General features: G+C 38.1%; 2 protein-coding genes across 3 annotated transcripts; one reads left to right on the top strand and one right to left on the bottom strand.

Annotated features, from left to right (window-relative positions):
- Positions 1-14359: 14359 nt before the first annotated feature.
- plag1 (pleiomorphic adenoma gene 1) lies at positions 14360-66911 on the bottom strand. 2 transcript variants are annotated; one of them, XM_072254760.1, is made up of 5 exons: positions 66764-66911; positions 49978-50100; positions 28640-28769; positions 27867-28232; positions 14360-24339 (listed from the first exon to the last, which is right to left on the bottom strand). In XM_072254760.1, exons 4-5 carry the CDS (start codon positions 28106-28108, stop codon positions 23076-23078), a joined length of 1506 nt encoding a protein of 501 aa, XP_072110861.1. In that variant the 5' UTR covers positions 28109-28232; positions 28640-28769; positions 49978-50100; positions 66764-66911; the 3' UTR covers positions 14360-23075. The 2 variants fall into 2 exon arrangements, with proteins under 2 accessions (XP_072110861.1, XP_072110868.1); XM_072254767.1 differs by lacking the exons at positions 49978-50100; positions 66764-66911 and adding an exon at positions 45188-45255.
- A 147-nt stretch (positions 66912-67058) lies between these two features.
- Positions 67059-69645, top strand: chchd7 (coiled-coil-helix-coiled-coil-helix domain containing 7). The gene is made up of 4 exons (XM_072257026.1): positions 67059-67150; positions 68804-68944; positions 69030-69128; positions 69501-69645. Exons 2-4 carry the CDS (start codon positions 68891-68893, stop codon positions 69603-69605), a joined length of 258 nt encoding a protein of 85 aa, XP_072113127.1. The 5' UTR covers positions 67059-67150; positions 68804-68890; the 3' UTR covers positions 69606-69645.
- The last annotated feature ends 2444 nt before the right edge of the window (positions 69646-72089 follow it).

The raw sequence follows: 72089 nt of genomic DNA, 5'->3' as shown, positions 1-72089 counted from the left end.
TATTCCCACAACCTATGGACTCACTTTCAAGGACTCTTCATCTCATGTTCTCAATATTTATTGATTATTTATTTATTTGTTATTAGTATTTTTGTATTTGCACAGTTTGTTTTCTTTCGCACACTGTTGTCCACCCTGTTAGTGCGGTCTTGAATTGAATTCAATTGAATTGACTTGATTTCTTACATCCTTCACATACATGAGGAATAAAAATCTTTACGTTACGTCTCTGTCTAAATGTGCAATATGCAACCATAGTAATTTATAATAATTTATAATAAATAGAACAGTCAGTGTACATAGAAATACACTCAAATCAGCGTGAGTTAATCAGTTTGATGGCCTTTAAAATATTCTATTATGATTATTGGATTTATTGAGTGTGTGGCCTCCGTCAGTCGTGGTCGACCATGGGTACTGCGCCTCTGGTAGTCACTGGGGAGTGCCCTCTCCAGGGCGCAAGTCAGGGCAGAGTTGATATGGAGATCCGTCTGATTTATTGAGTATATCTGCAAGAAAGTGAATCTCAGGGTTATATTTTGTGCCATATATGTACCTTGTAAATAAATTTACTTTGAACTTTGAACTTTTGGATTCTGGCTGCAAATCCAGCAATTTAATCACTATTATACCCTGGTGCTTGTAGAATTAACTTTGGAAAACCCTTCTATTATTGGGTAGGCAAAACTGAATTTTGAAGAGATAACTGATTATCTCAAATTTGTGGAACTGTTTTAATCTTCCTGTTCATCATTTTATTCATTTATTATGTGAATATGCATATGCCAGAATGCTCTTCATTGACTACAGCTTAGCATTCAACACTATCATCCCCTCAAAACACATCACTAAGCTCCATTGAGGGCAACTAGAGCCTCAATCTCATCACTGATAGACACCAGTTGGTACAGTGCGGAACCTCTTACTCAACATCAGCAAAACTAAAGAGCTGATTATTGACTACAGGAGGTAGAATCCAGAGGTCCATGTGTTAGTCCTCATTTGGAGAATGCAGGTAGAGAGTGTCAGTAGCTGAATTCCTCAATGTTAACATATCAGAAGATACGTCCTGGACCAGCACACAAGTGTCATCACAAATCAGGCACAACAGCACCTCTACTGCCTTTGAAGTTCATGCAGATTTAGCACGTCACCAAAATCTTTGACAAACTTCTATAGATACACAGTGGAGAGTATCCTAACTGGAAGCATAATGGTTTGCCCAGAAATGAAAAGGGCTACAGAGAGTGATGGAGATGGCCCACTCCATCCACCACAGGCAACCTTTCCCCACCATTGAGTGCATTTACATGGTGGGCTACCACAAGAAAACAGCATCCATCATCAAAGTCCCACCATCCAGACCATGTCTTCTTCTTGCTGCTACCATTGGTCAGGTAGCACAGAAGCCTTAGGCCCTATACCACCAGGTTCGGAAACAGTTATTACTCTATTACCATCAGGCTCCTGAACTGGTGAGGATAATTACATTTACCACTAATCTAAACTGATTTTATAACCTACAGACTTACTTTCAAGCATTCTTTACAACAACTCATGTTCACCGTATTAGGGAGAGTTTTTCTTCCTTCTCCTGTCTGCATGAGATGTGGGACATTTGAGAAACTTTGAACCTTACTGTGCTCACGGACTTCTTCATCAACTTATGGTATTGTTACAGTGTTTGTAACTATATGTTATAATTATGTGGTTTTGTCAGTTTTTTCAGTCTTGGTTTGTCCTGTGTTTTGTGATATCACACCAGAGGAAATAATATATCATTTCTTAATGCATGCATTACTAAATGACAGTAAAAGAGGACTACATGTCTCCATAATCATCATTAATTGTGCAGCTTGTCTTCTTTCGCACATTGGTTGTTTGTCAGAATTTGTTTATGTACAGTTTTTTTTAGTGAAATCTATTACACTTATTTCTTCTCGAATGTCTGCAAGAAAATGAATCTCACAGCAATATATGGGAACATATATATAATTTGATAATACATTTACTTTGAGGATTGAACTTGAACTAAAAGGATCACTTGATGCTACAGACTAGTGTTCCCCGCCCTCAATGAGACAGAGGTTGTGGGGCGGTGTGGCTTGAAGAGCCAGAAGGGCTTACTCCATGATGTACCCCTAGTCGTAGGTTAAAATAAAGGAAGTGCATCATCTCTAGTTGAAAATCATATTTATGCCACATTGATGCACAATTTCTCCAGGTGATTTCAACAGTCCTTGTACATCCTATTACCTCAACCAGTCAAGTCACGAAAATATGGCTTGCAGGAAATTTCTGGTCCACTATATCTCTCACAGTTTCCAGTTCCAACACCTTATCAGGTCTTGCCTACCATAATGTGTGCACACCATGGAGAAAACAGAATTTGAATCAATTCCGTCTATCACCGACAAGCCAGTCAAGAGCTTGGGGAAGGTCTTCGACTATACCCGCAGAGATGCAGCTGCCGTGTGATCAGCTTGAGAGCTGGCTCACCACGATAGACAAGTCAGGCCTACCTGGAAGGTTCAAAGCCTGGATTAACCAGCATGGCATCCTACCCCGAATCCTGTGGCCACTACTGGTATACGCGGTGCTTGTGACAACTGTGGAGTTGCTGGAGAGGAAGGTCAGTAACTACCTTCGAAGGCGGCTGGGCCTACCTTGTAGTCTGAGTGGTGCAGCACTGTACAGAAGGTGCAATAAGCTGCCACTTCCCATCAGCAGCCTGGACGAGGAGTTCAGGGTTTCCCGCACAAGAGAGGTGCTGCAGTACAAGGATTCCAAGGGCCCTAAAGTGGCAGCAGCAGGCATCCAGGTACGGACGGGCAGGAGGTGGAAGGCTCAGGAAGGGCTGGTGGTAGCAGAGTCCCGGCTGAGACACAGGGCTCTGGTGGGGACAGTGTCAACTGGGCGAGCGGGGCTGGGCTCCAGTTCACAACCTCGCTATGACAAGGCCAAAGGCAAGGTCAGACGCCAACGAGTCCTGCAGGAAGTGCGGTCTGGCGTTGAAGAGGAGAGGAGTAGCAGGATGGTGGGCATGCGGCAGCAGGGAGCATGGACAAGGTGGGAAGGTGCGCTGGAGCGGAAAATCTCCTGGTCTGACATCTGGCAGGCAGAACCCCAGTGCATTAAATTTACGATCCAGGCTGTCTATGATGTCTTGCCAAGCCCTGCAAGCCTCCATGCCAGGGGCAAGAGCGTTACACCAGCATGTCCTCTCTGTCCAGGAAGAGGATCACTGGAGCACATCCTTAGCAGCTGCCCTAAAGCCTTGGGGGAAGGTCGCTACCGGTGGCGTCATGACCAGGCGCCGAAGGCAGTGGCAGAGAGCATTGTGATGGCCATGACCACCAGCAAACAGAGTGGTCAGAGGAAGAACATCTCCTTTGTCAGAGCCGGAGCACGGCCCCTACATCAGCCCAGACCAGCATCATCATCGGGCCTGCTTAGCACCGCAGCAGACTGGCTGCTTCAAGTTGACCCGGGGAGGCAGCTGAAGTTTTCTGACCAAGAAGCAACAACTTCACTGAGGCCAGATGTGGTCCTTTCTTCAGTGTCCTTGAAGCAGGTTGTCCTCATCGAGTTGTCAGTTCCCTGGGAGGACCGCATTGAGGAGGCAAGTGAGCGGAAGCAGGCCAAGTACCAGGAGCTGGTGGAGCAGTGCTGGGGACAAGGCTGGGAGGCTCGCTGTGAGCCCATCGAAGTTGGGTGCAGGGGTTTTGCTGGCCACTCACTCTGCAGAGTCTGCACCCTACTAGGCATCACTGGGGCTGGCAAGAGGAAAGCTATCAGGACCATCACAGAGGCCGCTGAGAGAGCCTCCAGATGGCTGTGGATCAGGAGGGGAGATCCGTGGGCCAATGTTGCTGGGACACAAGCTGGGGTCTGATCAACCTTGGCTGGATCGCCTGGGCGAGGGTGTATGATGTTGAAAGACCCGGAACACCCAACGACCCTAGGTTACGTCACTGCTGATGTGTCCCAGTGCATCCGCAGGGTGTATCCCAGAACCAGGATCACAAACTCTATGTAATTGAGCGCTGACTAGCGACCAATCCGGACATCAGAAGTTTGAGAGGAGGGGATTTCACTCAGGTCCACTGACTGAGTAGAAAAAGGCATCAGCAGATCGCGGCAGTGCAATTGAGACCTGACCAGCAACCAATCGGCGTTTGGAGCAAATTAAAGGAAAGCAGAGGCCAGCTCTGCGGCCACCATCACAGCTGACAGAGTCAGAGTAACGATCTTCAGGCTTTAGCTCTTCGAAGCTTCAGTAAAGAGAGGCTTCAGTCAGAGAAACCTAAAAATAAAAAGCTCTAGGCAAATTACACCTGCTCAGTTAGGACAGCAGATATGCCAGGGAGGATAGTTGAATGCTCCCCTTGTGAGATGTAGGAAGGCAGGGAGACCTCCAGTGACCCTGGTGAGTACAACTGCGAGAAGCGCATCCAACTGCAGCTTCTCCCAATCTGCATTAAGGAGTTGGAGCATGAACTGGATAAATATTGGATCATTCGTGAGACTGAAGGGGTGATAGGACATATAGAGAGGTAGTTACACCCAAGGTGCAGGACATGGGAAACAGGGTGACAGTCAGGAAGATGAAAGGAGTGCAGAATGCCTCTGTGGCCATTCCCTTCAACAACAGGTAAACCACTTTGGATACTGTTGGGGGGGGAATGACCTAACAGAGGAAAGTCACAGCGGTTGGGTCTCTGGCACTGAGTCTGGCTATGTAACTCAGAAGAGAAGGGGGGAGAAGAGGTGTACTTGGTGATAGGGGATTCATTAGTTAAGGGAATGGACAGGAGGTTCTGAGGGCAAGAACAAGATTCCTGGATGGTATGTTGAACAAGATTCCTGGATGGTATGTTGCCTCCCGGGTGCCAGGGTCCGGGACATCTTGGATCGAGTCCACGGCATCCTTAAGTGGGAGGGTGAACAGCCAGAGGTCATGGTCTATTTTGGTACCAATGACATGCGTAGGACAGGTGAAGTTCTGCAGAGGGAGTTCAGGGAGTTAGGAACTAAGTTAAAGGACAGGATCTCCAAGGTTCCGAGCTCAGGATTGCAACCCATGCCACATGCTAGTGAGGCCAGAGCTAGGAAGATCATACAGTTTAACATGTGGCTAAGGAGTTGGTGTAGTAGCAAAGACATATGATTTTTGGGTCATTTGGCTTTCTTCCAGAGAAGGTTGGACCTGTATAGAAGGGTCGGTTTGCACCTGAACTGGAGGGGGTCTAATATCCTAGCAGGAAGGTTTACTAGTGCTGTATAGTGGGGTTTAAACTAGAGTTGCAGGGGGATAGGAACCAGAGTGCCAGAACACTTCGTAGGCAGTTTCTAGGGGCCAATGTTGGTAAGAGCTCAGACAAAATCAGGCATCAAAAGGTTGAGCATGGTGCAACTACTGTCCTGAACTGCGTATATCTCTATGTAAGAAGTATCGTACGAGGCAGATGACATACCTGGAATTATGATGTTGCAGCCATTAGTGAGATTTGGTTGCAGGTGGGGCAGGACTGGCAGCTCAATATTCTGGGGTTTTAGACACAACCGAGAGCTAAGGTTTAAAGGAGGAGGGGTGGCTTTACAAGTCAGGGAAAATGTCACAGCAGTGGTCTGTCAGAACAAACAGGGGAACTCGACTATGGGTGGAACTGAGAAATAAGAAAGGTATAACCATGTTAAAGGGGTTATATTACAGACCACCTAACAGTCCGAGGGATTTAGAGGAACAAGTTTGTCAAGAGATCGCAGACTGTTGCAAAAGACATAAGGTTGTTATATAGCTGATTTTAATTTTCCACATATTGACAGGATATCCCATACTATAAATGTACTAGATGGGACAGGGTTTGTCAAATATGTTCAGGGAAGTTTCTTCCATCAGTATGTAGAAGTCCTAACAAGACTGCGTGATACTGGATTTGCTATTAGGGAACGTGACAAGGCAGGTGACAGAGGTTTGTGTAGGGGAACACTTTGCATCCAGTAATCACAATACCACTAGTTTCAAAGTAATTATGCAAAAAAGTTAGGTCTGGTCTGTGGGTTGAGATTCTAAATTGGAGAAAGGCCAATTTTGATGGTGTCAGGAATGATACGGCAAGTGTGGATTGGGTTCAGCTGTTTTCCAACAAAGGTGTACTTGGGAAGTGGGAGGCCTTCAAAAGTGAAATTTTGAGACACAAAGCTTGTACAGTATGTACCCATCAGACTAAAAGGTAAAGAAAACAAATGTAGGGAACCTTGGATTTCAAGAGATATTGAGGCCCTGGTTAGGAAGAGAAAAGGAGATGCATAGCAGGTATTGGCAAGTAGGAACAAACGAGGTACTTATGGAGTGTAAGAAGTGCAAGAGAACACTTAAGAAATAAATCAGGAAGGCTCAAAGAAGGCATGAAGTGGTGCTCTAGCAGACAAGGTGAAGGACAATCCTAAGGGATTCTACAGATACATTAAGAGCAAAAGGATTGCGAGGGACAAAATTGGTCCTTTGGAAGTCCAGAATGGTAATCCATGTGTGGAGCCAAAACAGATGAGGGAGATCTTAAATATTTTTTTTTCATCTGTGATGGGCACAGAGTCTATAGAAGTGAAGCAAACCAGCATCAACTTCATGGCCCCTGTACAGATTACAGAGGAGGAGGTGTTCGTTTGCAATCCTGAGGCAAATCAGGGTGGATAAATCCCTAGGGCCTGATAAGGTGTTCTCTTGGACCCTAGGGGAGGCAAGTACAGAAATTGCCGGGCCCTAGCAGAGATATTTGAATCATCCTTAGCAGCAGGAGAGGTACCAGAGGATTGGAGGATAGCAACTGTTGCTCTGCTGTTTAAAAAAGACCCTAAACGTAAACCAGGAAATTATAGGCTGGTGAGTCTGACTTCAGTTCTGAGAAAGTTATTGGAAGATATTCTAAGGAACAGGATATATAAGTACAGGTATCCCCCCGCCATCCGAAGGTAGAGCGTTCCTATGAAACAGTTCGTAAGCCGGAATGTCATAAAGCGAAGAAGCAATTACCATTTATTTACATGGGAAAATTTTGTGAGCGTTCGCAGACCCAAAAATAACCTACCAAATCATGCCAAATAACACATAAAACCTAAAATAACAGTAACATATAGTAAAAGCAGGAATGATATGATAAATACACAGCCTATATAAAGTAGAAATACTTTTCCACAATCATTGCCGCACTGTTCTCCGTAGCAAAAATCTCACACAAGCGCTCTCGGCAGAAACACGCGCAAGCGCTGTTGGCAGAAAGACTCTCTCCAGTAACCTTCAAGCTATGAAGCTGCCAGATCATACCAAATAACACGTAAAAATACACAGCCGATATAAAGTAGAAATAATGTACGTACAGTGTAGTATCACTTACGGGAATCGGGAAATCAGCCTGCCAAGCACACTGATGATGGTGTGTTAGGCTGAGTTGCCAGAGTTTGGGTGGTGTGATTGCGCCTCTGATCTGGGCTGACAATTACGTGCTGGGCGGCACCTAATTAATTAGCATGTTTATTTCGGCTTTTTTCTTAAAGATGCGCTGTGTGCCTCCTGGCTACCGCTGCATTCTCTGCGAATCGGTATCTGTCCGCAGCCTGGGGGTTGGGCTGGTGGGACACTGGGTTGTCATCTCATCGTCGTCTGTTTCCATGAGAGTAGGCAGGTCACCTTCTTCTATCTCTGCCTGCCTCGATGTCGAAGGTTGAGGTTCGTCATCTGCTGTGGCTGATGTGGAAGGCTTGCTTGACTGCTAACTTTGCGCATTTTTAGATCATACAGTTCTTTGTAAGCACTCAAACCATCTTGCAAATATGCCCAAACCGATGTACCCTTTCAAAATTAAAGTCGTACTTCATCATTACTCATTCAGTTTTGATTGTTATCCTTTCCTCTTCCAATTGCATCAGCTCTTCATCTATCAGTTCTTGGTCATGGGATGCCAAAACCTCTTCAACACCATCTTCGTCAACTTCCACAAGCCAAACTCACGTTGTCCTTACTTCGTTCACCACTATCGAAACGCTTAATTATGTCTAGTTTTACGCTAAGAGTAACACCCTTACGAGCTCTTTTAGGCTTTTCTGATACCTTAGAACTCATCTTGCTAATGGCTGCTCACAGGCACGTGTTTAAGCAATGCTGGCTAGAATGGCGTTCCGAATCTGGGGGAGAGCGGCTGCTCGGGGCGCGCTGTGCTTTTTTTATCGTGCGCTGATCTTTTCCACGTGCTGCCTTTTTTTCGTAACAGTGAAAACACCTTCTGTTAGCGAAAACAGGGAACTAATGTAGGTCTTTTGTAACAGAGAGGTTTCGTAAAGCGAACGTTCGAAAAGCGGGGGACACCTGTATTTGGATAGATATGGACTGATTAAGAATAGTCAGCATGGCTTTGTGTATGGTAGGTCATGTCTAACCAATCTTATAGAGATTTTCAAGGAAGCTACCAGAAAAGTGAATGAAGGCAAGGCAGTGAATGTTGTCTGCATGGACTTTAGTAAGGTATTTGATAAGGTCCTGCATGGGAAGCTGGTGAAGAAGGTTCAGTTGCTTAGCGTTCAGGATGAGGTAGTAAATTGGATTGGACATTGGTTCTGTGAGCGAAGCCAAAAAGTGGTATTAGATGGTTGCCTCTTTGACTGGAAGCCTGAGACTAGTGGTGTGCCACATGGTTCAGTGCTGGGTCCTTTGCTGTTTGTCATCTATATCAATGATCTGGATGATAATGTGGTTAGCTGGATCAGAAAATTTGCAGATGACAGCAGGATTGGGGTGTAGTAGACAGTGAGGCAGGCTCTCATGGCTTGTAGAGTGATCTGCTAGGAAAATAGCAGCTGGATTTTAAAAGCACAAGGTTTTCGCATTTGGGTAAGACCAACCAGGGTAGGTCTTACACAGTGAACAGCAGGGCACTGAGGAGTGTGGTAGAACAAAGGGATCTGGGAATACAGGTCCATAATTCATTGAAAGTGGTGTCACAGGTCGATAGGGTTGTAAAGAAAGCTTTTGGTACATTGGCCTTTATAAATCTCTGTACTGAATATAGAAGATGGAATGTTATGTTGAAGTTGTATAAGATGTTGGTGATGCCTAACTTGGAGTGATGTGTGCAGTTTTGGTCACCTATCTACAGGACGATGTAAATAAGGTCAAAGAGTACAGAGAAAATTAACAAGGATGTTGCTGGGTCTGGAGAATCTGAGTTATAAATTAAGATTAAATAGGTTAGGAATGTTTTCTTTAGAATGTAGAAGATTGAGAGGAGATTTGTTAGAAGTACACAAAATTATGAAGGGTATAGATAGGATAAATGCAAGCAACCTTTTTCCACTGAGGTTGGGTGGGACTACAACCAGAGGTCATGGGTTAAAGGTAAAAGGAGATAAGTTTAAGGGGAACATGAAGAGAAACATCTTCACTCAGAGGTTCGTCAGAGTGCCAGCACAAAGGGTACATGTGAGTTCAATTTCAACATTTAAGAGAAGTTTGGATAGGTACTTGGATAGTATTGGTATGGAGGACTATGGTCCTGGTGCAGGTCAATGCGAGTAGGCAGTTTATGTACTCTGCATATATTAGGTGGGCTGAAGGGCCTGTTTCTGTGCTGTACTTCTCTATAACTCTATGAGTCTACTTGTAGTATGCACACACTTAGTGGTAAGATCTGTGAAGCAGGAAAGCATGCAGAATAAGAATTCATACTGGGTGCATCGATGACAGGACTATGGCTGCATGAAGTCTGAGCTTTTTAAATGAAGGTTCTTGCACTGACAGCTGAGTTTTGTACTTTTCCATAACCAATTTATCTATCTATTTATTTATCCATCTATCTCAGGATTTGCTCTCCGACTTTATTTTGTATCTCTCTTGGCAACCTCCAAAAGGGCATCTGAAGTATTTTGTGTCTTCTAGGAAATAGCAATTCCAAGTGTCTCTTCTTGTTTTGTCCTTGCCTTTTCTGTCCTGCCCACATGCAGGTAGTTATGTCAGTAACCTCCTTTATGCTTCATAAACATGCCAAATTCATTCACTTGGACTAACCATGAGAAGATCATTCACCAGCCATCAATGTATTTCATTCCAGCATGTATTTCTGGAACTAAATGCATGGGGAACCTGGTCCTCTGAAACTGTGAACTTATCATGAGAAATTACATTGACATCTTGGGTTTGACAAAGATGTACTGTAAGTGGCACCTTTTCCTATAACATATTTTGTCACAGTACTCTATTTTCCACCATGGCCTCTCTACATCTTTGGCAGTTTCTTACGAAGTATGAATTTTGACTGTTTTATATCTCACCAAATACAGCGTCCACACCAAGGTGAAGCTGTATCAGAGCTGTGTTCCGTCCACACTTATGTACGGGTCCGAACACATGACAGATAACTACCTTGTTAAGCTGTTGTCTTTCCACACCTTGAGCCTCCAGAAGATATTCCGCATTTTCTGGCCAAGAAGGATTTCCAACCACACCCTACTCCTTCAGTGTCACCAAGAGGGCATGGCCACAATCATCACGGGGAAAGGCTGAAGATGGACTGGCCAGGTGATGAGAAGAGAGGCCAACTCTATCATCAAGACAGGACTTCACTGGACCCCTGCAGGGCGGAGGAAACAAAGGAGACCAAAGACAACTTGGCACCATGCTGTAGAGGCAGAAATGAGAGCCCTGAACCATATCTGGGCACAGTGGAGAAGGTGGCTGAGGACAGATTGAGATAGAGGACCTTTATTGCTGCCCTAAGCTAGTGCAACAAGCAGTAATTAAGTAAATTTATATCTCACATTTGTCTTTTAAAACCCTTGACTTATTATCAAGTGCATACATGTCACCACACACAACCCCAAGATTCTTTTTTCTGTGGGCATAATCTGATGTTCAATCTGTGCAAGAATGGGCACTTTGGATGCAATGAATGCCGTGCTATCACACAAAATGCAACTTGAGCTCTAATAATGGTTTTGCTCCCAGAAATACTTTGGAAGAGCTGTGCAGACTTGTGGAGGTCTGCTGTACAATTCCAATTCATTGGCTTAGTCTCCAGTTTTTTTAGCAAACAGCGGGAAGCAAGTGGAAGAAAGGGAGGAAGCAAACTGTGCTCTCCCTATCTGGTTGAGTTGTCTGTGAACAATTCACCTGACTGTGTTATCAATAAACACAAGCCCAATTAAACTTCCATCAACACACCAATCTCTTACTTACCTCCTATAGCTGACCACAACATCCACTTGGCCACCATGCAAAAATGAAAAGGATAGCAAAGTGTCGTTAAAGAATCTGAGCTCAATTACTACCATTCATCCACTAGATCAAATTAACTACCGCCACTATGAAGGGACAAATATAGAACCCAACGTACCGGCAAATATCACTGGGGCATTGTTTTGAATACAGTTATCAATGTGATTGATTGAGAGGTGTTTTCAGATAGTAGTTTGGCTTGCTGCTTATTTCTGAATATCCAGCATCTGTTCCAGGGTTAAAGTCTCTGAGCTGAAAAGGCTGTCACAGCTCATATCTTACTGAATTATTGATGACTGGGAAGCTGTTGAAGATTCTGCTGGAAAGATCATTATGTGGCACAAGTGTAATTAGATATTTGTTAATTCATTCCTGAAAGTTGTCCAGATCCTGTTGCAGGTACACATTGGCTGCTTATATTAAACATTGCTTATTTATCCAATATGGAATTATCCATTATTATCTCCACTCTTGATTTTGAAAATGGAATAACATGAATAAAGCAGCCTAATATGGTTGAGCTTAGAACACTTCCCTAGCACTGCAGTTTGGATGATATATGGCTGTGATTTGTGACTAATGATGTCTTTCTGTATGGTAGGTATAATTCTCTTGACTCCTATTGATTTCATTTTAGCTCTGGGTCACAAAATCCTGCATGCAATTTTGGATTGTGGCTATGCTAGTGTTTGGAGACATTGATGAGTAGGTTAGCATTCACATGCAGCTTCAAGGGATTATTGGTAAATCCTTCAATTACTTTACTGGTACCACCATCATTGGCTGAATAAGGGTGTTGATGAATTTGCATATAGGAGTGAGATTGAGAATCTGGCTGAGTGGTGCCACAGTAATAACCTCTCCTTCAAAATCAGCAAGACCAAGGAGCTGAATATTGTATTCAGGAGGAGGAAGCGGAGGTTCATGAGCCAGTCCTCAGTGGGGGAGCAGAGGAGGAGAGGAGGAGAGGGTCAGCAACTTTAAATTCTTCACTGTTATCATTTCAGAGCATCTGTCGTGGGCCCAGCAGGTCAGTGACATTTGTTGTTTGTCAACAGTATTTCACTGATTCTGTTGTGTTTCTTCGATACATTGTGTATGCCCATAAGAAAGCAAATCTCAGAGTGGTATATGGTGTCATATAGTACTTTGATAATAAATTTACTTTCAATTTTGGTAGGTAGGACATTGATGGAGGTGGAGAAGACCAAGTTCAAATTATAGGCACAAGAGATTCTTGAGCAAACTTGAGTCCTGATGAAGGTTTTTGGCCCAACACACACACAGAATACAGGAATAACTCGACAAGTCAGGGAGCACCCATGGAGAAGAGTAAACAGTTCATATTTTGAGTTGAGACCATTGTAGCTCTATTCAACCATCCACCTTTTTTGTAGAGGTAACTGAACCAGCTAAACAATTCCAAAGGCGGAATCTCTTCACACACTAGGCCTGCAGTGGTTTAATCCAGGCAGGTGTGAAGTGGTACATTTTGGGAGATCAAATGTACAGAGTTATTGTCAGGATTCTTAACAGTGTTGGTATACAGAGGGATCTTGGGGTCCAAGTCCATAGCTTCCTGAAAGTGGTCACATAAATTGATAGGGCAGTAGACATATGCTTTATTACTCAAGGCTTTGAGGTCGAGAGTCAGGAAGTTAATGTTGTTGCTTTAAAAGTCTGAGGTATTGCATTTAGTTTTGGTTGCCCCATTATTGAAAGGATGTAGAGGTTTTAGGAAGGGTGCAGAGGAAGTTTATCAGGATGCTGTCTGGATTTGAGAGTAAATGCTATAAGGAGAATCTAGACAAATGTATTTTTTTCCCTTTTGAGTGGTGGAGGCTTAAGAAGTTAACTGATTGAAGTATATAAGATTATGAGAGGCGTAGATAGATGGCCAGAATCTTTCTCACAGGGTCCAAATGTCTAATACTAGAGGTGAGAGGGAAACAGTTGAAGGGAAATATGTGGGGTATTTTTTTTTAAAACACAGAGAGTGCCTGTAATGCACTGCCAGGGATGGTCCTGGAAGCAAACATGATAGGAATGTTTAAGAGGTTTGTAGATAGGGACATGAATGTTCAGAAAATGCACATAGAGATTTATGCACATAGTGTAGGTAGAAGGGATTAGTTTAATTAGGCATTTAATTACTAGATTAATTTGTTCAGCACATCGTGGGTCAAGGGCATTCCTGTGCTGTACCGTTCTATGTTCTAATAGCTTTGAACTCTAATGTTGAATCCATCACTTGTTGCTGGTACTGGGATACACTGCCTGCAAAAATGGAGTTGTGGGCTTTTAATCCTGCCTTTAGTTTGTTCTGTCCAGTGGATGATGAGTCTGATATGACAGCATGAGATGTGGTTCTGTAAAACTGAGGTTATGATTATTGTCTGAGGGTACCTCTTCCATAGTGCATTCTAGCTACAAGATTAGGTAGACACAGTTCCAAAGTTTTGTCATCAGTGTCACTGACCCCTTAAAAAAATGTGTGTGTATGTGTGTGTTGATCGCCTGCAATTAAGGGTCTTGTCAGAATGTTTAAGTAATTAGCTATATTATAGAATTGAACCAAGATGTGAGAACTGGAGAGGTGTCAGACCTTTATGACTTTTGTATGATTAATTGAGTTGTTTTATTACTATGTAGTGGGATTTATATGGTGGTGTTGTAGTAACAATTTATAAATTACCATATTTATCATTCCACTTAGATTCAGCCTCGAGACTATTGGTCTGTTACATAACTATTATATTGGGACTTCAAAAACCTTGCTTTTAACCTACACCCCCTTAACACTGCTGATTTGGCATGAAAGTGCCCGCTAAAGTGTAGAGATGGCCCAAACAGCACATGGTTATATAAGCAGTCAATGGCTCAGATCACACTTTCATTGAGTACACGCCTTTGATTTTCATAAGTTTTTCATTATGTAATTGTCACTGAATTGTTTTCTGATTTTTCATTGAAATATAAATTATAACGTTTAATAACGTTGTTTGACAGTAATGACACTTTAGACCAAGTGAAGCTGCAGCAGAACTGTTTTATTATAGTAAATTTGTTTACAAAAATGCAGGTTATCTGGCACAATAAATAATCAGTTTGCTTTTGAAGCATTTCTTTGGATGTAAAGATTAAATTCTAAAGTTTTTTTTACTGTAGTTTTAAGTTGTAAAAGCTTTTTAAAAAACATCATTTATGCCTATATTTGTACAGATACCAGTAGTATGTAAATACATTGATAAGTGTATACATAAGCAAAATGTTTTCCATTCTGAACAAGATAACAATTGATGAAATAAAAGTAGTACAAAAGTCCAATGTGGAATGCAGTTAGTTTCTTCCATCAGTGTTGGTTTACTTTAAACTAATATGTATTAAACCAATTAAATATCTAATTGTGCTTACATCTATTTCACTTTCACTTAAAATCCATTGAAATCTTACACTTCCATTATACAGAAGTAGGGGGCAATAAAGTTTTTTTTTAATCTTTTATTTCCACATGGAGATGCAAGATATGAACGTATCGTAACATAGATGTAATAATTCTGTTAGGGCGGGGTAGTAAAGAGGGAGTGATCTGCATGAAATGCTACAATGTTTTCAGAATTAAATGCACCATAGCTCATGTGATTTGAACAATCCTCAGTTATACAGAGAGGCAAAGCATGTCAATGCTGCATCAACTTTGGGTCAGACAATTCTTCCCATCACCTTTTGCTACAGCTACATAATTTGTTGTAACTTCACACAAAGACTAGGTACTTAAGAATTTTTGTAGCATTTTTACCATTTGATTTCCCTACTTTAATTGAATTATAGAGCTATAGTAATAGATAAAGAAAGGGAAAGTTCATAGCACCACGAGGACTGGTTTCCTCCAACCAATGTGAATTAGCAGCAAAATATATACTTCAAAAAAAAAAGTTGCAGGAGTGTTCCCCACCAAATTTGCTTCACTTGTACCACAATAGTTTTCACTTGTGTATTTTCCTGTCCGTATAAATAGTTATTTACAGAGAGCTGATGGGACGGCAGCAGCAAAGAACCATCATATTATATACTGGTTATTGTAATGTTGACTTGAATGTAAAGTAAACTCCCTAAGTGAGACACAGCAACTGTGCAAGCATATACAACAATTTTTAATAAAAGAAATGCTATGACATTTGTACCTGCTAAAAGTTAAATAAAAAATGTAAAATTTTATATACAAATTTATTTTATAATCTAATGATCTAATATGAAATCTAATGGCACTTGAAACAAGTTTGTAATGATGGTTAAAGATACAACCTTCAAGAGATACTCTTAAAGGATTAATGAATATGAAAGTGCTAAAAATATATAGATTATTTTGCACATATTCTGTAGACAAAGCTACAACTTGGACTATTTGCTATATGTGTTGCAACAATAGTCTAACATTTTACTTTTATGCTTCTATAAAAACTGTACCTTTACACAATTTTGAAAAAAAAATAACATTTAAACATCATGAAAATTCAATTTCTCAAGCAGCATGCACTTGCTTGTGCTTTAGTTGACATATGAAAAAAAACATAATCATGTGAAAAGGTTAACTGTTTAAAATTCACCAACCTATTGGAGTTTGGTTACAATTTATATGCCAGGATTGATCATACCAATCCATTTTGTTTACAGATTATTTTCAGAATAAATCAGACTTTTGGCCACCGCGTTCCCCCCACCCCCCATTTTATCACAGATTGGTTTTCTAACATAAACTATCCTATGTGTCATGGGGGCTTCTTCTCCAGACTCCTAAACTGATTGCTCTATTTATTCATAAGCTGGCATCCTCGCATACAAAGGTTTTCTCTTGACCAAATCTAAAATAAAGTCAGATTTATTTAAATGAGACATTCACGATGTAAAGAAATATCCTTCCTTTTGAAGAGAGCTTACATATCTAGAACTGTAATTGTAGTTTCATTTACACATTGTATGTAAAATACAAATGTTGAACAACATAACACTGGTCATCTTCACACCATTTCCATTTCAGTTGTGTTGCAACCACAGTTTTACTTACTCAGTCTATCTCAGTGCCCAAGCAAAGAATTCTGACTTCAGTTTTAAATATAAGCCATATCATTCCAATTTAAGTTTTCCCAAAAAATTACCCAGGCTCCCAAAGGAGCATTGGAAGTTTGAAATACAAATAGAAGTACACATTTAAAATCTCAGCAGGTCATATAGCACCTATAAAGAGAGAAGCCTTCCTGGCCAAGAACATCTATCTGAAAGTCCACCTGTTCGGTTCTCTGTAAGATGCTGCTTGACTAGAATATTTCTAAACTCCAACATTAGTGTGTGCATTATTTTTAACCAACTAAATTCATGGTTGAAAACTTATATAAAATGTGTATCTGAATTTTAAGCAAAGTTTCAATGTAACCAGCTATATAGCATTTGCTTAGTTCAGTACACAATGCATTATATAATGTTTAAGTTTTCAAATAATGCAATGCACCAATATCAGAGATTTTCTTCACACCCCAAGTATTTTCAAATCTATAAATTCTGCATTTATTCTGTTTCAAATAAATTTTAGGATTGCAATCTTATGAACTATGCACTTTATCCAACAGCTAATAGACTTGATACAATAAAAATATTTGTCATTAATTACTTGTTTCAATCATCTATCCATGGAAGGCAAACCATTTATTCAACAGCACTGGCAACTATACGTTGAACTATACATTACATACAACAGGTACCTATCCCACTGCATTGAATAATGGCCCACCTTACAGTCATGCCTAATGTATCATGCTCAGTTAAAATTCTAATTTATATCTCAGAATTTAAGCATATACTGTAGTCTTCCACCAAGAAAGGTTTAATTTATAAATGGTTAGATACTAACTTTCAAATTCACATAGAGTATTCCATTTCTGAAAGTAATTAAAAAATGTCTTTGAATATAGTCAAGATTTCCACCCAGTGTCACTGTACACAAAATCTCTAGTACTGGTACAAAATTCATGCTTCTTTAATATTTAAATGAATTGTTGATCAATATAATTTAGATCAGTTTGACTTTACCATAATAGAAATCAGATTAAAAATCATAAGGTATCCTTCATGGAGTCTCGGTGAGTTGAATAAACTGAACATTTTGCCTGGGCGCTTTGTTTATGCTCATGATAAGGGGAGACTCTTGAGAAACCTGATCTCATCAGGATTAATTGTTAGAATGTAACGAACTTAAGTCTGAAATTAGATTCTTAACTTAAAATAAAACCTGACATGATGAACTGCATCTTAGGGGGAATAAGGTCACTGTAAAGACAATGGCTGCATTGTTGATGATCTTAAAAAATTAATAAAGTGGTTCCAGCAGTTAAAAGATTAGCATCATAAAGTCACTACTAAATAAAATGGAGGGGAAAACAAAGACGAGAAAAACAGATTCTCAAAGTTTTCAGTAAATGTTGTTTGGAAAGATCTGTCTATCTCCGGTAACAAAACATAGAGTGTGTTGGTCTTTACTGCAAAGATATGTGTAAGCACGAGGAATTCTTCCTGCAATTATACCAGGCACTTTGGTGAGAATGGATCTACGTAAAACTTGTGTCCAGTTTTAGTATCCGCTCCCAAAGGAAGATATGCTTGCTTAATGTGGTGTTGTGATGATCTGCTGTAGTCTTCATTAAATATTTATCATTCTGCAAGACTTTGGCGGGGGGGGGGGGCGGAGAAGAGAGATACCATTTTAACAGCCTGAAAATCAAGAATTAACAGCATCCTCTCAGGTAAAGGATTGGCCATTTGACAGTGAGGCAAGTTTCTTCAGTGATTGCAAGTCTTTTTCCCCGGAAATACATAATTGTAATGTACACTTGCTTGGAAAATGTATTTCAAAAACATAGATTGGTAAGGTTAGGCTTGATTGAATAAAGACATAAGGCAATTGGTCAGAAATCAGACCAGAGGTCAATCAAGTTAGTGGAACAGACTCCAAATCATATTGTAGAATGATTAATATTGCACCACTACAGTAGTAGAGCAAGGAACAAATTTCTTGACTAGTAATTTTTAATTGCTACTTTATATGCATTACAATTTTCTGCTAAAGCACAAACTGCAATAATTATAATTTTGTATGTTATTTCGCCAAAAAATGTTGATTCCTAGACATGATTCAATATTAATAGCATAGAAAATGGTATTCAGATGTGGAATCAATGCATTTCAACGTTCATTATTTTACAAAAAATTGCAAGTATACAAGTTTCCTAACAAAAAAACTTAAAGCACTCTGAAATTTCCTCCTCGTTTGTGTTTACTGGTGCTAAACGTTAGTCCACCACCTCCTCAATTTGTCCATTCTTTATGTAAGTTAGATACTGAGTTTCTATTAGTTTTGTGATTATTTGGGGAAAGGAAATGAGAATGAAAAGTAATCCAAGAGCCTAGAGGTTGCTCCAGCATCGTGGCTAATTACTGACCTCCAGTTTGATTTCTTGTCCAATTTCTTTCTCCTGTAATTCAATCAAATTACCAATCTTTGTTTTAAATGCACAGCACTCAGTATACATTGTCCCCAAGCATACATAGTTGGAAAGGCCTGTACCTCCTTAAAGAAATGTATTTAATTCCCAAATCACCAATCCTTTATTTCACAGGATGCTACTAATTGTTCATTTTGCAGCTCTTCTGCTGATGTCCACATCTGTATTTTTTTCCCCATAAAATTCCACTGAGAATATATTGAAATCTATTGACTTTAACATCTTCCTGGACTAGTGATATTCAAAGGCAAGAGATGTATAGAACTGCTGAGAGATGAGTGTTTAACAATTTTGGGACTGTTTTTATTTAAGATACTGTATGTCCTTTCAGTGCTATTTTCTACTCTTTTTCGTCAACTATAATGGGAGCTTCTTTCCCTCTGCCATCCGATTTCTAATTAGACATTGAACCCATGAACACCACCTCAGTATCTCAGTATTTCTTATTTTTGTTTTTTTTGCCCTACTTATTTTAAATGAACTATTATATACAGTGTGTGTATGTGTGTGTGTGTGTGTACATATATATATATATATATATATATATACACACACACACACACACTTAATGTACTGTAATTCTGTTTTTTCTCTATATTTATTTATCATGTACAAACGGTATTTCATTGTACTGCTGCTGTAAATTTCACAATACACGCCAGTGATATTAAACCTGATTCTTATTCGGATTCTGAGCTCATCTAGCTATATGAAGATATTACTTCAACTCAATAAATCTGATGTCCTCATATATATTTACTTTGATGTAGACGAGGTGAAAAGGAGCATGCTGATTAATCAGTGGAGAAACAGAAGACACAAGAAATCACACTGAAACTTAATCATTAGGACAAGTATTGTGAATAATTCTTGGACCATACTTCAAAAAAGGTTCAAGTCTTTAAGAGCACTGAGGTGAACTGTGATGCTATCACTGATAGGAGACATACAGGGATATTTAGGCAAAAGTTTATATAGTTAAAAGAATAGTTGTGAAGTTAAGAAGCGACACAGAAGATTTTAAGGATGACAAGAGTTTGTGATACCATGTTCTATAGCTTGGGGGAGATCATTACTAAACAAAACAGGAAACAAAATGGGATTTTCATTTCATTAGCATCTTTAAAAGTGAGCTGGACAGGCGAAGTAAGGCTTGACTTGAGACTTGAGGCCAAGGTCACTGCAGGGCTACAGACATAAAGGCAACTTCTTTCAAAGAGCCAGTAGCTCTAAATTATAGCTCTAAAATGTCCTCCTGCAATAATATTCTCTGATCCTATTAAATCTAGCAGCAGTAAAATATTTTCAATACTTGGAATATTTTTTGAACTTAATTCACCAAAAGATTTGAAATTAAACTACAAAATCAGTGAAATGTTAATTGATCTAATATCAATGATGGAATAGGAGATAAAAGTACTAATTTTTAGCAAAGGGTTAGTTTTGGTGAAGAAGCACTTTCAGTGAAGCCAAATGTTTATGGGGTGAAACTTGTCTTCGGTTGCTATTACTACATGCTTGTGAGAATTTTGGCCACCAGCTGAAGCTGAACTTGCCTGTGAAGACTTGATTCTATGAAGTGAAAGGAACCAAATGCCAAATGTGCAGAGGTGAGTACAACTGGGAGCTAATATTCCAACCCCATTTAGTACTAACAACCTGCATTCAAAGTAATGGGGTCTGGTCAACATAGGCTCAAGACTAATGAGTTCCATTGCAGCATATAGAAAGAAAAATCCATTTACGTGAACTGAAATAAATTTGTATCTTATTAGATTGAAAACATTTTTGGTCAATGAATATTTCAAATACTGGGTCAACAGGTAATAACGAAATGCAAAATTGTGGAAGAAACCAAAATCTAACATGACATAACCGAAGCAGTAAAGTAACATATCAATTGCTATTAATTCTTATGAGGAATGCAGAGACCAAATATAGATCTGATGTAAAATATCATGCAAATCACAGCTAAACAATTTCTTTGGTACTTCCCTATATTCCACCTTCTTGGGCACCATTTATTTTAGTTTAGCAGTGTTCCACAAGCTGATATATTCAAACAGCCCATGTGACAAAAGCACAACCAATTTCAAAGCATTTATGTAGATTACAAACCAAGCAACCTTTTAGATCCTCTGGTAGACCTCACCAATTTTACATAAACATTGACCTATCTGCTTTCTCTACATCAGACGGAGTTTCCAGTATTTTGCTTCTATTTGACTTCCAATACTTAAAATTTTATTCACCTATCTTAAGTTTGTTTGAATTTCAATATAAAACCTTTGGTATCATCTTAACAGCTAACCAATAATTTCGATTGTAACACATTCTTCTGACTGTTTTACTAAAACTGCTTTGACTACTTCTGACTTACTCTACTAAATTCAAAGTCCTATTTGTCAGCTGGTTACAGGGATTGAATAGCTAATTAAATCAAGTTCACAGACCTTGCAGTTTGTTTAACAGCACAATATTAAATTTTTGTATGAACAAATGACATTCACATAGTCTGAATAGTACAATGCAACAAATAGTATTCCTCAAAATACTGCTCAAAATTAATTGAACTCTGCCATTTAAAACCAAATTAATAATTCCTTAATATGTCTATTTGAACTAACGTATAGTTGAAGCACAAACAGAAAACAAAGAAGATTAACCTTAAATTTTGTTTCTCTCTCCACAGATGTTGCCTGGCCTGCTGAGTATTTTCATTATTTTCTATTTTTAATATAAGAAAAGGCTCAGTAAATACAATTGGTTTCAGCTGAAAACAGATGAGGATTTCAGATCAAAATAAATCTCAAGATGTCAATTTCTTTTACCTGCTAAATTATTACAATTTCATATATTTTCAATTTTATAAATGATATAATCAATTTGAACAGTACAAAATGCACACATGGAAGTGAATTAGTAAAATGGTTCAGGAAAACAAAGGAAATATCTGAAGGAATTAGTCCAAAGCAGATGGAATAATTTCAGGTTAAGAGCAGACTATTGCACAAAGATGGGGCAAAATGTTATCTTAATGAGAAAATTGTTTTTCAACACATACTACTTAGCTAATTGTTTGCTACTTGTGACAATGATGGCTTAACCAATACTCAAAATTATTTAAGAATTTGGTTAACAAAACAAATAGAAATGCAAGTTAAATTTTTATCAGAATATTTATTACCCCTTACCAATTATTTCTTCACCTCTTAAGGCTGTGCTTCCTTTTTGGAACTTGGGTGTTACTTAAACTGTTTTACTTTGAGGACAAATTCCACATATGTTGGATATAATCAATAATCTAATAGATGAAATTGTACAATAAGATCAAAATGAAAAAGTATATGTGGCTTTTATTCATATATCTAATTCAGAAGTTTAATTCATAATCTATTATTAATTATCTTCATTAAATGACACATAGAACTTAAGGTTAATATAATCAATTTAAATTAGAAAGAAAAACTCATTTATACTGCCACTCTATCACAAGAAATTGAAAATTAATGTAGGAATCATGTATTCTGTGTTCCATATTTTTGAAGCTACAGAATCAAATCTGATGGGAAGTTTATTTTTTATAGAAGTTTTCACCAGGAACTTTGTTAAGAAAACCCTCAGCATTTTTCTAAATAAAATAAATGGATTATATATAAAACCAATTTTGGTGCATTGATATGGCCAGAGTTCAAAAATTTTTTGGTGTTCCAGCATTTTTAAATGCAAAAATGCATCCTCAAAACAGCCACAAAGTGAAACTGTGCAAAATTATTAAACAGAGCAGCAATCTTTTCAAAAACTGAATACAGTTTGTTTAAAAGATATAAAGCACTGTGAATTTTGCAGTCACTATCTGATATATGAATCTGAAAGACTGATTATTGGTGTCAGTACAGCCTAAAATTAGAACACAACAATCATTGCAATGAAAGGGTTCAGAGCTGTGGCATTTTGTATCAATTCTTATTGTAAACACCTAGGCTGTCAGTGAGTCTGTTATTGATGATCTAGACTCAAATTTACTCTCAATGTCTATTATTAGAAATCAACTGCTAAATAGAATGTTCCTATTATGACCACAAATAAACAGTATTGTACATTTTTTCTCCTGGCTTTGTTTGCCTGTGGTGGTCATTCACAAAGCAGCACTGTTGTTACAACCAGAGAGTTACAGTCCAATTCCTTAATGTTTCATCAGGATAATCACTTTTACAATATTTGGAAAAGGAAATGGTTAAGAAATGTCACACTATCTACTGAAAAGCCTGATGAAAACGTGGCAGGGTTGTTGTGCTTAAACTAGTAGTGAAAACTGTAGATAAGGGATGGAGAGCATTGAGACCAATGCTGTTACCAGTTTCATGTGAATCCTGGTACTGGGGTGGGAGAGGAATTAAGGATGTATGAGGCTCCTCTTGGGTATAACACATACCAGAATTGCCAGAAGAAACTGGCTGATTGTATGAAGAGTTATTTAAAGGTATGAAACTTAATAACTGAGAAAAGTCTGCTGATGATGTATTTAGAGGTTCACTGAGGAGTGCTGGGCTTTTAGAAAGCAAAACGTCCCCACATCCATCACCCAAAGATCCTGGCTGAGACTGCATGCCTTGCTTTGATGAGGATGATTGAGTGTCATGGGCAGAGGGGAGTAAATCACTATGTAAATCCATTAAGTAGCTGTCTATTTCACTTTTTAATGGTTGTCCTTTATCAGGCATTGCAATGGCATATGAGGTAGAACCAAGAAAATATTTTGAGGAAAGTTCTTGAGGAGCGCGAATTGAAGTCTCAATATCTAGTGGGCAACCCATTCCTAACGGTAACGGAGAAGAGACCATTTGATTTGTTGCCCCTAATGTTTGCATGGTCTGAATATGGGCACTGTAGATATTCATTTGTAAAGTGTTTGTAAATGATCTAGTTGTCAACTCACTGGAAACCACTGACATCACTGGACTTAGCTCATCTTTTAATGACAATGAAGTATTTGAACTAAGTATATCCATAAGATCTGCTGGTTCTGTTTTCACCTTTAGCAGTTCCTGAGAGTGACTTTTCTTCATATGGCGGGTCAGGTGGTCCTTCCGCCCAAATCTCTGGGCACAATACTGACAAAGGAAGTCTTTCCTTCCTGTATGCACTACCATGTGTCTTCGGACATCTTTACGAGTGTAGAAAGAACGGTCACAATGGTCGCAATGATGTTTTTTTTCCTTTGTGCCACTTGTTGACTTGCCAGCATGTGTCTTCAGATGCTCTAGTAACACTCCTGTGCTTTCAAATGTTTGTAAGCACACTTTACAAGTAAGGTCACCACTAGTTGCAGCATGCAGCGCTAAATGGCGCTTATAGCCAAGCTTTGTATTGTAGCTTTTTCCACATTCCTCACATTTGAAGGCTTCCTTATTTGGATCATGAGTTTGCAGATGATTCTTTAGATGATCTTTACGATGGAACATTTTCTCACAGTAAGTACACTTGTGGGTCTTCTGAGGTGAATGGGTGGCCATATGCCTTGAACAGACACAATTGGTTATTTATACTGGACATTTCCAGTGTACCACTCTCCTTGTTTGGAGATGGGTATTTTGTAATGTATAATACAGTAACTGCAGATTTCAGAAATACAACAAATACTGGAGACACTCAGCAGGTCAGGCAGTGTCAGTGGAAAGCTGAATGGCCTAATTTTGCTCCTATGTCATATGGTCTCTTGGAAAGAGAAACAGTTAACATTTTGGATCTAGGTCTAAAGTGTTAATTGCTTCTTGTTCCACAGATATTGCCTGAAATGTTGAGCATGTCCAGTACTTTCTATTTTCAAATTGGTAAAATATGTTGCCTGATTATAATTAAATCTAGCAAAATCAATATCCTAACCTTGATTTTGTCTATTAATTGATGTGGCAATGGCCTATAAATTTAACATGTAGAGACACATTTAGACATTCTCAATAATCAATAAATTTAAAACCACTGAATATACTGGATTAAACTCATGCCCAGCTAAAATTGAGTACATATAATTTAGGGATTTTGAGAATTACACTTCGCACTAAAATACTCCTTAGCAGTTTTTGCATGAGAAAATTTCTCTTCTTTTAATTTTTTTTATATTATCCAGAATATTAATGTGTATTCTGACTGTACAAAAGCTATTTGTTTACGAAATTATAAAGGACAGACTATGCACAGTTTTGATCCGAAGTGTTAACAACCCGTGTCTCAGATTTCTGTGCTGTGAAATGAGGGAAAATGAAACCAGCAGACAGAATCAGAGACCCAAATCTATCAGTTCAGTCTGCCACTGGAATCCCATGGAATCCCCTGGCAAGGCCTAGTCTTGCTGAGTTTCCTTGTCTCTTGGATACTGTGCCAGATTTGATTTCAATGAGGATTGCAAGCATATGGCTGACGAGGCTAGGGGAAAAGTGTTATTTCTTTAACAATGTTACTTTAGATTAGAGGTTAATTGTATACAAATGTTTTATTTTTTAAATTATTCTTTTCTAATTATTTATTTCAACTTTAATTTGAAATGACATTGAATACAAGAGATATTAAAATGGTAGTCTTGCTAACTGTTAAAACTCTCCTTGGCTTCGTTGCTCTCAGGAGCCCTGTTGTAATCTGAAATATAGGGTCTCCATTTATAGTGCAGGTATGCATGGAAATAAGACAGAATGCAGGTCGAAATTGCAGCCAAGGTCAAGCACAAGTTAGCCCATTGTTATTGCAGGAAACATTTAGTTTATAAACTAAAACATAAAAGCTGGTTTTTCAAAACTCAGAATAAGCGGTGTATACATTCTGATGTAGATAGACAGTTGATAAAGTTTCATGTTTTCCTGGTGGTTTGTATCAAGTTTCTGTGAGTTACTCTAAGATTTGATAATAACTCACACAGATCACAGTAGCTATTAAATAATGGTGAAAATGGGTATAAATCACAAAACATTCATATGACAATCTTCACTCCACCTAATATTTGGGTACCTTTCCAGAAAAATTAAATACATTTCTAAAACTGTTGCATTCTTTAAGATGTCATGATTCACATTAGTAAGTCACTCGCTCCAACAAATAAATGGAATAAAAAAAACTGGTTTTCAATGATTTATGTACCACTTATAAAAGTGTTGCAGTTTTAAGACATAGCATAATTTGCAATACTCTAATGGAATACTTTGAAAACAAAATTCATACTCTTGATGGCTGGAATTCAGGAAGGATGATTTTTTTTCCTCTCAGTAATAAATTTGTTAATGACTTGAAACATTGTAAAATCAATAGTATGTTTACCATGACATCATTCCTGAGTATTCATTTACATTTTTAGACGTGAAATTATCAAAAATGAATAACAAAATGAATATTCTAAAGCTTATTGAAATGAATTTGAAGACTATCACAAAAAATATGGATAAATGCGTTGAAAAGTTTTCACCATAGCTACAACAACCAGTTTGAGTTATAACCCCCTGTAAAAATGGAAAACAGGAATTTGATGCAGAAATAGTAAACAACCTTAATATAAAATCATGAATAGTAACAATTAGAATATTTTATTTTCATATAACTGTGTAAGATAATTAGCATCTTATTTTTAAGTAACTTTAAAAATTAATATGGACAGTGAAATTTGGTATCATAATTTGCTGTTATTTTGCACAGAAACATTAGTTACTAATCAACAATGTATTTTTCCTACAAATTTTCTAATCTCAAATATAAATGATTTTTTCCTGGTTATCATTCTGAAGTATTTACACAAGCAACATATTCTTAAACTTAATTATTTCACTTGTGGCAAAAGGAATGTTAAAAACCGGATCAATAAGACCAAACAGAAGAATAAAGCACTGCTGTAATGAAGGATCATTGACCCAAACATTAACTGACATCACCCCTTCAAATGCTGCCTGATCTTGCCGAGTATTTCTGGTACTGTTTTTTTTCTGTTAAAAATACTCTTAAAATTTAGTTTAATTGACAAATTCTTTATCAATTCATTGCCAGATCATAATGCACTGGACAGTATCGAAACAAATCCATATTCTCCTAAGCTGATGTCCGAAATTATTAACATGTCAGTGCCACTGCTGACAAAACTATAAAGGTTATTGACAATCAGCGACATTTTAAAAAAATTTTAGAAGGTAACATTAAAAACCTAAAAGACAGAATGCTAAAGCATTAAATAATTAAGAACTTACCTTCACCATTGCATTAACTGCAACAACATAGTCCCCATTACTGGCACAGATCCTGCGCCAAGTTAAATCAGGCACAGAATTCAACACCCAATTTAATTTGTACTCCTCCCATCTTTTCATTTTGTTTTGCTCCCTTTTTCTCCTGTCACATCCCAATCCCTCCATGTTATATCCAAAAGCACAGCAAACTGACTAATCTGACATTCAGTCTGTGTTAGACACTGCATGCGTGGACTTCTGGACTTGCTACCATTTAATACTGTTTTCTTTAAACCACTAAGACATAGGCCATTATTTTTTCAAGAATGGTGAAAACGCCCAAGTTTTGAAAGAGTAGAAATATTGATAAGCATTCAAAGAAAACTTTGAGGTTAAGTTTTTCCTTTGATGCCTTGGCGATCCAGGTGCACAATGTGGTCAAAATTCCACTGGTTGAGATTTCTGCCTCAAGTCTATATTCATCTCAGTGTCACATGGTAAAATTTGCAACATAGGTGCAGAAATTGTTCAAATTAGGACATATCCCCAATTGTTTATTTTTACATCAAAGTGTGCACTGATTTATAAAACTATCGCACCAATTTTGGGTTAATATTTAGCCATTATCATCTTAAACTATTAAAAAGGTACTCAATTCAATTTGTTATAGACTTTATTAATGTCTATTCTGATATAATTTAGGTGCACTAGTTGAAGGAAATTAAGCTTAGAATGATGCCAAATCTGAAATTTAGAATTACTCTTAAGCTGGAGGCTGAAATTCACAGAGGCAAATATCCCCAATTAATAAAATAGATACTATCTACTCTGAATAGTCTTTCATACCTCAGTAGTTTATACTTAGACACAAAGGCCTTGGTACAGTCCTCGTGTGAACACTTGTAGGGTCTTTCTCCAGTATGTGAATATGAATGCACTTTCAATTTCTCAACACTAGTGAAGATCTTTCCACACAACTGACAAGGAAAGGATTTTCTGGATTTGGTTTCACTACGTTTACGTTTCCCCACTAGAACCTTCTGAGTATCTGTTACTTCTAAAAGATCACCGGGGATGACAGTGGCCATCGCAGTCTACTGTAGGCCTAATTACTGGACACTTGGTGTTTGCCCAGTTGTACTGATATAAATCAACTTCTGTTTCTTCTTTCTGGTGTAGTTTCATGTGTTCAACACATTTGGCAGTTAGGACCTATAAGCAAAAGTTAAGAGTTTCAGTCATTTTAGGCATCATAATGATGTGAAGACTATTTATAACTGCATCAATACTACTGATGTTATGTACTTACCCAAATTTTCAGAGGTGATCTTCTACCTCAGGCTCATTATTTTGCATTACGCCCATGACCCTTGATTCCCTTAATGCCCAGTGTGTTTGCACAAAAAGACCAACTCCCTTTGAACTTCAATACTACCCAATCTCTAACCACATAAAAATAGCTTTGCTTTTCTATTTGTGTGCAGTTCCAATGGGAATGAACAAATATTCCCATTTAGGACTACCACAGCTGAAATCCACAACCACAACCACAGGTACTTCAGTAAGCAGAATTGTTTTATGATGTTTAAAAAATCTATCGATACTCAAAATCAACAAACCTTGGACGGCAGACTCAGGTCACACGTGTAGTTCCCTTTTAAGAAAATGGAAGCGGGGACACAGGTATGATTGAAATGCAGAGGCTCTAGGCTTCCACTCCTGACTATCCTGCTGGCGATGGTACAGTCTCTGGAAAATAAAATTGAAGACCTCAGAGCAAGACTACTGTACCAGTGGGACATTAGGGATGGCTGTGTAATCTGTTTTATGGAAACATTGCCCACACTAGCAATTTTGGACTCAAAAGCTGCAGTCCAATGGCTCAACCATTCTCTGTGAAGACAGAACAGCTCAATCTTTTAAAGCAGAGGAGATGGAGTATGCTTTATGATTAACTCATCATGGTACACAAATGTGGTGATTCTATCTCAGACTAGTTCACCTGACCTGGAACATCTATTGGTCAAATGTCATGCATTTTATCTGCCGAGGAAGTTTTCTGCCAACATCCTGATAGCAGTAAACGTTCCACGTTGGCCTTCATCAGGCAGGCACTGGAAGAGTTTGCAATGTAATCAGCCGACATGAAATTGCACACCCTGGTGCCTTCCCTATCATTGCGGGAGATTTCAACCAGGCCAGCTTGAAGATGCCTCTGAATGACTACCGCCAACATATCACCTGTGGAACCAGAGCAGCCAACGCACTTGAACAACAAGAATACTTCCTATGCCAGCCCAAGGCCACTTTGGAAAGTGTGAGTATCTGACTGTACTTCTACTCCCAGCATAATGGGCAGAAATTAAAGACCATAGTAGAGCTACTAGGACTTGATGTTTCAATCCCTATGGTAAGTTGGCACTCTCGATGTTGGCAGTGGGTTTGGAGTGGTGACAAGGAGGGAGGGTAGGTACGTCATTGGGGGCACCCTCCTCCTTTGACATTTCGTTGATAAGCCCATGACGTCTCCAGAGGGCTCAACGTTGCTACGTGGCGTCCCAGATACATCCCCCTCAGTTCCATACCCTCCTGTCTTCATCTTGGAGCCAAAGAAATATGAACAAAGGAGGAGAAGGACTGCTTTGAGTCGGTGGACTGGACAATATTCAGGGATTCATCTTAGAGTCTGAATGAATATGCCACAGTGTCACACACTTCATCAAGACCTGTGAGGATGACTGTGTACCTTATAATATCAGACTGCTGTTGCAAGAATAAAGCCAACGGAGAAAAGTACTGGTTGATATGAAGCAGAATACAGGATACCAAAATCTGCAGATGCTCAAGTCCCTTATATAAAATGGCATAGTATTTGCATATAACCTACGTACATCCTTCCATATACTTTAAATACTCTCTAGATGACTTATAATACCTAATACAATGTAAATGCTATGTAAATAGTTGTTATACTGTATTGTTTGGGGAATAGTAACAAGAAAAAAAAAGTCTGTACATGTTCAGTACAGACGCAACCATCGTAGCTCTTCTGGGAACGCTGATGCTGTCTCAACATCAGCTGATGCTGATTCTCCCGTGATCTTTAAGTTCTTGAGGCTGTAGTGCTTTACATCGCTAGCCAGCCATCCCTTACTAGCCTTAAACTCCTTCCTCTCGCTCACAACACAAGGAGTGAACGAATGAGGTGCGAGGCGTACAATGCTCAAACAGCGAGTGCTGGAGAGAGACTGAGGATCTGTGAAATGGCAGGAGGCTACAGCAGGGTATGCCTACACATCACTTCATTTGCGTAGATTCAGCATAGTGCTTGGTGCACGGCAAATTCAAGTTTTGCTTTTTGGAACTTTCTGGAATTTGTTCTCTGAATATTTTTGATCCGCGGTTGGTTGAATCTGCGGATGCGGAACCCACGGATATGGAGGGTCGACTGTATGTCTTATTCAACAAGATACAGCAGGCCCAACATGGAGTTCGATATCTGCTAAGCATCAAAGGACAATTCCATATTTACAATGCATCCACAATGCTTTCTTTGAAACTACACACAAACTTTACACCTCCAATTTGTACCCACAGCAGAGACATCTAAATGAATTGTAATCAGCATCCTCTGGTCTGTATTCACGGCTTTTAGGAAACCATTTTTCAGAGCTGCATTTTAGATTAAATATACAATTTATACTCAGATTTGAAGATTGGTGGCTGAAGTCATTTGCTAAATGTAAATGTGCTAAACCCAAAAATTGCTCTAACAAGCCACAATTAAACCAAAAGCTGTGGATGAACCAGGAAGGAGATAAGTAGATTCAACGAACTAGATCTGTGGCATTCACGACCAGTGTTTTGGAACTATATAAGAAATCCCGGTTTGACCTATGGAAGGCTACTTTAAGGGTGAGAAACCAATTCCGATGGAGGTTCAAAATGGAATTGGGTGCACATTAGCTCTGGCAGGGTTTACAGACCACTACTTCCTACGAAGCAAAACTTAACATCATGAACGGCTGTGATGCTTCACTCCCAAGTGAGCTCAATGTCTTTTATGCATGCTTTGACAGGGAGAATAAAACTATACCAGCGTGAATCCATACAGCATCTGGTGACCCTGTAATCTTTATCTCAGAGGCCAATGTCAGAACATCTTTTAAGAGAGTGAACACTTGCAAGGTGTCAAGCCCTGATGATGTATTTGGCAGGGCTCTAGAAACCTGTGCTAACTGGTGGGAGTGTTCAAGGATATATTCAATATCTCACTGCTGCAGTCCAAGGTTCTCTCCACTTCAAAAGGGCCCAAAAAGAGCAGGATGAGCTGCCTCAACAACCATCACCCAGTGGCACTCACATCTACTGTGAAGAAATGCTTTGAGAAGTTAGTCATGGACAGAACCAACTCCTGTCTAAGAAAAGTTCTGGTCCTGCTGCAATCTCCCTTTTGCCATAAAAGGTCTACAGTGGATTCAATCTCACTGGCTCTCTACTCAGCCTTCGATTACCTGCACAACAGTAATACCCATGTCAGGCTGCTGTTTATTGACTAGAGCTCAGCATTCACAACCATATCCTTAGTGCTCATCAACAAACTCCAAAGCCTGGGCATCTGTACTAGCAGGATCCTTGACTTCCTTACTGTGAGACCAGTCAGTGCAGATTGGAGATAACATCAGCTCATCAATGACAATCAACACTGGCAGACCTGGTCTACTCTCTCTCTACACCCACGATTGTGTGGCTAGGCACAGCTGAAACAACAGCTATAAATTTGTCAGGGCAACTACTTCAGATGGTGATGAGGTGGTGTACAAGAGCTAGACAGATCAGCTGGTTGAGCGCTGTCACAGCAAGAACCTTGTACTCAACATCAGTGACCAAGGAAATGATTGTGGACTTCAGGAGGGGAATTGAGGGAAGACTCACCAGACCTCAGAGGGATCAGAAGTGTAAAGGGTGAGTAGTTTCAAGTTCTTACGTATCAACATCTCTGGGAATGGATGTGTGAGTAGCTGGTGCATACCACAAGTCCTGACTATGCGACCAGAGACACCAGGTAGACAATCTCTGAAGAGTGTTGATAATGGCGGGGATCACCTGTCTTGTTAAAGACACTACCCTGAAGAAGACAATGGCAAACTATATTATTATATATTTATTTTACACACACACACACACACACACTCTGGAGGTCTACCAGTGCCCTTTGTATGGCCTCCAGCAAGGGACAGAGAACCCTAATCTCAAGATGAGGAATCAAACAAACTCTTATCTGGGGAGGGCTGGAAAGATGTGCCCCCTTCCTTTAACTGTTCCGTTGCCCGACGACTGCTTGCAGTGTTCTCACCATATTGCATAGAGGGTGGAAGTGGACTGATTGTAGAGAGTTATATGCAGACACACGCACATTGTAATTTATAGTTTTTATTATTATGTATTGCAATGTACTGCTTGTGAGTTTGACCATGGTTGATTCTGGCCAGCAGGGGATCCCCGCTGTCATCAAGCTACTGTTCATAAAATTTAAGTAACACAAAAGAAAATTATTGCCACTTGGAATGTAAGAACCCTATATCAAGCAGGAAGATTGGACAATGTGATAAATGAAATGGAAAGACTAAAGATTAACATCATGGGAATTAGCGAAGTTCATTGGATAGGTGCTGGAACATGTCAGATTAGAAATAAAACACGAGTTTATTCTTGTGGATCATCGCATACTAATGGAGTAGGAATTCTCATGGATGAAAACATAGCAAAAGTGTTTTAGGACTGCAATATCAGAAAGAGTGCCCCTTGTTAGATTCAGAGGACAGCCATTTGACTTAGCAATTATACAGGTATATGCACCAACAACAGATGGAACAAATGAGGAGATGAAGAGCTTGAACAAGCAAAGAATGGATGCAAATCTCAAGATATTGTTCTTGTCATGGGAGATCTAAATGCTAAAGTAGGACAAGGTGCTGATGGAAATACCATAGGAAAATTTCGACTAGGGGAAAGAAATGAAAGAGGTGAGAAATGGGTAGAATGGGGCAAGATGAATAATCAGGTCATTATGAATACCTACTTTAAAAACCATTCAAGACGCTTGTGGACCTGGAAAAGTCCAGGTGATAACACCAGAAATCAAATTGACTTTATTACTGTAAACCAAAGATTTAGAAACTCAGTGACTCAATGCAAAACATATCCAGGTGCAGACTGTAATAGTGACCATAACCCAGTAGTATGTCATGTAAAAGTAAAACTTAAAAAACTAAAGAAGCAAAAACCTGAACAATCCCTTGAATACTTGCAATTAATTAAAGAAGAAAATTTAAGACAAAAGTTTACAATTGAAGTAAGGAATAGATTTCAAAGTCTAGAAATAGAATCTGTTGAAGATGATAGCAATCACGTAGAAATGAAATTGAACTCTCTAAAGGATGCCTTGGTAGAATCAGAAAAGTCAGTGATTTCTAAAAAAGAAAAAAGCACAAAGAATAAATGGATGACAGATGAAATCAAAAATCTAATGGAAGAAAGGAGACAGAAGAAAGCAAATCCTATACAATATAAGTCCTTAGATAAAAAAGTTAAAAGCTTATGTCAAAAAGCCAAAGAAGAATGGTTAAACCAGGAATGTGAGCAAATAGAAAGAATCCCTATTACTGATCCAAAATGGTTGCATCAACAAATCAAGATTGCCACTGGTAAAAAGCTCCTCTGTTCTTCAAGTGGATGTTTCAAAGCAAAGGATGGCACCATTATCATGGAAAAAGATGAGATTATGAACAGATAGGCTCAGGATATTCAGGAATTGTTTGAAGACGATCAAGGCGAAAAACCAGAAATTAAAAAGAACATTGAAGATCCAAGTATTTTAAAATCTGAAGTTTGTAATGCAAGAAATAAGATGAAGAAAGGAAAGGCAGCAGGTCCTGATGAATTAGTAATAGAACAAATTATCACCCTTGAAGATTATGGAATTGAAAAACTTACTGATTTAATCAATGACATTTATGAGACTGGAATCAGTATTTATCACTCTTCCTAAGAAACCTGGAGCAATAGAATGTGAATTACATAGGACCATAAGTTTATTGAGTCATATCACCAAGATACTTCTAAGAATTTTGATGATGAGCTAAGAGTAAGATACAAACTGAAATAGGCAAAGAACAAGCAACACACATCAAAGTTGCTGGTGAACGCAGCAGGCCAGGCAGCATCTGTAGGAAGAGGTGCAGTCGACGTTTCAGGCCGAGACCCTTCGTTCACCAGCAACTTTGATGTGTGTTGCTTGAATTTCCAGCATCTGCAGAATTCCTGTTGTTTAGGCAAAGAACAATGTGGTTTTGTGAAAGACAAAGGTACAAGAAACACAATATTGATGTTAAGGATACTATCAGAACGAGCTATTCAAGTGCAAAAAGATTTGTTTGTTTTATCAACTACACAAAAGCATTTGATAAAGTGAAGCACAATAATTTATTTGAAATATTACAGAAAACTCTAGATCTAGATTTGAAAGTCCTCTGCCTAATCAGAAATCTGTACTGGGAACAAACTGCCGCCGTAAGAATAGATGGAAAAGTGAGTCAGTTTATGAAAATCAAGAGAGGCGTTAGACAAGGGTGTGTTTTCTCCCCAATTTGTTTAATGCGTACAGTGAAACAATATTACAAAAAATAAGAGACATCTTGGAAATCAAAGTTGGCAGTGAAAACATCAATAATTTCAGATATGCAGATAACACTGTGTTAATTGCAAGTACGGAGGAAGAACTACAAAACTTAATTGATATAATGGTTGAAGAAAGTTCAAAAATGGGTCTATCTATCAATTGCAAAAAGACAGAATGTATGGTGATATCCAAAAAGGAGAATCCTATCTGCAGGCTGAGAATAAATGGGGAAGACATAAAACAAGTACAGAACTTTAGCTACTTAGGAAGCTGGGTGACATCAGATGGCAGGTGCGACTCGGACATCAAAAGAAGAATAGGGATGGCAAACGACACCTTTACCAGAATGAAGAGTATACTGACCAATACTAAACTAGGCATGACAACCTGCCACAGAATACTGAAATGTTACGTTTATCCAGTTATGTTATATGGCTCAGAATGTTGGACAATATCTAGTAACATGAGGAAACAAATTGTAGCAGCAGAGATGTGGTTTTTGAGGAGGATGCAAAGAATATCATGGATGAAACGAATATCTAACGAGGATGTCATGAACAGAGCAAACACCAAAAGAGAAATAATGTATGAGATCATGAAAAGGCAACACAACTTCATTGGGCATGTGATTAGGAAAGAGGAGTTAGAATGCACGGTAATTATGGGAAAGATTGAAGGGAAGAAAGCAAGAGGAAGACAAAGACAAATGATGATGGGGACAGCAGTCAGAGAACTGGAAATGAATGCCAATGAATTGATCCACTTGACCCGAAACAGGAGTGTCGGGGCCATGGCAGTCAAAGCTCAAACTGGGCACAGCACCTGATGATGATAATGATGATGAATGTACTGCTACTGCAAAACAACACATTTGACAACATATGGTGGTGATATTAAACCTGCTTCTGCTTATAATGTGCACCATTAAAATTTTCCACTAGTATTTGTGGATTAGACCACAAATACTAATGGAATAATAGTCGTGATACATGTTGGCATTGACATTGACACAATGACATTGGCAGGAAAAGGGATGAGGTCCTGAAGTGTGAGTTTCAGGAACTGGGCAGAAAGCTGAAGAACAGGACCTCAAGGGTGGCGTTCTCAGGATTGCTGCCAGTGCTACGTGATAGTGATGGTAAGAATTGGAGGAGATGGCAGTTGAATGTGTGGCTGAGGAGTTGGTGCAGGGGGCAGGGTTTTAGATTTTTGGATCATTGGGATCTCTTCTGGGGAAGGTGGGACCTGTACAGATTGGATGGGTTGCACCTGAACTCGAGGGGGAGCAATATCCTTGCAGGTAGGTTTGCTAGCATGGTTCGGGAGGGTTTAAACTAATTTGCATGGGATCCAGAGTGACAGGGCAGTGAAAGAAGTGCATGGAGTAAAGCCAGATCTAATGTATAGAGAGGCTTTGAGGAAAGAGAAGCAGAATAAAGGGTGTAAAGGTAGGAAGGTAGAAGGGCTAAAGTGCATGTACTTCAATGCAAGAAGCATCAGGAACAAAGGTGATGAACTGAGAGCTTGGATACATACATGGAATTATGATGTAGTGGCCATTACAGAGACTTGGCTGGCACCAGGGCAGGAATGGATTCTCGATTTTCCTGGATTTCAGTGCTTTAAGAAGGATAGAGAAGGGAGGGAAGGGGAGGAGGGGTGTTATTACTGGTCAGGGATACTATTACAACTACAGAAAGGGTGGGTAATGTAGGAGGATCCTCTTTTGAGTCAGTACGGGTGGAAGTCAGGAACAGGAGGGGACCAGTTACACTATTGGGAGTATTCTATAGCCCCCTGGTAGCAGCAGAGATACCGAGGAGCAGATTGGGAGGCAGATTTTGGAAAGGTCCAAAAATAACAGGGTTGTTATCATGGGTGACTTTAACTTCCCTAATATTGACTGGCACCTGATTAGCTCCAAGGGTTTGGACGGGGCAGAGTTTGTTAAGTGTGTCCAGGATGGATTCCTGTCACAGTATGTTGACAGGCTGATTAGGGGGCATGCCATACTAGATCTAGTATTAGGTAACAAAACAGGTCAGGCCACAGATCTCTCAGTGGGTGAGCATCTGGGGGACAGTGACCACCACTCCCTGGCCTTCAGCATTATCATGGAAAAGGATAGAATCAGAGGACAGGAAAATTTTTAATTGGGGAAGGGCAAATTATGAGGCTATAAGGCTAGAACTTGCGGGTGTGAATTGGGATGATGTTTTTGCAGGGAAATGTACTATGGACATGTGGTCGATGTTTAGAGATCTCTTGCAGGATGTTAGGGATAAATTTGTCCCGGTGAGGAAGATAAAGGATGGTAGGGTGAAGGAACCATGGGTGACAAGTGAGGTGGAAAATCTAGACATGTGGAAGAAGGAAGCAAGGATCAGATGGGTCTATTGACGAATATAGGGTAGCAAAAAAGGAGCCTAAGGGTTGAGAAGAGCAAGAAGGGGGCATGAGAAGGCCTTGGCAAGTAGGGGAAAGGAAAACCCCAAGGTATTCTTCAATTATGTGAAGAGCAAAAGGATGACAGGAGTGAAGGTAGGACTGATTAGAGATAAAGGTGGGGAGATGTGCCTGGAGGCTGTGGAAGTGAGTGAGGTCCTCAATGAATACTTCTCTTCGGTATTCACCAGTGAGAGGGAACTTAATGACGGTGAGGACAATATGAGTGAGCTTGATGTTGTGGAGCATGTTGATATTAAGGCAGAGGAGGTGTTGGAGTTATTAAAATACATTAGGACGGATAAGTCCCCGGGGCCTGATGGAATATTCCCCAGTCTGCTCCACAAGGCGAGGGAAGAGATTGCTGAGCTTCTGGCTAGGATCTTTATGTCCTCGTTGTCTATGGGAATGGTACTGGAGGGTTGGAGGGAGGCGAATATTGTCCCCTGGTTTAAAAAAGGTAGTAGGGATAGTCCGGGTAATTATAGACCAGTGAGCCTTACGTCTGTGGTGGGAAAGCTGTTGGAAAAGATTCTTAGAGATAGGATCTATAGGCATTTAGAGAATCATGGTCTGATCAGGGTCAGTCAGCATGGCTTTGTGAAGGGCAGATCATGTCTAACAAGCCTGATAGAGTTCTTTGAGGAGGTGACCAGGCATATAGATGAGGGTAGTGCAGTGGATGTGATCTATATGGATTTTAGTAAGGCATTTGACAAAGTTCCACATGGTAGGCTTATTCAGAAAGTCAGAAGGCATGGGATCCAGGGAAGTTTGGCCAGGTGGATTCAGAATTGGCTTGCCTGCAGAAGGCAGAGGGTCGTGGTGGAGGGAGTACATTCAGATTGGAGGATTGTGTCTAGTGGTGTCCCACAAGGAGCAGTTCTGAGACCTCTACTTTTCGTGATTTTTATCAATGACCTGGATGTGGGTGTAGAAGGGTGGGTTGGCAAGTTTGCAGACGACACAAAGGTTGGTGATGTTGTAGATAGTGTAGAGGATTGTCAAAGATTGCAGAGAGACATTGATAGGATGCAGAAGTGGGCTGAGAAGTGGCAGATAGAGTTCAACCCAGAGAAGTGTGAGGTGGTATACTTTGGAAGGATAAACTCCAAGGCAGAGTACAAAGTAAATGGCAGAATACTTGGTAGTGTGGAGGAGCAGAGGGATCTGAGGGTACATGTCCACATATCCCTGGAAGTTGCCTCACAGGTAGCTAGGGTAGTTAAGAAAACTTTTGGGGTGTTAGCTTTCATAAGTCCGGGGATAGAGTTTAAGAGTCACGATGTAATGATGCAGCTCTATAAAACTCTGGTTAGGCAACACTTGGAGTACTGTGTCCAGTTCTGGTCACCTCACTATAGGAAGGATGTGGAAGCATTGGAAAGGGTACAGAGGAGATTTACCAAGACGCTGCCTGGTTTAGAGAGTATGGATTATGATCAGAGATTAGGGGAGCTAGGGCTTTACTCTTTGGAGAGGAGGAGGATGACAGGAGACATGATAGAGGTATATAAGATATTAAGAGGAATAGATAGAGTGGATAGCCAGTGCCTCTTCCCCAGGGCACCACTGCTCAGTACAAGAGCACATGGCTTTAATGTAAGGGGTGGGAAGCTCAAGGGGGATATTAGAGGAAGGTTTTTTTACTCAGAGAGTGGTTGGTGCGTGGAATGTACTGCCTGAATTAGTGGTGGAGGCAGACACACTAGTAAAATTTAAGAGACTACTAGACGGGAATATGGAGGAATTTAAGGTGGGGGGTTATATGGGAGGCAGGGTTTGAGGGTTGGCACAACAATGTGGGCCAAAGGGCCTGTAATGTGCTGTACTATTCTATTCTCTTTCATTACCACATGGTGAAGCTAGTACGGCCACTGCCTGACAGTGCCAGAGCTCAGAGTTCCATCCTGACCGTGGGTGTTTTTTTTTGCATATTCGCCCCATAATTGCATGGGTTTCTTCCAGCTACCCTGGTTTCTTCCCACATCCCAGAGATGTAGCTGTGTTGGTGAGTGGTAGAAATTTAAGGGCAGGGTTGATGTAAATGATTGGCATGAACTTGGCGGGTCAAAGAGCCTGTTTCTATACTGTATTCTGAATTGGGGAATGGGTTAAAACTGCACTATGAACCTAAGCCAAATTTCAGTGGCTATGAAATTAACAATGTACAACATATGTACTTTAATAAATTCTTTAAGGTCACAGCAGTTCGATTGCTTTGTAACCAATGTTCTCATTACTTGACACTAACTCGATCAATTTACCATGCAAGCTTTCTATGTTTTTAATGACCTGGTATAACGGAGCATTCAAAACTGCAGAATGCTTTTGTCTGCTCAAATTCATTACCACCAACAAATCAAAATTCCACACTAAATGGTTTTACTGATGTGTGCTACAAAACTAACCATTTCGACATACAAAAGGCTATGTGCGTATTTGGAAAGCTGGATGGTTAGGCATCTGGCTCAACAGGTAATATTTCCTGCACTTTCTTCAGTTTTACTGAGGCTCACGTTTGTCCAATGCTCGATGTCTTTACATCCACACCCCCATCCTCGGCCTGAAACTCACCAGGCCCCTGTTTCTTGCACCCCTGCAAATCACCAGGTATCCAGTTCCCCTGAATCTTAACAACTGTACTGAACAATTGATTATATTACTGTGTAACATCTTGTAGAAAAAAACTAAGTCTTTACTGTGGAATTAACATCATTATTATCCAATACTACAGAAAATCTGCCAGTCCAGCATCACTGTAATCGAGTTCGACTCTAATGGCAAAACATAATTACTTTGTAGCAACAAAAAATGCATATATGTGTTTTCTTTTCCCTTTCATTTTTAGAGTCAAGAGGAGAAGAGATGTAGAAGAAAACATTTACCAGCTCAGATTCTTCTTCTGAGTTCTACTCACTGCAGGAAAATGTTAATTCCCACATCGCTGAAATGTTTTTCTATTAAAAAGAAATTGGGTGTGGAGATAATATTTATGGACGATTTCTTTAGTTCTTGCAAGTCAGTAAAAAGAAAGAATTTTGTGACAATGATGGTATCGCATCTCAGAAATAGGCCAAAGAAATTATTTTATATATCTTTTATTTATGTCAATTCTGCACAATATTTTGTAGGCAGTCTGGCAGCCCTTTTTCAAGAGCTGGCAAATGTTGGTGCTGAAGATATTTCAGATAACATAATCTTGAATTAATCAGGATAATTTAAATATTTTATTTCATTTCTGCAAAATGAGGGCATTGCTGGTAAGTGCAACATTAATTACTCACCCTCAATCTCCTTCAAAGTGGCAGTGTGCACTTCCTTGGAGGAAGGTACTTCAGTGTTGTTGGTTAGGGCCTTTTAGGATTTAGATTCAGTGTTAGTGAAGAAACAATGATTTTTTTCCAAGTAGGGATGGTGTGCAGCATAGAAAGGAACTTAGAATGGTGATATTCTCAGGCATCTACCTGCCATGGTCTTCTTACAACAATCCCCAGATCATTAAGGGTGATGGTGAAACGACACAATGCTATTGTCTATCAGTTCCTATATTGATGCCAAATGTCGTTCAGTTTTAATGTAGTGTTTCTAAAAGAACCGAATGGCTTGTCAGACTATCTTAGAGGGCAATTTAGTCACTGGTGGATTCATTAGCTAGTAATGAACTCACATGTGGCAGAACATAAACCATCAATTTCTTTCACTGATAAAATCTGGTCAACATTACAGAAATAATTTTTTTTCCTAAAGTCTGGATTACTTAAATTCCCAAACAACCACAGCGGACTGCTGCAACATTCATGGACTCAGGAACTTGTACTATACTTTTGTATATGACTATATTTTACTGCGATGTTTTATGTGCTATATGTGCCTTGGGCAGTGTGTGACTGTTAGTACTGTGTTTTGCACCTTGGTCTCATAGTAATGCTGTTTCATTTGGTTGTATTCACGTGTATTTGTGTTGAACAATAATTAAACTTGCAGAATTTGAATACACTGTCTGTTGGTCATATTCAAATTATCTGTCCAAAACCCTTGATTACCAGTGTTCAGTATTTTAATCTTTGTTTCATGGCTCCCCCCCACCCCGCCCCACACAAACATTGTTTATTTGTGTTTACTTTAAAACTGGCTAGTTGTCAAAGCATTTCTGTGGATGCCGTAAACTAGAAAACATTGATAAAGAAGTCTCCAAGAACTTTGTTGCCTCTAAGTTCTTGTACTGAGGTGAACATGGGTGTTTCACTGTTCCAAAATACACTGAACTCTACCATCCTGTGGACCTTACATGGCTATTTGTTTCACTATACCTGTATCACAATATGTAATTACTAATAGCAAATTAAAGCTTTATATACCTTTGTGTTTTCTTTAAGTATATATTGTTTAAGAAAGAATTATTTGAAAATAAGTGTTAAAATTTGTATTCAAACATTCATAACATTAACAAAAACCAGCATTTATTAGTCTTTTCAAAGAAATTTCAAGACAGAATAACAAAAACAGCGTAATTTGTCTACCTGAAAGAATAAAAGACAAGGACTTTCATCTCACTGTGACACAGACACCTCTTTTGCACTCAATTACATTTATTCATCTCCTCTACTCTTTCCTTATAATGCTGTAATCATTTTCAAAATGTTACCACTACACGTTTCTGCCATTATTTCAGACCTTGTATGGCTACTTGCAACAGCTTTCTTAAAAGTTGCATGTTCTTTCAACATTACTACCAGAAACATAAATCACAATCAGTCATACTACACACTCAATTTCTGCACACGAACAGCTCCATTCACGTTTTTTTTTTGGTGAACTCAAAGCCTCATCTTTACTAAAGAGCAGTGTGCACAAATGATCAAAATATTCCTCCCAAGACCCACATTTGACACAACTTCCTACCCTTTGTCCTGAATTATATGGGAACAAACTACAAATATCCCATTACTTTAACAGTCATCAAGTTGTCCTGCCAGCTACAAGAACTTGTGTACAGACACTTCCAGTCTCTGGTCCTAAACAAATTTTAATGCTGTACCATCTGGATCAAATTTCCATGCCTCTGCTGCATCCTTTTGACAAAGGTTTATGATTTCACATTCCAAAACCCTTTACAGTAGGACCAAAAGGAAAGCACATGGCCCTTGCATCAACATTAAATGAGATGTCAGACCAGGGACTTGGGTGTATGTGTACAGTACATGCACTCTTGAATTTGCCAGAATAATTTATGTACAACTTTATGTACAATCTCCATTCTCCCAAATCCATCTATAAACCCCTCTTGTTCCCCAATTCCCCAAAAACTCTATTGCTTTCATTCTATATGTATTGTAAGATGCATTTGTCACTCTGGCGGTAAATGCTAGGTTACTTGAGCTTTGTATGATCTTCAAATTTAAACTAAGTTCTATACACTCAAAGCAACAATAATTTGCAATGCTCAGAAGCCTATTTTAATAATAAGAACCTACGAACAAGGATCAGGAGTAGGCCATTCAATACGTTCTTGGCACCATAGACTCCTCTAAAATGGAATAAATATGAAATGTTTACTCTTCACTTTCTGTCCCTTGAATAATTCCAATGAGACTACATGCCTACTTTTCTAAATGATTTTTCCAACAGGCAACACATTTCATTCATATTGTCCGCTCCTCTCTGACCCCCGATTTGGCACTCTCTTCAACTATTCATGTGTTTTCTGGTTAGCTAGATGTAATTAGTGAGCTACAGGAACTAGTGCTGGGACCTCAATTTAGAAAAAATAAAGAGTTTGCATCAATGACTTGGATGAAAGGACCCGAAGGCATAGTTACTACATTTATTGATATTTTGTAAACAGCAAGGTGTGAAAAATACAGAGAGGAGGATACAAGATGTGTGGGTACAGATCAAGCAAATGTGGGAAAATATGGTCCATTCTGACAGTGAAATGTCAAAAGAAACAGCATTTTATCTAAATGTTAAGATTTTGCAGAAATTTGAGTTGTGGAAGGATTTGGATAATAGGTCCATGATATGCAAAAGGTTACTGTGGCAGCATATCAAGTGAAATTTACTGTCATTAACTACATGCATGTATATAACTTATATAATGTATATAGAAACAAGACAACTTTTCTCCGAACCAAGGTGTAAAGGGCAGTAGTACACATAACACACAATAACTTATCAAGGCAAGAATAAAATCTACAGCTGAATAACAAACAGAAGTGTGTTAATGTTAAGTATTGTAAGGTACGATACAGATTACTCAGTGACATTTTGAATACTTTCAGGTAGGAAGTTCAGAATCCTAATGGCCTGGGGGAAGAAACTGTTTCTCATCCTGACCATTCTTGCGTTTATGCATCGTAGTCTCCTGCCTGATGGTAGGAAAGTCAAAGAGGATGCTCGATGGATAGGTGGGATGCTTAATAATACTAAGGGCCCTACATATGCAGCACTCCTGATAAACGTCACTGATGGATGGTAGGGAGACCCCTATGATCCTCTCAGCTATTCTCACTGTCCTTTGTAGGAACTTCTGCTCCGATGCTCAACTGCTCTCATAGTAGATAAGAGATGCAACTTGTCAGGACACTCAGTGGTGCTCCTGTAAAATGCAGATAAGATAGGGGTGGGGGGCAGAGGAAGAGAAGACTTGCTTGCCTCTATCTTCATAGTAAGTGGAGGTGCTGCTGTGCCTTCTTGTTTAGGGTGGTGCTACTAGGTTATGTCATCCATGACATGAACTCCCTCTATAGAGGAGCCATGTATTCACAGAGGTAGATCCTTCTTGATAAGGCCAACACTGTTGTGTCATCTGCAGACTTGATGACATGGTTTGAGCTGGATCCTGTGACACAGTTAAACGTCAGCAGTGTGAATAGTGGCAGGGTGAGCGTGCAGTCTTAGGGGAGCACCAGTGCTTAGTGTAATGGGACGAGAGATGCTGCTGAAGTCTATAAACAGCAGTCTGATGTACGAGACCCCATTTTCCACGTGGGACAGGACAGAGTGGAAGGCAGAGGCTATTACGTTGTATTTCAGTGATAATCAAACTGGAAAGGGGCCAATGTAGCCATGAGAAAGGCTTTAATGTACTCCATGACCAGCCGCTCAAAGCATTTCATAGTCATTTAGGCACGTTCCAAATGAAGGGTGCCGCCTTGAAAACTGAGATTACCTTGACATAGGACTACCTTGTATTATTATAATGTAAAAACATACACTAAAATAAACCAAGATACATTAAGATTCAAAACAAACGCTAGAATTCTTATGCATCAGAATGTTTGCCTTGTCAATTCCTTGAGTAAGTTTATCCATAAAAAATGATTGTATTTTGTTTTCAGTTATCAGTCACTATTAACACAAAAAGCTGAAAGCTGTTAACCCCTTGCAGCCCTGTCTGTTGTTGGAAGTGGTCATATGCATACATCTTATCTTCTGAGGTAAGTTTCTAATTGATTTTATGCCAGAGTCTTCCTTTCTTTCCAATGCTGAAGAACAGTCTCAGCCTGAAACATTGTCTATTTATTCATTTCCATAGATGGTGTTTGACCTTATTTCCTCCAGCCTTTTGTGTTTATATGGGATATCTGTTAGTTGCATGTAGTGTTCTTTTGCATACTTAATTTTACAACCTAGGAATTAAACTTAGTATTTATTTATAAAGCTTTTAATTTTTAATGGCATGCTCTGGCATATATTATTTTAACCAGTGGAGTAACGACTGCAGCTGAGAATTAAACATGACATGAAATCAAATTTCAGATAGGTGTCTGATCATGTCAATGGAACTTTGAGTCATGGCAATTTTTAAAAATGATCCAAGTTGAGATGAGTGGTACTGTTTAGCTCTAGTTCAAACATTTCAGTTACTGTAAGGTTGAGAGCTTGTTTGTCTGGACTGCTCACACACAAAAGTTTTGTTAGGCAAAATGGAATTACAGATTTGAAAGATTAAATCTATGAATACTAACTTGTCTATTTGATTTTGGATCCTCGCGGTTTTTGAGTTTAAAAATCGAAGACAGTGTAAATTATTTACCATAAAACCAGAATTAACACCGCTTCCTGTGTAGATAATGCTGAGGTGTTAATTATTTCCACTGGCAGCTCTTTCCAACCAGCAGAGAATCTTTAATTGGGGAAAACCAGATGAACTTGGTCAAAACCTGCCAGTCGAACAATAAGATGTTTTGAAGTTTTAGAAATGGAAAAACAAAGTCAGACTATCAGGAATACAGTAAACTGCAATCCACTGCCCAACTGCCCAGACAACCCAGTGGTTTGACTCTGGCTCACCAGGCTGCTGTTCCCAATATTCCCTTTAAACTCACCAGGTTTCCTGTGCACCATTCGAATGCTCCTCATTATTAATTACTATACAACAAGAATACAAAAAAAGTGAATTGTAAGTGTTTTGGGGTATGATTAGGAATAACATCAGATACTCCAGAAAACCTCCAGCTGGAACCACTAGAGCCCTGAGGGTTCCAGATTAGTTTTATTTTATTGGGATTACATTCAATAATGGATATTCCATTTAGGAAAAGTGCACCAAAATAGGTAATAACTAATATCTTCAAAAGTGCAATTGGTTGTAGGCAGATAACAAGCTGCAAAATAAAAAAAAACTGAACACTGAGGAATGGGCCTTGGATAGGCAATTCCTTAACAAAATATCATGAAATACTCACGAGGGAGGGAGTATCAAGTCAAAGGCACTGATGCACAAACCATAGAGGGGCCAATTTTGAAACCGGTTAGATCGGCACCTAACCGTACATAGGTTTGTCGGCAACAAGCCCCATGCTGAGCCAAATTATACTGGCCAAATTAATATTCACAAAAGTACCTGACACCATTAAATGCACTAGTGTACACATACATATGCTTTACAAGAGCAAGAGGAATATTACAGATGAGTAATTATAGGGTTTCTACTGTCGTAGGTAAAAGGATCACTGGAACAGTCAACTTAGGGGATGGTGGACCGCACGAGGGGTAATAAATCAATGGGAAAAGTAACCAGGGCTAACCCCACACAGACCTATTGCATTCCTCCAGATTACAGCATGTGCAGTCTCTTACGTAACCAAGTTGTGCGTCTGGGCAATCTGATGGGAGCGGACTTGCAAAATTGCTTTGGCAGCTGTCATTCAGTGATTCCAAGGACAAGGTGATGATAGGGTGAATGACGCATGTTGAATTTTCTACAACCCTACGGGTGAGATGCATGAAATGGAATTAGCACATAGCCACCAATGTGACACAAGAGTTCAGCTTAAGAGACTACGAGACAGGTATATGGAGGAATTTAAGGTGGGGGGTTATATGGGAGGCAGGGTTTGAGGGTCAGCACAACATTGTGGGCTGATGGGCCTGTACTGTGCTGTACTGTGCTATGCTCTTATCCCCAGAGGTGATGGACGATGGACTCATGTCTTAAAATTAGTTATGTAGATTAGGTGTATTCTTGGACCATTTGCTATGTTGTCATAGGTAGGTAATTGTAAATGATCAATCCAATTGCCTCATTACAAGACAAGCCCAAAGCAAAGTAGCATTCCAGGAAGCAAGACCACATGAGAATGCAAGAAAAATTACCTGTAATTAACTAACTTGTACGGGGCTACCCAAATGGTAATGATAGGGTAGCTGCAAAGTACCAAAAGACACCATGCATAGCGTTCATTGCCTCCTAAAGGGCTATGGGAGTGAGTAGTTACCAGTTCCGCCATCTAGCTAAAATGGAATTTGATGAACATTGTGACCTCAACAAGTATTGGGCAATCTCTAGCAAATGTGAGGTCACCAAGACAGGGCTTGCATGGTGAAAACAGTTTATCCGGGTTAAAATTCATCCACAATTTTCTTTCCATGTTGCCTTAAGTAAAATTCTTATCTTTTTCCAAACTATCTTATTCTTTATTCTGGAGACCGGACCAGCAACTTCACCTTTTACTTTTTCAAAGCTGTTGAACTGACCCCCACCTACTATTTAGTTTAAAGCCCCATCCACAGTTCTACTTACATAATTTGCCAGGACCCTGGTGCCAGCATAGTACAAGTACAGCCCATCTTATTGCAACAGATCCCTCCTCCTTCAATACTAGTGAAATGTCCCACAAATTCAAACCCATTTCTCCCACACCAATCTTTAAGACATTTTAACTCTCTGCTCTTAACAAGATTGCCCTCCTTGTGCAAGTCTCGTGCAGGTAACTTGACTAATAGAAAAATATGAAGTACAACACATCCTGAAGGGCACATATATCACACAGTCTGTAGAAATACTGCTAATGTGGAATGTGCATCTATTGCCTAGGAAGAGGGTTTCCTCTACGTGATTCCACATTCCAAGTGTGCCGGTTGGCAAGTTAATTGGCCACAGTAAATTATACCTGGTGTGTAATTAAGTGGAGAATCCATGGGAAAAGGAAATTGATGGGAAAGATGGAAGGTGAAAAGGGCAAGGGGAGGGCAAAGCCCCCATCAAAAATGGGGGTTTGATGGCCAGCCTGGACTCAGTAGGCTAAAGACGCTATTTCTGTGTAAATCTCTGCATGACTAAGTGGTAACACAGCCAGTTAAGTTGCATCCCAAGTCCAAGGATGAAATAAGGACAACAGGAGTTTAAGAGTAGAGCCAGGATAGTACCCACTATGGATTCAGGGAAATCCAGTATTTATGTAGATCCATTATGGACAATCTGGTACATCCTCTCCATGACCTACTGAATAAACAACAGAGCACCCTTTCGAATAGGCTCATTCAACTCCGCTGTCACAAGGGTCATTACAGAAGATCTTTCCAACTGCAATTCGCATATACAGCAGTTTATGCCTGTACGACAGGAGAACACACATCATAGTACAATAGTCTATTTTATCTCATACATTATTGCAAATTATTACACATTGGTAAATTGTGCATATTCTGTACTTTATTAGTCAAGTCTGCACATTGCTACGTGTGTTTTTAGATGTTGCTGGTGTAACGAAAGAATTTCCCACGCAGGATCAATAAAGTATTTATTATTATTCAATCCAAATCACATTTGATGCTCTGGTCATACAAATTGTACCGGTGCTGTTTTCAAGAACAGTTAGCTGTCCTTTCTGCAAATGTAGCCATGAGAATGTGAAAGTTAAACAAAATACCAAGGCATTGCTGTATATTAAGAGTATTAATTAGCACCTCAGACTTCCAAATGGAACTAAACTCAATACTTCAAGATATTTTAGCTTCTTCAAGATATTTTAGCTTAGTAATAGTTTCCTTGGCTCAAGAAAGGGTTACTGCAGTAGGCCAGCTGAAAACTGGGATGTGGTACATAAGGTTAGACAGAACATCTCTAGGAACCACAAGTTTGCAGTTGCCTTTAAGAGATGTGGTTGGTATCAAACATTAAGTTAAGGGATGCATTGTGAAACCACTCATACTGACCCGAGGCAGGACTCTCCATGATAAGACACCTGGAAAATAATATTGTACTGGACAAGTTTTAAATGAAATCAGTGCCTGTTCATTGCTATAATTTTTCCATCTTTCAAATTTTTTAAAATATATACACAACATATTGACTGAATCTGTTAGGTAATGATATCCCTTTCCCTTATGCAGGCAAACAACTGATCAAACACACTTCTGTTTAACCAGAATAGACTAGTGAGTGCGACTCTTTTGATCCACAACACTAGGGTGCAGGTTCAACATACAATTTAGCCATCCAACAGAACTTTGTTTATTGTAAAGTTTCTGAATCCAAATTTGCACTTCAATGGTCTTTAAGCAGTCATTTGAGACTAAATAATGACTTAATTCCTCTTTTTGCAGTATCCGAAGTGATTAATGTAGCCTTCGTGTGAACATTGACTGTTCCAAAATTGGGTATGATGAGCAAGTAGGTAGTGAGGTGCTGTGTCCCTGCATTTATGCAAGGCGTATGTGTGTGTGCGCTCTCAATACCACCCCAAGTAGCTCCTCTGCACAGTCATAGGCCATTTGACTGGAAAGACCTGTAACTGCGCTGTTTTACTGCAAGGAAAAAGGTTAGTTTAGGCTTACACTTGGGGCAAGTTTAAAAGTGATTAGAGATTTGAATACAACAAGCAAGTCTTTGGAACAGTCCAGACAGGGCATAAATGGAGAAATTGCTTCATTTTGTGGAGGTGGGCTGGGGGCAGAACTGGGGGGGGGGGGGGGGGGTCACCATTTAAGATGAACCGAAAACTTGAGGATTGTACACCTTTGGAACTCTTCCTAAAACACCAGTGGACACCAGGTTTCTGATTTTTCTCGTCAAAAGAGACAAGGTTCTTAATAAGGGGATAAAAAGTAACAGCTCAGCCGTGGCAGACAAATCTAGGAGGCTTCTCATTTCTAAATTTGTGGGTTCACAGGCTACTTTTCAGATCTCTTCTGCTATCTATATTCAATATTCTTTAATATATTCAGAACTCTAAAACTAATTTCTCTCATTTTATCCTTTACATCTTTAATAATCTAAATTCTCTCTGAATGCGGCTCCTTCACTTACTATTGGAATGTGTCCACTTAACAGCACAAATATTGCCGCAAAGATCTCGTTCACATGCAATTTAGCTTAATCATTTTTGAATCAAAATCTGTTCAGAACCCTTATTAACTCAAATACTAAAAGCACTTTGTTGATACTCTTCATTACCCCTCATACTTGATGCTCAACCAGATTAGTAGCATCCCCCAAACAGCCCAACTGAGATATTCACCTTAACCTAACAGTTCAAAATAATTTGCATCTAAAAACTGCATACTAAGCCCACGTTGACAAAAGATGGGCATCATATTTACCTTCTTTGTACTTCACTGTTTAAAAATAGTTCAAATTTCCAGCTTCTCGTATAGCATCCTCAGCCAGTTTCACCAATCCGTCTAGGTTGTGAGCAGAATTGGCCGTGTCCCATTTTTGACGGCCTAAAAAAAAGAGTACCAAGTCATCTTCAGATAAACTTTGTATCAACACATCCTCATTCACTTAATTATTGCTAGGGATATTAAATTCAACTTGAGAAATCGGATGCAAGCTATTACATTATAAGATGCTGACAATTTCATTTTCAGGAGGAGAAGTTTTGCTATTTAGAAACATACCAAATTAGTAGTAAGGGTGAAATGTACAAATTCTGGCAAAACTCCTAATAGAAAATGCATGAATGATACAATTCAAACTACTCTTACAGTCCATCCCAGAATTTACTCAGACAAGATTTCAGGTTTACATATTTAGGAAAGTCTGGTCAGAATAAGTTGCTGTATGATTTAATGGATGATAAATTGTGGTCGGTGAAACATGGCTGCTTATACAATACAGCAAATTATTTTATTTATTTAAATTACTTTAAGCAAATATTGCTTAGAATACATTTATGCTATAACAGGTTTTAAATGGCAATGACCATTTTGCTTAATACCCTGAGATGTTAATGGACTATAAAAATATGGTTTTTAGTATAAAAGAGTCCAAATGCTGTAAAGTGAACAAATAGCAAAGAACAAATGACTTTGGTTAATACTATTGCTAGGCTCAGTTGACTATTCTGTATCAAAAAACATTAAGAAACAAATCCCATGGATTTGTTAAAAAGCTACAATTTCTCCACTTATAACATTTAATTGTCCACAGCAATTTATAACATACTACTATCCCAATGCATTCCAGCTACCCATCAAGTCAGTTCTAATGTACTGAAACACCAACCTCAACAAAAATTTGTAACTATAGCATGAATAAGTCTCTTTCTTGTTGGAAAATATGGATTTTTGATATTTTGAAGTCTATTGAACACCAAATGCTCCTGAACATATTTTGATAAACCAAATCAGATTATACAACTTTACTCTTGGATATTACTGGGTCTTAGTGTGATGTTAACTGAAGAAGTACTCTAGCCAATAATCAAAAAGCTTTGTTGAACATTGAATATCCAAGTTTCTTACCCTAGATTTGACTTCTGGCATTTCAGATTATTTTTGTAGTCAAGCCCAAATTCTTACTTCCCTGAGTTTTATTCGTGGCTTGATTTGTGGGTAAACTAATCTGCTCAGGAAACACGCAGCAACCCATCAGATTTTTTTTTAAAAAATGATGGACATTAGACATCCTGATGTTAACTAAAATTAAGAACATGGTAAATTTATAAGTGTTATACATTTACTTTGTAAAGACTATTTGATTTGTGGAATAAATATCAAACTAAACTCATTGATATCAGTATTTATAATCTTAAATTGTTTGTTACAGGTTTGAAATTTAATATTTTACTCAGTTCACATATTGGACACAAATTTTCAGTTTTTAAAATTGAATGATTTAATCACAGAAAACAGTAAATAGGATTATGAATGACCCAGAATTTGTGTAATGAAGAAATAACCAGTAAACCAGGCCATGAAAACCTGATAGTTTCAGAATTTCTGTGCACATCAAAATCAATTATTTTTGCAGCCTTCAATGAAAGAGGAAAACTACTTGCATTGAAGTGACAATGAAATCAATCCTGCTAAAAGTGATTTAGTAAGCTGGTGTTTAACATGATCTTAGCATTAAACTTCAAAACAGAAATTAGTTTTTGCTTACTTATTTACATGATTGCTCAACTGTACACATCTGTAGATTTAGTCCCATACTGATGGCTGATGAGTGTGTCTATTATGTGATTACCTAAACTGATATTTCATCTGTTATAATATACTTCAAATCTTTAATTTTGTATTCCAAAATGTATCCAGTTTTCCTTTGATTGACAGTGATATCTTTAATACAATTAGTAAACTTGTAAGACGACAAAGCAGCTGGATACCAGATATGACTTTGAAAATTGATATCTAATTTTCTGAAACTGGAAGAGTCTTCAACCTGGCCCAATTTCTTGCTACATAAACTCAAAACTAGAAGACTGAAACACTAAATACAAATCATTTATAGCACTATTCAAATTTACATTAGCCTGCAATTTTTAAACTAAAGCTTTGTACATCTGGTCTGCAGAAATGGATTGAAAACATTTAGTTTATTTCTTACTAAATAATTTTTGAACACCAAATCAGAACAATGCATTTTTAGTGATGCTACCGTAACATTTCATTTTCATTTTAAAAATCTTTTTATTAATACATAATTTTCTACAGCTATAAAATACAGAAATTCAACAAATTAGTATATATATTTAATAAAGCTGAAGAAAAACATATGCTAATGAAAAAAAAATTATAAAAGGAAAAAAGAGAAACCCAGCTAACTTAAAAAAAAAATTAAAAAAAGAGAAAAATCCATTAGGAAACAACTCCCGGAGCAATACATCTTACAATTAATTATATAATCAATCAGATTAATATATATATATATATATATATATATATATATATACACACACACACACAAAAGAAAAAGAAAACAACCACCGTCAAATCACATTTATATTACATAAAATTGGAAGGAAACCATGTAAATTGATTCAAATTAAATGATAATATTTAGCAAAAGAGCCCCACCTTCTCTCAAAATCAAATCGGGGATCAAAAGTTCTACTTCTAATTTTTTCCCCCAAACTAAGACATAATATTACTTGGAAAAACCATTTGAGTTAGTGTAGGAGCAGAGGTATCTTTCCACTTCAATAAAATAGCTCTTCTTGCCAACAATGTAACGAATGCAATTACATGTTGGTTTGAAAATGAAATACCTTGAATATGATGTGGAACTATTCCAAATAGAACAGTCAATGTATTAGGTTGTAAATTAATTTTCAAAGCTTTAGAAATTGTAGAAAATAAAGATTTCCAAAAAGATTTCAATGAGGGACATGATCAGAATATATGTGACAAAGTAGCTACTTCATTTTTGCACCTATCACAATAATTATCTATATTAAGGAATATTTTGGATAGCCTCTCCTCTGTTAAATAATAGCGATGAATTATTTTAAACTGAATTAAACAATGATTGGCACATATCGAAGAAGAATTAACCATTTTCAGGACTCACGACCAATCTTCATTAACAAAAGTCATATTAAGTTCTCTCTCCCAATCTTGTTTAATCTTTAGTGAGACGTTATCTTTTTGAAGTAAAAATAAATTTTAAATTCTACCAATGGAGCCTCTCACTAAGGGATTCATATTCAAAATAGTGTCCAACAAATCAGATTCTTGCATATATGGAAACGTAGAAACATTTTTGTAAAAATTGTCTAACCTGTAAATATTGCAAGAAATGTGTGTGAGAGAGAATATTTACTAATTAACTCTTCAAAAGACATCAATCGACCATCACTAAATAAATCTGCAAAAGAACAAATCCCTTATTTCTCAATAAAAGAAAGATGGGATCAGTAATTGAAGGTTTAAATAGCAAATTTCGAAATACAGAACTAGACAATAGAAATAGAAACAATCCAAGTTGTATCAGATTAATTTCCTGCTTCATAAAAGGTCATATTTCATCCTATAACATTAAGCATTCACTTAAAATTGTGCCATTGTTAAAACTGCACCAATAATTAAGAGACATCAATGCAGCTTGTGTATTAAAGACAGGCAGTATTCATTAAACAAATTTACTGTTGAGTTGTGAATGTGAGTTACATCGTACAATAAGCCTGATGAGTCACGTGGCAAAAATTATTCTCAGAGTAATCATGATGAGAGCAAGACAGTGTATTAAAACCAGAAATCAGTAAAGAACAATGCGGCTTTGTGGACAACACTGGAACCAGAAATGCAATTTTCATGCTACGGATGATCAGTGAACGAGCCATCCAGGTACAAAGAAGACATCTACCTATGTTTCATCGACTATACAAAAGCTTTTGACACAGTCAGACAGCAAGATATTCTGGAAATGCTTCAAAATCTTGACATAGTTGGGAAAGATGTACGTTTCTTAAGAAACTTATACTGGGACTAGACAGCATCCATCAGAATAGAAGTGAGTGAGTATGTGAATATCATGAGAGGAGTCAGGCAAGGTTGTGTCTTTTCACCAGACTTATTCAACCTGTATAGTGAAATATCTTAAGTATCAAAGACATCAAAGGATTCACAATTGGAGGCCGTAATATAAATAACATTAGATATGCTGATGACATCATACTAATAGCTGACTCAGAAACAAAACTTCAAGAACTACTCACTACAGAGGCAGCAGAAAGTAATTGCAGAGGCCTCTCAATCAACACCAAGAAGACAGAAAGCATGGTCATCTCCAGAAAGACAAACATCCCACAATGTGTGATCAGGATCGGAAATACAAACATCAAACAAGTCAACAAATTCAGATATCTTGGCAGCCTAATAACAAGTAATGGCAGGTGCAACACAGATATCAAATACGGAATAGCAATGGTGAAAGAAGCGTTCCAAAAAATGAAGGCCATATTAACAGACAGAAAGATGAGCATGTACACTAAAAACAGAATACTGCAGTGCTACATTTATTCTATCCTGACTTATGGAAGTGAATGCTGGACCATTTCACCAGCAATGGAAAAGAGACTAGAAGCAGCTGAATTATGGCTCTATAGGAGAATGTTAAAAATATCATGAACCACACACACATCAAATGAAGAAGTTCTCAGAAGAGCCCAAACAGTTCGATCACTCATACCAACAATAAGAGAAAGACAACTCAGATTCCTAGGACACATCATGCAGAAAGATGAGCTAGAAAAACTCATGCTCCCTGGAAAGATCGAGGGGAGCAAATCTAGAGGAAGACCTCGGCTTATGTACATCAAAAGCCTAGCTAGGTGGCTACACATCAAGGAAATGGAAGTCATCCAAAGAACAAAGGATAGATCTATATGGAAAACCATGGTCACCAACGTCCACATCAGATATGGCACCTAGGCAGACAGACTGTCGAGTCTTTCAGTTTCAGGGGTAATGAATACTATCCACCTCTAATACACAAGCTGCATTGATATCTCTTAATAGTCAAATTCTATCCCCGCCCCCAAAAAAAAGGAATTATGGCATTTTCAAATTTATTGATCTCTCCTTTGGGCAGTATTTGTTGAAGTGGTTGTTACCATCAAAACAAATTTGGTTAAGCCCCCGCAATGCATTTTTGAACAACCATACCACTAGTTAATAATCAACTCCATAACAGACACTGATTAAGAAATTCTTATTTCGGACTACAGTACAGTTAAAGAATTGTTGGAAGTTCAGCTAATGTTAAATCACCTTTTTAAAAAGTTGAAGAGGCACAGATTAGGAACAAAGACATTCGGCACAATCTATGCCCTACTCTCACAAAAAATGCTGGTGAACGCAGCAGGCCAAGCAGCATCTATACGAAGAGGTACAGTCCACGTTTCGGGCTGAGATCCTTCGTCAGGACATGAACGTCGACTGTACCCCTTCCTATAGGTGCTGCCTGGCCTGCTGCGTTCACCAGCATTTCTTGTGTGTTGCTTGAATTTCCAGCATCTGCAGATTTCCTTGTCTATGCCCTGCTCTTGTAGTATTGCAAGAGTGTTGATGCAGAAAAGCTCACGATCACTTATGGGAAGATGATGACTTGAGCTGGATAGGATAGCACATACTAATCATGATTACCTGCCTCTTGATAAGCCACCCTATTGCTGTAAATTAATAAGGGCTGTTTACAAGTTTGTATAGAACTAGACATTAGAAAAACTTGGCACTGAAAAGCAGAAAATAGGCAATCCAAGAATCCACTGAACGCATATGGTGATATCACAAAGTCACATGATTGCAATTGCCTTCTCTTTTGTGAAGATTCTGATTGGGTTTGTTTGCACCCACAAGATTTCCCCCTTAGGAACACCAGCACAGCTGAAACCAAAAGACCAGCAGTCAAAATAATCCTGTGGAGGAAGTTCTCCATCTTGTTGTGTGTCAAGAATCAGCAAGTCAAATTTACCTAAAAACAATTGACCCATTTTACAATTAAGAAATTCATTTAAAAAAGTAGTGAAGTAGCAACTTGGTTCATAGGAACAGATGCATGAAGCAAGTTAAATTCAATCTAGGAAGGACTTTCTGAAGGTTGTAGAGGCAATTTATAATAAATTGTGTTTTGCTGGCAACTAAAAACATTGTAAAGGATAGATTTGCACGTTGCATTCCAACAGCGATCTAATTTCAATTGCTTTAATAAAAATCAGTTCTCAGTAAGGGTTTCAGCTGAATTAAAGCACAAGTCAAACAGAGGGAAGAGCTTTAGAGGAGACAAAATAGCCAGATTGGTAACTGAATGGATGCACCTTGATTTGTATTGAACGACAGGCAGCTTTTTGGAAGAAACACAGCTTAGTAGCAGTAATGCTTTTTAAGTATACAAGCATAGAAGGCTGGATAGCTATGTCGGCCCAACAAGTCTAACAGCCAGTTAAATTGTCCTCAAAGAACAGGAATTCTGCAGATGCTGGAAATTCAAGCAACACACATCAAAGTTGCTGGTGAACACAGCAGGCCAAGCAGCATCTGTAGGAAGAGGTGTAGTTGACGTTTCAGGCCGAGACCCCTGACGAAGGGTCTCGGCCTGAAACGTCGACTGCACCTCTTCCTACAGATGCTGCTTGGCCTGCTGCGTTCACCAGCAACTTTGATGTATGTTAGTTAAATTGTCCTACTTGTTTGCTAACTTTGCAAAAGTTTCATGATTTTCAAAATACAAATCGCTTTCCGATGTTATTATTGCATCAATTTCACTTTCTTGGTGTTTTATATAATGCAAAATATTTCAAATCTTTCCTGAAATTTTGTCCACATTTGACCCATTGACTAACAGACCCCACTACCACAAAATGCCTCAATTTGGAGCATCCTAATAGAGTCCCTCCTTGGTACTGATAAGATCCAGTATCCAGGGAAAAAAGAAATTCTCTTAATATCCCCTGGATCTTATCAACATTGGAAACCATTACTGAGCATCACCCTTCAATTTTTGACTTCAAGGTGGCAAAACATTGCATCAACTTGAAACACTGCAGGTAGAACACAAGACATAGGATCAGAATTAGGCCATTTACCCATCCAGTGAGCTCCACCAATCAGCTCCAAGATCATAGCCGATTTTCCCTGAACTTGTGTCTCCTGACTTCTCCCCATACCCTTTGATGCCCTTACTAATCAAGAACATTGTTTTAAATATACAAAATGACTTTGCCTCCACAGCCATCTGTGAAAATGAATTCAACAGATTCACCACCCTCTGGCTAAAGAAATTTTTCATCTGTTCTAAAGGGACGACCTTCTATTCTAAGAATGTGCCCCACTATTGGAAACATCCTCTCCATGGCCACCATCTAGGCCTTTCAATATTTGCTAGGTTTCAGAGACCACACCCCTCCCCCACCATTCTTCTAAACTCGAGTACAGGCCAACAGACACTTGCTATCCCTTTCAAAACATTTTTGTAGACAACCATACATATTTAGCACTTTAAAAAACAGCCCATTAACTCTTTCCATCATTCTGATTAAAATTGTTATTTCCACTAATTGGTCTTCTAAAGGCTGTTGCTTTATTATCATACTGAATTTTATGCTGTTTATATCCTCACTTTCAATATCCAAAATAGTCACCTTGAAAATACAAATCATTCTTCCCAACCCACATTAGAACTGTGGGAATGCCACTGTACACATCCCAACACTTACTCAATTGGACAAAATATGTTTATATTGATGTTGCTTACCTCAAGGGCATCCCTGAATATTCTCAATTAAAATGGGTAAATGTTTATCGAAAACCTGCTGTAGCCATGTTGTTGCCATGTTGTTAACAAGCCTATTAGTTGCCACTTCAAATCGGACTGTTTTATAACTCAATATTGTGAACTTGATATTGATATTGAAGCCTGTGAGATTATTATAGTGTAGAATTTGAGAGTTAGGGAAGTTGCCAGTTTCTCTTTTTTTTAAATATATAAAAAAAAAGTAGATTTAGAGCCAACTGAACAAGTTGAATTTTCAAAGTATGGAGAGTCAGACATTACTGTTACAATTTTATCTCGTTCTACATGCTCTAGTTGTTCTCCATCACATTGGGGTGATCTTGCTGAAATCTGAATTCAAGCTGTAGACATTCCTCTCTAAATGTATAGTCTCCAGGACAACTGTATCAGCATTTCAACATGTATTTGTCTAATAATTCAAATATTGCATTGACCTTTGGATACCAGAGACAGATCCCTAAAAGAGATAGGAATTTTTGCACGAATCCTGTTCTTAGGGAACTGCCATCTTTAATGGGTGGCAAAGACATGAAAATGGAACCACTATCACTAATTGATACTGCATCATTTAAAGTACTTAAATGATTCATAGTTGGATCATAGCTCAGACAATCTGTCACCCCATGAAGGAAATCTATAGGATAGATTCTCTACATTTAGGCTTTCTGTGGAGTAGATGCAATTGACAAAATCTGGTAAATACTATGGATAGGGAAAATTAAGTGCCATGTTCTTTAAAAAAAGACAGTCAGGTAACGCCATCAATAAATTAAACTATTATGTTACAATAGATGTGAGACAAATGGATAACTGGCTCAAACGTAGAGAAACTCAATACATTTTGAAATAAAGCCAAGTAAGTGTAAAGAAAGCAATACAGGTCAAGTATCTAAAAACATCATTAATGAAAATACAGCAATCTTCATTAAAATCATGACAGTTTAAAACAGGTAAAGGGAATTTAGCAAAGGGGATGATTAACATACCATATTAAATACTTCGCTAGCTATATAAAGACAACGTTTAAAATTCAAAGAGCAAGCTAAAGATTAATTAATTTAGAATTGATTACATCATGGACAAGTTAGTGGCAGCTAATTTTACATTCACTAAAATGTTCTAAACTGCTCTACAGAAACTGTTCTAGTCCTCATACATTTTGGTACTATGCATTTGGTAAGTTTGAGTTAGCATCTGAACCATTGCCTGCTACAAGACAGGCTGCAAGTTACAAGAATTGAATTTTCTGGAAAAAACGAGAATAACATGTTATTTGGGGTAATGTGTTTTATTGAAAATGTGCATAAAACAACTTGTCTTCAAATAGCATTCTAAATGAATTTTAGTATCCAATCATAATTCTACAAGTCAGACAGCAAAACTATATAAAAACACTTGCAAGAAACAATTTAATGTTAAATTTGAATAAGAACATGCCTCCTAGTTTTTATCTCAAAGAATGGAAAATGAGGTAACGTATACATTTCTGCAAAATCCAGAATTTACTATGTGGATTCAGAAATGCAGGAGTACTGTCCATTGAAGAGGGCAATTTATATTCTCAACATAAAATTCTATGCAAGTCATTAGCCTGCAGAACACCAGCTCCATGAGGATTCTGGAATACAAGTTGAATGAATATTATCATCAGCATATGAATATTTTAAAGTACTATTTTAAAGTCAATTAGATTCTTTGAAGCTAATATCACAAAAATGAACTTTTCTAAGATAAATGTTTATAGCAAACACACCATTAACTTTAAATTATGACTAGAGAAAACAAACCAAATATATTAAACAGGTAATCTGCCTGAAGTGAATTTTGAAAGGTAAATCACATACTAAAAATTTAAAAATAAATTTAAGACAAAGTCAATACTTGAATGGTGCAGAATAGCTTAGCAGTCAAGTATTCAGAAGTAGCATTAACTTTGAAAATAACAAATGACATCATAGAAACTCATTCTAGTGGTCGATAGTGTTTATGTTTCACACAAATCTTCCCCCACATGACTTCATTGATTCATTAGTTACTCTGATGTTCTGTCTCCTTTCTTCCTCCTCCCCCCCCCAACTGAAATGTATGTATAGCAGGTAGTATTGCCTATTTTATGAATACAACCCCTGATTTTGTTCTTCCAAAAAGCAAAACACACCTAGATTATCAAAAACTTTCATTAGATCACATACTCAGCTTTCTCTTCTAGAGAAGAAACCTTCAGCTTCTGTTTCCATCCCACCCAAATAGTTCAAGATTCACTTTTCAAAAATTTGAACTTTTGGGAATATTCTGAGCTCTTCTGAAGTCCCTCAGAATCCACAAGTACAGAGACCAAATTTAGTATAGCATTCCCAAATGTCATCTAGCCTAACTCAAGGTTTTTAAAAAAAAATTAAGTTTATCCCACCAATATTAAAACATACAACATTTGACCCCTTTAGCCCATGTTGTTAAATTTTACTAATTTGTTTTGTACTTTCCTGTGATCTATTTAGACATTAAATGTGTGGTATTTATTGGTCAGCAATAGACCGAAGGACACTAAGTCACTGCCCCAAACTAGGATAGATAATTTAAGGCATTTCTCTGCTGCTTTTAAAAAAAACATTTGTTCACATAATAAAGCCTGGTCTTAATTTTTGCAGAGCTTTTATAATTGTACTGATAATACTGCATCAGAACATCTGCCATAATTTACCCCACACACTTGAAGTCTATATCCTAACTGGTTACACAAAGTCATCTCATACACACTGAAGTTTTACCACACACATCCATATTCTTAGGATCTTTCACCATCTACTCACAGATCACAGCAATAGCTCAAGTTTAGACCAATACACTTTAGTAATTTTTTCATACTGAGATTAAGAAATGCCTTTGGTAAGGCATTACAAAATGTTATTGGTTTTAGTAAATCTGAACATCAGAAACAAGTTTCTGGCTCATTAGCAATTTATTGCCATGGCACATAAAAATAAAAAAAAAGCTTTAAAAGGACTTGACTTTACAAACTTATTTCAGATTTAAACGCAGTTATTGAAAAGGGGAAAAAAAAACTGGGAAAGCACTGAAAAATATTATAAACAAATCTCATTCATTTCTGTACAACCATTTTACATGTTACCATGCCACTTAGCTTGAACTTCATTTAAGAGGCAAATAATTTGTCAAAGCGGATACTTTCAAATCCTAATTGCAAATACAGATTTTAGCACCTTAAGTTGCTCAGTTCTACAAGGATGTTAGAGCTGTAACAAAAACACAGCACATTAAAAACAAAACGTATGCTACATTGGTCATTTGTGCTCAGAAAATAATATCTTAATGATTTCAGTTGTCACTTTTAAAGAAAGCAGTGTTAGAAGAAATGGATTCTTAATTAGTTAGCCACACTTTGCTGAAAGTTAGTTAAATTGTTACTTTTGTTCCATCCAAAATGTATTCCTTCACTTGAAATACCATCTGATATTTCAAGATATATTTCTGAAAATATTGGTTTACAATTATGGCACAAAAATTGTTAAAAATAATGAACCATACATGTCAAATTTGATTAAACGATCAAGAAGTAAAAAGAGCAAAAGGTACTCCACCTCAGCTCTCAATACGCTTTGAGGAATCATACAGTGGTAGTTGCTAAATGCATTCCAACATAGTTGATAAGTACAGTGCTCCAATGAGCTTCATTTTTTTGTTTATAGGTAAATTTGAAATTATGCACTGAAATTTTACAATCTATGTTCTATTAACTTAGCAAATTACAAGATACATTTGTAGCAAAATTCTGGATTAGTAATAGTTACCATGTAGGAACACTACACTTTGATGCCAATGATTTTGATCAATTAATGGATCACTTTCAATAATTTTGATAAAAATGTACAAATATACAAACTGATTATAGGTGCAACTATAGTTTAACTAGTTCCTTAAACCTTGCACAGTAAAGCACTATTTTGGGGATCAAAAAACTCTCAAAATTAAACAAGGAAATTTAATCATTAGTTATTAATGCTTTTGCTGGTTTTTGAACCAATGACCTAGTTAACAAATGTTACCATTCAAACAAATCTTTCAGATGGAATTTTAACACAAATTCTTACTCTAACTAAAATCAAAGTAAAGGCCTAATTATTTTGAAAAAATTGCACAATGGACTCTATTCCTTTTATTCCTTTTACTCCAGAGAACATCCTAAAGTTGCCAGTACATTTAAACCACAAATATTTGCATGAAAAATTGATGTAAATGGATTACAGTTACATTAATGATTTGAAAATACATTGGAAAAACACCCTCAACTATATACTAGCAGCAAAATGCAATGTAACCAAAATATTCATAAGATCCAAAGAGCTGTTAGATTGAGGGTGTACAGCAGACTTGTATCATTCTATTCAATAACATGTTCTTAACATTGTTAAATGTTTAATTCACCTCATCCTTGAAATTAATTACAACTAAAAATTATTAAATAGCAAACATTATGTTCTTAGAATCCTAATGACCAGATCCATTGATCTACATTTGAAAGCACTTTTTCATTGTCAGATCAATAAGTGAATTTTATTAAATAACATTTACTTTAAAAATGACATTTGTATGTAAATCTTAAATATACAAAGTTATTGGAATAAATCAATTTGAATTCTGGCAAAGTATTTTAAAAGTGATTCTGCAAAGGTAGCAATACACTCCAAAATTAAATGCATTCTTAATATTTTCATTTAGAAGGTCAACTCTATACAAGTTACTCCAGGTGTCAAAACATGGCAGAATACAAACAAATATTTCCAGCATAGTCTGGAATGAGAATACATTCTGCTGTTTTAAACAAAGCAAGCATTGTCTTATAATATTTTCCAAATTGCACCTTTTAATTTTTAAAATGGAACCTCATCCTTTATTTTCTCTAGTTTAAAAAGAAAACACCAGAAATTGCAAGCAAATCAGCTTCTGCAAATATTAAAATTGACTATTATGAAAGCATGTTAATGTTTATTAGTTTCTGATTGTAAAGTTTAAGAACTGCCAAAACAAAAATTGCACTTTCAAAACCCAAAAAGAACTTTTAAACAAACAATTAAATTCTCATCACCAATCTATTGCCACTAATTACAGATTAGCAGTGTTATGTTTTGTTGTGGCTTTTCTTGCTCAATTTAAACGGCATACTCAGAAGTGTCACCCTAATTTGTTGAAAAAAAGACAGAAAAAAAATCTGACATTGAAACAACCTGAACAATGCTTACATGGAATTTAAAACAATCTAGTTTTAAATACAGTTATTCCGACAGAATGACAATAAATCGATCTTTCTGATAGATTTCACAGGTTCTTTTACCTTTATTAATCTTGCTAATCAGTACACAAAGTAGAGTTTTTGAAGTTTAGTACCATAAAATATATGCATTCAAACAGTAGCCAATCATAACAGGTTTGATGCATTTGCAGCATGAATTTAGCGCAGTGTTCTTACAGTGCAGTTAATCTCTAGACAATTGAACACCTTCACTGGCTTTCAGAAACCAAAGCATTATTTTATAAACACTATTTATACATGCATACATCTAAATTGTAGATTAAATTGTGTACACTCCACATTCTAATAATAATCACAGCTGAATGACTACCCGCTGTGAAATGAATAGAAAATACTGTATTGACTTCCTGAGATTGAAGTGATTCCTAAATATCATTGCTAGTAAATTTCTTTGCTCTCACTTTTACAAACATGTTTTGACAATTCCCATGTTGGAGTAAAGGTTACAAACTATTATATCCAAGATTGTTTCAATGTCAGAACATCAAAACAAACAAGTGCAAAATTTGAAGTCCATGTGAACCAGTTACAAAATGACAAGATTATGAACCCAGGTTTTGTACATTAGAGATGAAATTAGCACCAATAAAAACCTTAGACAATTAAAAAGTTTTCCCAAATACATTCAGGATTTAAATGACTTTGAGACTACAAAGTGCTTCCAGATCTGATACAATTACGTTTTATTAAAATAAAAATACACCTAGTTAATAATTCAATGGAATTTAAACTACAGTCTGCTTTATAAAGGAGTTTAAAAGTCACTACTCAAATGTAAAATGATTCCAATTCAGAAACTTATGAACTTACCAAAACCTTAACACCCAAATGCTCCAAGTCAAATAGAACAATTAGCTGTTGAAGTATTGAATTCAAAGATATGTTTTCCAGGAGAGAGAGAAGCTTCGCAATTAATTATGAATTGACAGACACAAAAAAATCAAATAATTATTTTAAGCTACAGTTCCTTTCTCATTAAAAACTTACCAGATGGTTGCTGCTTCATTATGAATCAGTTATTACAGAATAAAATGTACTAAACCTAGAATATTGACCCAACCGTTACCTGGCTCAGTTATGCAAACATTTAACAAAAGCTAGCACAATCTGAAACCAGAATAATTTATATTAAATAGAATCAGTTAAATGCAGAATGTTTGATGCAACTTTTCTGAAGTCATTTGACCAAAAAAAAACTCAATTCCAGTATTTGTCTTCCAGACAAGCCAAAATATTATTCCTCCACCACACACACCTCCTCCCCCCATGTGCTTATTAACTTCTAACCACACTGACGTGAACGACTAATTCTGTGTGGTCACACAATCCAGATTCTCGTATGCTTGAATTCATGACTACAATCTCTTGTACAACTGGTAACATCAGTCGGTCATTTTAAAGACCTGTCACCCTAAATTAACTCGGAGCTGCTTGGTCTTTGATAGTTGTTCTTCCTTAGTTTGGGATCAACTTGATGAAACCTCTTGCACTCCTTCCTGTGCCTCCTCCATACTTAAAAGCATAGACGAGACACAACTGTGAACAGTGTCCAAGCTTGACCTAATCCAGTGTTCTAGACTTCTGCATTCTCCTGTTCTAGAAATATAATTCGTGTGTGCGTGTTTTTCAACACCGTTGTAGCTTTAGCTTTTAAAGTAGATTAATACATTCCTAGGAACACACCGTTTCAAATATAGATTCGGATTTTTATTTCCCTAGTCTCCTTTCTCCCATCAAAATAGTAATTGTACACTTACATTGAAGTTAATTTGTAATTCCATACAATCTGCAATGATTAGGTCAGCTTCAATAAAATTCAATCATGTAAAAGCACTATTTCAAATAGTCGTCATAAATGATGCGATGTATCGTACGTTTAACACTTCGGCAAACAATCGAATGATTCGAGTAAACTACAGAGACAACTATTTATGCAATTAATATTTATTTTTGAAATTATCACCGTATAGCCCATCCTTCAGGTCATTATACCAATGGCTGCAGAAGCAGCAAGAGCAGAGGCTTTCCAATGGCGCTGACGTGCTCTACGTCCACAAGTATTTAGAATATTAATCACAATACAACGAGACAACAAATACAAGTGCTGTAGGTCTCGAGTTCGCAGATTTTTTAAAAAAATTGAATGAACCAGGTATCCGTCTTTTCGATTTCAAAATAGTTTTCATCAACTCACGTTGTCTTCTGCAAGAAGCAATCCCACCCCCGCTCCCCCCGCCTGAAACATGTCAGAAATGCAGTACTGCTTTACATGTGCAGAAAAACGCACAATTTGCGTCAGCCAATTCAAACCAAAAAGAAGGAAAGGCAATAATTTAACAGAAGCAAACATCAGTCCGTTTCTGGGCAGAGGAACCAATTAATCAGACCGACTTTAAAGTGTTCATCAGTATGCAGTCGTAAAGATGTTAATTTGTGTTTAGCTTCGTTTCCACCTCCCCCCCCCCCAACCCACCGTTCTTCATAACATTAAATCGTCCTGTGTGGAATTATTTTGTGTACTTCGCAAATTAAAATGCAAAAAATAGAAACAGCAATCGAAATTAATCTCCAATTATAAACACTTGTACCAAACTGAAATCCATATTATCAGTTTAATCGAAAAATACATTGCTAAATAAACCAATAGTCGTTCGAGTTAAGGTAGCTGTATGCATTTTGTTTTTGGGAAACATCACATTACACAAATCTTGTTTTATTTACACAAAGTTTAAAGAGAAAAGTTACATTTCCATTATTCCCAGAAACTTGCCAGATTCGAAACGTCATTTAAAAATAAATGTTTTGTTTTAAGAAAGCGCCTCTTCCTAAAAACATCTTAACATCGCAAAAACTCAAAATATTCAACTACAACCCTTTTCCTACCCTCCCCCTCAACACCTTAGTTGCATGTTTCAGCAAATCCTGCTCACTTCATCTCGATACTGCAATGAAAATTTAAATTAAGAAACTTTAAAACTTATGGATGCTATAAAAATGTTTGCAGTACAACATGTAGTTAACATTTTAATTGAAGCGCTAATTTATTTGTTATCGTTTATTCCAAAAGTCATATACGAAACAAAAACTGGGCGGGGGAGGGGGGGGTGAGAAGAGAAATGGAAGTTTGAAAAGTGCGCATTTTTTAAAAGTGAACTTTTTAATGAAAAGTTCATTAAAATTTCAATTCGTTTAAGTTGCGTTGCAGCTTTGACAGAAGCTTCAAGTTTTTCTTTCCCTCCGCAGAGCTGTCGCTGAACGTAGAACAACAAAAATTAAGATAAATTAAACTCTAGTCCCAGCCGAAGCCGGGCTGAGAGCGAATAAAGTGTTACAGGCAGCGAGGTTATCTCCCGGCAGTGGCGATGAGCTGGGATTAGTCGCACAAGTTGTTTCCTCTGTCTCTGCAGCCGTTGCCTCCGTCTCTCTCTCTGAGGTACAAACGGGGGCACAAACTTTCTCCCCTCTCACAACATGATTTAAATAACCCTGATAAACTATTTCAAAACGGGGACAACACCTGGCAAAATTCAACTGAAACTTACCGCGGGACACTCAACATCACTTTCCCGTATTTTTTCCGGCTTTAAACAATGTTACGAATTTTTAAAAAATTTTTTCTCATATTTTTGTTTCACCGCGGGCCTAAAAATTGTTTGCTTTAGCCTCCTTCCAGCGGCCATTGTATACGCGCTGCGCTTCCACCTACCTTGATGGCGGACATCCCGCCCCCTCACCCCTTTTTTATTGGATTATTAGGGATTAGGGGCGGGGCTCCCCTTGACATATTGCAAAGGACTCCATGCGTTATTGGTCTAATATCTCTGTCCATCAATGTCAGTCCAAGGTTTCCGCCATCAGGTTTGGTTCTATACATGTTATAATGCGCGGCCGCCTGTGACGTCGCTGGTTGATGTGTACTGATGTTGGAGGTGAGGAGTGTGGGCAAGTGGTAGAGGGATGTTGAGGGACTAAGTGTGAGAGTGGGGATTAGAGGTTATCCAGGACAAAAGACCAAAGCATATAGAGAATCGACGGAGAGAAGCGGAGGAAGGGAAGAGTAGGTGTAATGGGGGAGGGGTGTGTTGCAATGGGAGAAGAATACGGTCGTACTGGAATATGAATGGAGGTATTGGAGCAATTAGGACCAAGAAGGCACTTGAGACGGGTCAGAATGTTGAGATTACGGGCGAGGGATGGGAGAGAGGGAATAATAAAGGACCAAGAGGGTACGGGGGGGGATGGGAAATTATGGCAAGATAAGAGCAACAAAACGAAAGAGAAAGCAATAGAAAGCAGAGAAGAGAGAAGGCAGTTGGGGAATAAAAAGGACGGAGAGGAGGCGGGGGTCAATTGGAGAACAACAGAGGTGATATAGAGGAGAGGCAGATGGTAGAAAGATGGTGAAGGAAGAGAGAGCTGAGATGAAAAGCCATAGCTGAGAGGGAGTAAGGGAGCAGTGCGAGAATGAACTGCCTAATGCACATAACATGCTGCAGGATCTCAGCAGACCAGGCAGCATCGATGGGAAAGAGTAAATACAGTAGCTGACGTTTTGGGCCGAGACCCTTCATCAGGACTGGGGAGGGTCTCGGCCTGAAACATCGACTGTTTACTCTTTTCCATACCCGAGTTCCCACAGCATTTTGTGTGTGTTACTTTGATTTCCAGCATCTACAGATTTTTTTCTTGTTTGTGCTGAAACAACGTGCATAGTTTGCCAATGAAGGGGGAAGATAAGGGATGACTTAGGAGGGCAGGCAACATAAGGGGACAGTAGGGATGAAGGTAATTTGAGGTGAATGTAAGATTAAATGAAGATCTAACTCCAGTAAGAAGAGTTACCAAAAAAGGTCAGTAAGAGAGACTACAGTGGAGATGAGAGTTAAAAGAGGAGGATATAGAAGGAGATAAAGTGTATATAGAAACTGGGTAGAAAGAAGAAAAGAAAACTACTGTTGGAAAAGGAAGGAGCAAGATGGAATCACTAGAGAAGAAATTTGTATGCTACACCCAATCAATCAATTCTGTCTCATGCAGTTCACATAAAATGCTGGAGGAACTCAGCAGGTCAGGCAGCATCTATGGAGGGATCATTTGTGTCGAGACTCTTCATAATGAAATGTGGACTGTTTATTCCCCTCCATAGATGCTGCCTGACTTGCTGTTCCTTCAGCATTTTGTGTCCATTGCTCCGCACTTACAGTATCTGCAGAATCTCTTGTGTTTATAAATTCTGTCTTGTATCTTCCTGTAAGATATGAATACTGTCTCAATCTTCTTTCCTAGTGCTGGTAGGAAAAGGAAGGTTGGAGGAAGATGGGATGAGAAAGAAAGGAAATGTGGGCTCAGTGAATTTGCGAGGTATAACGTAAATCTGTGGAGAGAGGTGATAAAGGAAAAGGATCCATAAGATAAAGACACCAGAATTGAAAGTGGACAGAAAGTAAAACAGATTGAGAATGGAAATGTGTTGAGAGAGGAGAAATAAATTGTAAAGATGAATGAAACTGGGGAGGCTGGGGAAGAAATATTTTTCATAAAGTTTGCAGAATGATTCCTAAACCAATTTTCCACTTGAGAAGCACTAAGAAATTTCCTCACTACTGGAAGATTGGTCATTTACACTACACCTTCTATTGATGCAAGATACTTTTAAGATCTAGTTCAGAATGCCTGGAAATGTGCGAAAGTTAAGAGATGAAGACATAAATCCATGTATTGAGGTAGGAGAGTTACCAAATGCTAGCAATTATTTTATTGTACTAAATTTGTTAACAGATGTGACAGCTCTTCTACTTTTATTTAAAGGAAGGTGATGCCTCCAAGAAGTGCCTAGAAGCAAATAACTACAACAAAAACATGTGCAACTATTACTTTCTGAGATATAAGATGTGTAGGAAATTCTGGGTAAGTTTAAGTGAAGATTTAACTCCCAAACAGGAGACCATGAACAACATCAGTCAACGTCAGTTCCAAATTTAGCTTTCCTTGGGATAATATTGCAACAGCCTTGATTTTATAATCAAGTTAACTATTCCACCGCTTGGAGGTTCTTCAAGTGCTTTCTTGTAACATTTCCTTTTTCAGGATTTTCTGCCGGAGATGATGCAGGACTTGAAAAATATTTTCATTCTGTCCAATCCAGGAATTATGACTTTTGTAACTTTTACTACTATTTTCCAAAGCATATATGTTGCATATTTCTCTTAGTTTGTGGTATGTTTAATAAAGTTTTTGGAAATTATTATTTACATGGAACTTTTTGTCCCTTTTATGAAGAATGATGTAACAGTGCAAAGAAGGAGGAGTGGTGTTAAACCTGAAATGCCAACTGCCAAGGAAAGAAAAGAGATTTTAGAAGAATATCAAGAGAAGCCCTACTGATTATACTCTTGAAAAATCAATAAATGTGAATTAAAAACCAGAGTATTATTGAAAATGTAATTTTATGTCTGAGTAAAGCTTTTACCTAATGAATATAAGTAGACCATCAAATATAATGCAATAAAACAACACAAGGGCTTGGTGTATATACATGCAGCTATCAGAACATAGATGCCTAAAGTCATTACTGTTAGCCATGTACAATAGAAAAGCATTGTTGAAACACATAACTTTAAAATGCAATGCCTTGGATTACATTGTCAACTTAAAAAGCTTAAGTTTATGGCCTGACGGTAAGATGCTGGAGGCTAATATTTCTATTTTGATCTAAGGTGTTGTGTTTATTTTGCCAACATGGGCAATTACAAATGACGGAGTTTGCTGCTAGTGGCGAGTTCCCGTGCTGATTGTCGGTTTGACTATTGTGGATGTATAGTTGTCAGCCTGTGCTTTCACGCTAGACTTATAAAAGGAAGCTCGGTATAGCAATACATAGTAAGGAGCAGTCGCCGTGGAAAAAGCCGAGGAAACTGGGTAAGCAGGTTGCGAAATCTGCGGAAAGTTAAATGTTTTGAATGTTGCTAAAATTCAGAAACATTCAAAAAGTACTCAACTTATTTTTTAAACAAAACTGGAATCAAGAATACTTTCAAACAATTAACTTCTAAGAAAACTCAATTCAAGCGTTTAAATTAATGAAATGTATTCTCTCAAGCTTTTCTCAATTCAAATAAATAGAGTCACTGTGACCTGGCTGAGGTTCAGATGGCAGATTCTGTAGGTTAAGTCCTGGGGAATTGCTGTAAGTGTGTAATGCAAGTCTGGATTCTCTATCATTTGGGAAATTACTGGAGAAACACTGCATGCAAGTTCGGGATTTTTGTATTTGCTTGGGGATATCAGTACATGGAGAATTTACATGCTGTCCCTGGATAACAAACAGGTTCTGTTTCTACAAACATCCTTTAGTCAGTTATCTCCACAAATACGCAAACATCAGAGTCAGGTTTAGTATCACTGGCATATGTCACGAAATTTGTTGTTTTGTGGCAGCAAATTTAACAAAAAACAATTTCAATAAGAAATGTATATAAAAATTAAGTAGTGCAAAAAGAGAGGAAAATGATAGTGAGGTAGTATTCATGGTTCATTGTTCATTCTGAAATAAGATGATGGAAGGGAAGAATCTGTTCCTGAAATGTGTGTGTGCCTTCAGGCTCCTGCACCACCTCTTTCATGAGAAGAGATGATGGGGCCTTTAATGATGGATGCCACCTTGTTGAGGCTTTGCTTTTTAAAGGTGTTGTGGATGCTGGAAAGGCAAGTGCCATGATGGAACTGGCTGAGTTTACAATTTTCTGCATCTTTTTCTGATCCTGTGCAGTGGTCCTTCCATACCAGACATTGATGCAACCAGTTAAAATGCTCTCCATGGTACAGATATTTGTGAGAGTCTAGTGAAATAGCAATTCTCTTCAAAGTCCTGAAGAAATGTAGCTGCTGTCATGCCTTCTTTGCGACTGCATTAGTATGTTGGGCTCGGAGATTTTGACACCCAAAAACTTGAAATTGCTCACTCTTTCCGGTTCTGATCCCTCTCTGAGGACTGGTGTGTGTTCCCCCATCTTACACCTTTCTGAAGTCCACAATCAATTCTTTGGTCTTACTGACATTGGGTGCAAGGTTGTTGCGGCAACACCACTCAACTAGCTCTTGTAAGCTTTCTTGTCACTATCTGAAATTCTGCCAACAATAGTGTGGTCAGGAAATTTATAGGTGGTATTTGAGCTGTGCCTAGCCAGTCATGGGTGTAGAGAGAGTGGAGCAGTGGGCTAAGCACACATCCTTGAGGTGCACCAGTGTTGCTTATCAGTAAGGTAGAGATGTTATTTCCAATCTGTAGACTTTGGTGAGGAAGTTGAGGATCCAGATGCAGAGGGAATCAGAATCAGGTTTATTTTCACTGGCATGTGATGTGAAATTTGTTAACTTAGCAACAGCAGTTCAATGCAATACATAATCTAGCAGAGAAAAAAATAATCATAAACAAGTAAATCAATTACATATATTGAATGGATTAAAAATGTGCAAAAACAGAAATACTGTATATTTTAAAAAAAGTGAGGTAGTGTCCAAAGATTCAATGGCTATTTAGGAATCAGATGGCAGTGGGGAAGAAGCTGTTCCTGAATCGCTGTGTGTGTGCCTTCAGGCTTCTGTATTTCCTACCTGATGGTAACAGTAAGAAAAGGGCATGTCCTGGGTGCTGGAGGTCCTTAATAATGGATGCTGCCTTTCTGAGACACCACTCCCTGAAAATGTCTTGGGTACTTTGTAGGCTAATACCCAAGATGGAGCTGACTAGATTTACAACCTTCTGCAGCTTCTTTTGGTCCTGTGCAGTAGCCCCTCCATACCAGACAGTGATGCAGCCTGTCAGAATGCTCTCCACAGTACATCTACAGAAGTTTTTGAGTGTATTTG

This window comes from Mobula birostris, chromosome 1 (assembly GCF_030028105.1).
Source record: "Mobula birostris isolate sMobBir1 chromosome 1, sMobBir1.hap1, whole genome shotgun sequence".
Lineage (NCBI taxonomy): Eukaryota > Metazoa > Chordata > Chondrichthyes > Myliobatiformes > Myliobatidae > Mobula > Mobula birostris.
The sequence above is the reverse complement of the archived record's forward strand: the minus strand, read 5'-3'. Positions and strand labels throughout refer to the sequence as shown.

Bases quoted from the DNA above. Each gene is read 5' to 3' on its own strand.
- plag1 (XM_072254760.1), bottom strand. From the start codon at position 28,108: ATGGCCACTGTCATCCCCGGTGATCTTTTAGAAGTAACAGATACTCAG. The intron at 24,340-27,866 runs GTATGAAAGACT...TGTCTGTTCAAG, and splicing joins TCTAAGTATAAACTACTGAG to GCATATGGCCACCCATTCAC.
- chchd7 (XM_072257026.1), top strand. From the start codon at position 68,891: ATGCCTGGAAATGTGCGAAAGTTAAGAGATGAAGACATAAATCCATGT. The intron at 68,945-69,029 runs GTAGGAGAGTTA...TTTTATTTAAAG, and splicing joins ACATAAATCCATGTATTGAG to GAAGGTGATGCCTCCAAGAA. The intron at 69,129-69,500 runs GTAAGTTTAAGT...CCTTTTATGAAG, and splicing joins AGATGTGTAGGAAATTCTGG to AATGATGTAACAGTGCAAAG.